This window comes from Bos indicus x Bos taurus, chromosome 10 (genome assembly GCF_003369695.1).
Source record: "Bos indicus x Bos taurus breed Angus x Brahman F1 hybrid chromosome 10, Bos_hybrid_MaternalHap_v2.0, whole genome shotgun sequence".
Classification (NCBI taxonomy): domain Eukaryota; kingdom Metazoa; phylum Chordata; class Mammalia; order Artiodactyla; family Bovidae; genus Bos; species Bos indicus x Bos taurus.
Genome location: NC_040085.1, coordinates 57,846,877 through 57,918,965, shown reverse-complemented (window position 1 = coordinate 57,918,965; position 72,089 = coordinate 57,846,877).

The window sequence follows — 72,089 nt, the reverse complement described above, 5'->3', positions numbered from 1 at the left end:
GAAAGAGAAGTCGCTGTCCGACTCTTAGTGACCCCATGGACTGCAGCCCACCAGGCTCCTCCATCCATGGGATTTTCCAGGCAAGAGTACTGGAGTGGGGTGCCATTGCCTTCTCCAGGGACAGGATGGCTGCCAGTAGTCTCTTGATCCTCACATGACTGCCCTGCATACGATCCCTCCAGTGGTCACCTGCTCACCATCCCACCCCATCCATGGCTTGTCCCAACTTACGTCTGCCGCACTGCCAAATCAACAAGACCCCCAAGGGGTGGGCAACTCAGACCTATTCTCTCCTCAATCTATCATCTTGTTCTTGACTCTGTGTCTGACTCCCCTCAGGCCTTCTGCTTTCATTCTAACTACATGTTTTATAGGTCAAGCAGACTAAAGTTTGCTAGTTGACTGTGTCTTTCCCTTCTTGCAATAAGAATACCAATTCTAATGGAGGTCATGTGGATTTCTCTAATTAAGGGAAGGATCAAAAATAAGAAAGCACAGGAAAGGAAGGCTCAAGTTATTATCAATCTGAGTAAAGGCCAAGAAAAAAGAAGTGAAAGGCCAGATATCAAAATACTAACAGTAGTTTTGCTGATTGTTGTTTTTTTTTCTATTCTTCAAATTAATTTTTATAACAATGAATCAGAAAGAAGACAATACATATTGTCAGAATAATTGTGCTTTTCTTTGTAACTGTAAGGAAGAGTGTGGAGAGGCAAACCGCAGGTCACTGCAATGGGTTAGGATCAAGTTAGGTAAGTAAAGGAAAGACACTGCTCATATGCCTTTTTGAACTAAGTACACAATCGACTAAATTTAACTTGGTAAATAAGATGCCCCAAGGTCAACCCTACTTAGGGTTACTTTATATTGCTTCACATAGTCATGGCTAAATGGGCCCTCCATCACCCTCCAGACCAATTACATTTGATTAAAGGGCTTCCTTAAAAGCTCTTCTTTCACAGTGAATTAAAAATGACTGTTAACCTTCATTGACAGATCGGGGATGAGGGTCACCCATGAATTGATTAGATAGTGCTGCATTATGCCTTTGGAATATTGGTTCTATGGGGACCCTAGAACCCTGACTCCATAAACCAATGTGTGGGATGGTAATTACAATATTCTGTTGCTGTTTCTGTGCTATTGTCTGGTATATGTGACGTAGTCACCATTTTATCTCATTCCAAATTGGCATATCCTCTGCTTCTCCAGTATTTCTTTACATTTCTTAAAGGTATCTTGCTAATAGCTGTTTGCTCAACCTGAGGCCATTATCTCCCCAGTGTTTTGTGCCAGAGGGTTTTATTTTATAGTTTTTTATGCCTACAGAATGTGATGGCAGGAGAGGGTAAGAATGGTTGAAAAGCAAATGGATTCAACTATTCGAAATGTCAAGTTCAGTTCACTTCAGTTCAGTCACTCAGTTGTGTCCGACTCTTTGTGACCCCATGGACTGCAGAATGCCAGGCCTCCCTGTCCATCACTAGCTCCCAGAGTTTACTCAAACTCATGTTCATTGAGTCGGTGATGCCATCCAACCATCTCATCCTCTGTTGTCCTCTTCTCCTGCCTTCAATCTTTCCTAGCATCAGAGTCTTTTCAACTTAGTCAGTTCTTCACATCAGGGGGCCAAAGTATTGGGGTTTCAGCTTCAACATCTGTCCTTCCAATGAATATTCAGGACTGATTTTCTTTAGGATGGGCTGCCTGGATCTCCTTGCTGTTCAAGGGACTTTAAAGAGTCTTCTCCATCACCACAGTTCAAAATCATCAATTCTTTGGTGCTCAGCTTTCTTTATAGTACAACTCTTAATCCATACATGACTGCTGGAAAAACCATAGCTTTGACTAGACAGACCTTTGTTGGCAAAGTAATGTCTCTGCTTTTTAATATGCTGTCTAGTTTGGTCATAACTTTTCTTCCAAGGAGCAAGCATCTTTTAATTTCATGGCTGCAGTCATCATCTTCAGTGATTTTGGAGACCAAGAAAATAAAGTCTGTCACTGTTTCCATTGTTTCCCCATCTATTTGCGATGAAGTGATGGGACCAGATGCCATGATCTTGGTTTCTGAATGTTGAATTTTAAGCCAACTTTTTGACTCTCCTCTTTCACTTTCATTAAGAGGCTTTTTAGTTCCTCTTCACTTTCTGCCCTAAGGGTGGTGTCATCTGCATATCTGAGGTTTATTGATAGTTCTCCCCGGCAATCTTGATTCCAGCTTGAGCTTCATCCAGTCCAGCGTTTCTCATGATGTACTCTGCATATAAGTTAAATAAGGAGGGTGACAATAAACAGCCTTGATGTACTCCTTTCCCAATTTGGAACCAATTTGTTGTTCCATGTCCAGTTCTAACAGTTGTTTCTTGACCTGCACACAGCTTTCTTAGGAGGCAAGTAAGGTGGTCTTGTATTCCCATCTCTTTAAGAATTTTCCACAGTTTGTTGTGATCCACACAGTCAAAGACTTTGGCATAGTCAAAAAGAGGAAGAAATAGATCTCAAGTGCAGTCTGTGGCTGACTATTCAGAATTTGCTTTTGAACAATATTGCAAACATAATAAGTACTCTAAATGGAATGTGGTTGGTTTCTGGGAATAGTAATACCTATCTATTACATCATGTAAGATCTAGAAGCAACAGTTAGAACTTTGCATATCAGCTTACATATCAATTAAGTTAGAACTTAAATATCAACAACCACAGAGATACAGATGATACCATGATACCACTCTAGTGGCAGAAAGCAAAGAGGAACAAAAGAGCCTCTTGATGAGGGTGAAAGAGAAGAGTGAAAGAATTGGCTTACAACTCAACATTAAAAAAACTAAGATCATGGGCATCTGGTCCCATCACTTCATGGCAAATAGGAGAGGAAAAAGTGGGAGTAATGACAAATTTTCTTTTGGGGGGCTCTAAACTCACTGTGGACAGTGACTGCAGCCATGAAATTAAGACACTTGCTCCTTGGAAGGAAAGCAGTGACAAACCTAGACAACATAATAAAAGGCAGAGACATCACTTTGCTGATAAATATGGTTTGTCAAAGCTATGGTTTTTCCAGGAGTCATGTATAGATGTGAGAGTTGAACCATAAAGAAGGCCGAGTGCCAAAGAATCGATGCTTTCGGATTGGGGTGGTGGAGGAGACTCCTGAGGGTCCGTTGGACTGCAAGGAGGTCAAACCAGTCAATCCTAAAGGAAATCAATCCTGAATATTCATTGGAAGGACTGATGCTGAAGCTCCAATACTTTAGCCACCTGATGCAATGAGCCAACTCATTGGAAAAGACCCTGATGCTGGGAAAGGTTGAAGGCAAAAGGAGAATGGGGTGTCAGATGATAAGATGGTTAGATCACATCATTGAGTCAATGGACATGAATTTGAGCAAACTCTGGGAGACAGTAAAGGACAGGGAAACCTGGCATGCTGCAGTCCATGGGGTTGCAAAGAGTCAGACACAACTTAGTGACTGAATAACAACAACAACAATGAAAATCTATTATATGCAAATATATTTCAAAAATAAATACATTTCAAAAGTAAGCAAAAGTTTCAATCTAGCAGACTTCAAAACAAAAATGGTCACTTTTTTTGGTTTGTAGATCTCAATCCAGATTTAGCCTTCTCTATCCCTTAGGTCTCTCACCCCAGCTATGACTGACATGCAGCTCAAGAAGAAAGAATGGGGAAGAGGGTGAGGGGAAGAGAAACCAAGGTTCCCATCAGTAAAGCTCATAGAGAGTTTCAACTAATGAATGCCAAAGGAAAATAGGCTATAGAAAATACTACCCTATAAATGTGGTCTTCTGGGATGAGGAGATATTTCAATTTGACTTCATTTGAAGACTAGAATTCTCTAAGAGGGTTTAGTTTTTAAACAAGTTGGCTCTGTGTTTTTAATCCTGACTCCTCTACAAATTAACTATATTAGCAAGTGACTTAACCACTCTACCTTTCATCAATAAACTGGATTGGATGGAGTAGTATCTACATTCTAATATTAGTATTAGGACTCAATACTCTCATGAATGTAAAATGTTTAGAACAGCTGTCTGGCTCATAGTAACTAGGCAATAAAGGCTAGCTCTTATTTTTGTGCCCTTCATCTTTAACTAAAATTTTGTTAAAACTGTCTTAAGATAGGTTAGGTATTGGTATTAGAAATCTTGTCTTAAGATTGAGATTTTTTTATAATGTGTCCTGGTTTACTGGTGTTACCCAGATGCTATACTGCATTTCAAAGTTTCTTCTAAGAATTAAAAATATTCTATCATTTTTTCCAAATATCAAGCTATTTCTATTGGAATATTAATAAGAGCAGTATTTATTGAGCACATTTTATGTACTAGACAGAATTCTAAGTTTTAAATTAATTAATTTTTAATCCATTATATGGATTAATGCATTTGTTCTTCATAACAACCCTATATCATTATCTCCGTTTGACAGGTAAACTTGAGGTACATGAAGGTTGGAGTATCTTGCTAGAGATTGTCTGGCTAGGAAATGGCAGAGCCAGCAGCCAAATTCAGCAGTCTGCTCCAAAGACACACCTTCACATTCTTGGCTGTACTTACAACTAGCCAACATATAGTTGAGTGTCTTTGGTTTTCCTTGGCCCATATAAAAGGTACAACCTTACTGGAAGATTGATAACCAGAATTTTTGAGTCATTGGCTTATTAATGACTCTAAGATTTATTGGTAAAATTGATCAAAAGCATGACTTTCCAATAATCAAATTAACTAGAGACATAAATGTTTCTCTAATATTTGTTCTTGGTGATTGGTCTCCATGTGATTTATCTGTGAGTTGCTCTTTTACAGTATTAATGGCTTCACAAATAAGAAAGAAATATATTTCCCATTTCAAAATGATTTTTGGTGCCTGCTACAGCCTTGGATGAAAACTTGTAACATTGGAACCTTCTTTGTTTCTTTCATTCCTTTGTTTCCCCCATTCAATTAGCTGCTGAATATTCTGACTTCAGCTCCTTATTTGGTGTAGGAGAGACTTTGCTCACTTGTAGAAGCTAAGTAGAAAAACTGGCTGGAATTGTGCCATTGGAACTGTTTGTCAAATATGTAAAGGAGCCCAGGTGTTGGAAATGAAAGCCTTCTTCCTAAAGGACAGATCTCTCAGGGTTTCCTCACCTGAGTACCTTAGCCTAAAGCAACATATTCACTGGTGACCCTCTAGAGTGAAGCCCAGTCTCAGAAGGAAGACTCAGGGTGACTGCTAGACATTAATACAACGTGATTTGCCCCAAGGGTTAACTCTGGGTTCTGCAAGACTTCATTTTTCCATCCTTTTGAAAAGGGTATGCTTTTAGCTGAATTTTTCTACTTAGTCTTTCTTTGTGTACCATTTTAGTCAATATTTACCTATTTACTTTAAACTTCTTTAATCTTTTTGTTTTGTTGTCTTATCTTTTTACTGTGTCTTATCTAGTCTGAATTTTTAGCTTGCTATTTCATCTTGTTTATTTTATACTATGCTATCTCTTTGTATCTAAATTGCATGTATTTGCTTTATATGTGTTGTTTCAGTTTTATTTACACTTCATTTTATCTTTATCGGTATGAGGGGACCAGCTGGAGGAAAGCCCCTAGACTAACCAAGATCAATTGTATTCTTTGTCCTTCTGAATATCTCACTAAATAGCTCTTTATGTTTTTCACTGTATGTTCTTTCTTCCAATAATGAAATTTCAACATAAAATATATCAAACTTATTATGTAGATTTACCTGCTAACTTCATTTTCTCATCCTATCTTTCCAAGACAGTAATATTTATTTTTAGTGCCAGTGGTTTTGACTTAGAATTGTGCCATCTCTTCACTGTATTGGCCCAAACTTTCTAAATGCTTCCTGATCCAAATTTATAGTTTCTATTTTTTCCAACTGCTGTATATTAACTAGGCCTTACACAGAAATCATGAGCTATGGAAGAAAACACAGGTGAGAAGACTTTTAGAATAATTTCCAGATCCATGTTTAACCTTCCTCCAGCATTACAGCTGTTCTTTCCCTTCTTTCCCAGGTTTCAACCTTATTAACAGCCTTCGTTACTACTCCAGGATGACTGATCTCCCTGTATCAAGTCTCCTTCCCTATGTTTCTTCCTTGTGATCACTTCCCATACCTTTTTAGACATACATCTCTCTTCTTAAATGCCTCTTCTCATTGCTAATGCCCCATGCATGAAGCTCAAACTCTTCAACCCAACATTCAAGGCCAGGTTGTCCCTGGCCTCCTTTTCCAAACATGTTCCTACTTCTCTCCCTCATATTAGACAAAATGACAAAACTTCCTGGTTTGGTAGTCTTCTTTTATGAGCAAACATTTCCACAGTTGTTTATGTGCACTCTGTTTTTTCATGTATCTTTCTCCATTTGTAAATGTCAATATTATATCCTCTTTAAAGCTCCATTCCTATTTTTTGACTTCTCTAGATGAAGATAATCAATCTTTCTATGAAGTTCCTTGGAGAAATACTATTTTAGGGATTTAGCATGGGTTTTGGCCCCAGATAATGCTCCATTCAAATCCAGACTGTGCTAAATATTAATTATTTAACCTAAGATAGTTAACTTTTTGAGCCTTATTTCCACATCTCTCAGATGAGGCTAATAGAATCCATCTCATAGTGTTGTTAAAAGGAATAAGTGAGATGAAGCATGAAGTTCTGGGGTCTTTTCGTATTAAAAAACTTGAGATTCTGATTTAGTGTTTGAGAAGGGGAAGGAGGAGAGGGAACCCCTGTTAAGAGTTATAGAGTCATGAGTTATGGAGGATGGGGATGTGAGAGCTGCATACACATACAAGCACACATATGCATACATGCACGCCAACACAAAGAGCTTCAATTCTTGGGGCTGAAAATTTCATTTCATATAGAAGGTTTTCTAGATTTTTTGATTCTATCTGAATTTAAGAGACATTTTATATATGGAAATACACCTCTTTGTTTTGTTAGAAAGATGCCAAAGCAATCCTAGATAGACTATCTTGAAAATAACCCAATTTGCATAAACACTGTATTATTGAGGTCTATTTGTATCTGCAGTAATTTCAAATTGTGCAAATAAACTGATACATAGTATATAGAATATCTAAAATGAGTTAAACATATTAACATCAGATCAGATCAGATCAGATCAGTCGCTCAGTTGTGTCCGACTCTTTGTGACCCCATGAATCGCAGCACGCCAGGCCTCCCTGTCCATCACCAACTCCCGGAGTTCACCCAGACTCAGGCCCATCGAGTCAGTGATGCCATCCAGCCATCTCATCCTCTGTCATCCCCTTTCCCTCCTGCCCTCAATTCCTCCCAGCATCAGAGTCTTTTCCAATGAGTCAACTCTTCGCATCAGGTGGCCAAAGTACTGGAGTTTCAGCTTTAGCATCATTCCTTCCAAAGAAATCCCAGGGCTGATCTCCTTCAGAATGGACTGGTTGGATCTCCTTGCAGTCCAAGGGACTCTCAAGAGTCTTCTCCAACACCACAGTTCAAAAGCATCAATTCTTCAGCGCTCAGCCTTCTTCACAGTCCAACTCTCACATCCATACATGACCACAGGGAAAACCATAGCCTTGACTAGATGAACCTTTGTTGGCAAAGTAATGTCTCTGCTTTTGAACATGCTATCTAGGTTGGTCATAACTTTCCTTCCAAGGAGTAAGCGTCTTTTAATTTCATGGCTGCAGTCACCATCCGCAGTGATTTTGGAGCCCAGAAAAATAAAGTCTGACACTGTTTCCACTGTTTCTCCATCTATTTCCCATGAAGTGGTACTCAACTAAAAACGACTTAGAAGCAATGTTAGTTGAGCAAGAAATTCCAAGATGTGTAGGGAAATTGAGGGGACAAGAGGAAGATGTAGAAGAGGGTAACAGTTAAGAGTAAACTTGTGCAACAAAGACCTTCATCAGTGCAAGGAAAGCGAGGATAATTTTTACCTATTTTTCCAGTTTTATGATGGGGTTATGTCCTTAAAGGAGAAGGAAATGGCAACCCACTCCAGTATTCTTGCCTGGAGAATTCCATGGACAGAGGAGCCTGGTGGGCTACAGTTCATGGGGTTGCAAAGAGTTGGACATGACTGAAGTGGCTTAGCACTATGTCCTTAAAGGAATTCATCCAATGGGGCATGAATTGACGTGAGCATGGTTATCCCTGGGGTAGCACAATCTTCCTAAAGCTACAAAGACAGAGTGATGTTTGAAACATCACTAGAAAGAGACACTAGTATTTCAAGTGAGGATTAGTCAGGGGTGAAAGATGGTTTTAAGTCAAAAGATACTTTTCTCTGATTTTTCCAAGTTAATATAATTTTAGGGTAGTAAAAACAGACTGGAAGGGACAGTACATATTCTGAAACATAATTATTCTTCACACACACACACACACACACACACTGGCATCACAGGACGTATTAGAGTGTGGAGATTTCCCTATTTCCCTCTCTTCCAAATTCATAAGAATGAAGGAACCAGATATTTCAGTCTCCTTAGCAAAGGGAACATAAAGGAATTTATTATGAGTTGAGAGAAGGAAGACATGAGGCAAAGTGCCAGAATGTCAGAGATTGTGGCTTTGTTGGGGGAGTCCATTGTGATAATTAAAACCTTTCTTTAATACTAATTATATATACTTATATATACACACACACACATGCTATTTATAAATATATTTATAAATATAAATATATTTATATATACATATACTATATATGCATATATAATTTATGTATATACATATATAAATATGTGTATATAATCAGAGTAATTATAAGAAAGTTACATCATTGAATACTTACATGCATGGTATTCTGCAGTAATTTTAGATTTATATTAGTAAACATACTACTAAGTGCCTAATATATGCTAGTGTACTAATGTTATTTAAATACTTAAAGCGACTCTGCAAGGTAGATTTATTTCAGTTTCAGTGATGTGGAAACTGAAGCTCAGGGTGTTTAAGTGAGCTTAGACTTAATCAAGACAGCTCTAAGTGGCAGAGTCCTAAGGGCAGAGTCATTATTCTGCCATCTCTCTGATTAAAACAAACCAACCAACCAAGCAAAACAATAAAACCGTGCAATTTGCGCGACACCAAGTCATCCAGAAAAGTTTAAACAGTGTAAACTTTATAAGTATTCTGTGTCCTGGCATGTTTGTGATTCTTATTACTTAAAATTTTAGGTTTACTTGCCATCATGTGCAGCAGAATACTATTGGTTCATAAACTGTAAAACTTTTTTTGTTGACTGAAACTATTCTCCCTTTAACGTGTATTCTTGTGAACCTAGATCATGCAAATGCTAAAGTCACCAGGTTGTTCTATTTCTGCTGCTGAAGCATCTGGCTCCTACTAGTACCTGGTAACGGCAACACCGAAGTGGTCAGGAATTGTTTTCAGTTTGGCTTCTGAGACTTTAGACAGCAATAGCACAAAAAGGTCAAAATAACAATGAATGGTGCAGCATGTGGCCCTTGCGGTAAGCAGTGATGAATCTTAACGACTGAGATGAAAAGTCAGAGAGTTTTGCCCTAGTGTGTGCGTTGTGCTAGCTCAGCAATCTCAAGTTGACTCTGGAAGAAAACATCCATAAATCTGGAGCCAGACAGGTGGCAAAAAGGGCCAAAAGGGGGAGGACTGGCATCAGGGAAAGAAAGCTGAGTGAAGTGAAGAAGCTAGAGGAAAGCGAAGACTCTGGAGAATCGCAGTGCAGCAGGTCCCAAGGGGATAACATTGTGATGTCTGCAAACTGTCATGGACATACCACAGCTTCTTGTGACTTCAAATTGGCAGGACAGTGACATGCAGCTCTGAACAAGCTGCATGCTTTCCTGGCTTGATTTTCCTCATCTTAGTCAAATTATCTGTGAGTAGAGACATACTCTTTATGTACCTCCCTATGACATGAGTATATGCTGTATACTCTAAAGTCGAATAATTCATCCCTTTTAGGATTGGAGTCATTAATTTTGTCGTTGATAGAACAGACATCCTTCATCTTCATTAGTCTGAAATGTAGTTCTCCCAGTCTCTCTCAAAAACACGTATCCATTTCTGTTTTCAATTTACTTTGTGCTATTTTTCAAAAAGTCAGGTCAAGACCTAATTTCTAAAGCAATCTTAACACTGCTTTATTGTTCACCAGGGGCTTATATGGTTAAAGAATCCATCAGGATTTTGCTGTTGTAGTTCTTTCTATAGCATCTCCTTTGCCAATATCTCATTCTTTGTGGTTTGTAGCTCAACATCTTTAATAAAAATTCATACAAGAAATGGGTGTTATACTTTAGAAAATGGCAGCTCCATTTCAACAGCCACATAATTTCTTAGAATTTGTGCTTGTTTATTGTGAACTTCCACAATATAAATTCTAAAATGGCATTCAAATACCTAAGTACAAAATCTACCTGAGATTAGTGAGGTACCATGGTTTTCTTTCAGCCATGACGATGGTGTCCAATTATCGTTCCTAAAAATATAATTCAAATAATTCATAAAAAACAAATGGACTGAAAGGTTGATGCTCAAATTATTAGATTATTGAATAAGCCACTTTGTTGGAAACATTATGGACGTGACTAAGATGTGAGGAAATAAGCCTAAGAGTGTGACACAGCCATCAGTTCGGTTCAGGACACAGCCATAGATCCATCTGTATCTGGGATCCTGATAAGAACAATTCAATTCCAGAAATATGAAGTGAAAATCTTTTTAAATCCTCAAAACTTGTTGCCCACATGCCTTGCAGCAGGCTTAGGAAGAAAAATAGGCACTTAAAGGGGCAGTAAACGGACAGAGGAAATGAACTTCTTATTAAGTTAAATAACATTGATTTACCATGAATGCTAATGACCCTTTGTCGTGGGGGATAAGAAATAACTGTGCTGTATCTTTCATTAGATCTTAAGTGCTGAAATAACACCGATGTGAAAAATGAGGATTTTCTCATACTGGAACAGACAACCATCTTAATATGTGAATTGAAACAAACAGACTATAAGACCAAAGTGAAAGTGAAAGTCGCTGAGTCATGTACGACTCTTTGCGATCCCGTAGACTGTAGCCTATCAGGCTTCTCTGTCCGTGGACTCCTCCAGGTCAGAATACTGGAGAAGGTAGCCATTTCCTTCTACAGGGGATCTTCCTGACACAGGAATCGAACCAGGGTCTCCCTCATTGCAGGTGGATACGTTATCAGCTGAGCTACAGCGATGCCCAATATAAGACAAAACTACCTATTAATAATTTTCTCAATTTCAGACATTGTCTTAAACAATATCAGGTAATATGACAGAGCTGAGTAATCGCTAGAAAAGTATATTAACTTTCCTGTAAATGAGGTAAAGGCTACAGTGTCATAAATTGTTAGTGCCTATAATTGACCTTCATGAAGATAATCTATTAGTTGAAATAATTCTATTATGAGTCTATAGGAAAGAAACTTAACTGTGGATACAGGAAAAGGTTGAATGTTATACATTTACATTCAAATATAATTCTATCATGCCTTTTAGAATACTCTGTTCTAAGTGAAATAGATAAGATGGTCTCAAGTGACTAAGATTCTTTACTAATAATATATTTAGTGAGCAGATATATATATTTAATGTTAGTAATAGTATACATCAAGTCATTTGTATTGGAATATTCATTCAGTTCAGTTCACTCACTCAGTCATGTCCGACTCTATGTGACTCCATGAACTGCAGCATGCCAGGTCGCCCTGTCCATCACCAACTCCCAGAGTTTACCCAAACTCATGTCCATTGAGTTGGTGATGCCTTCCAACCATTTCATTCTCTGTTGTTCCCTTCTCCTCCTGCCTTCAGTCTTCCCAGCATCAGGGTCTTTTCAGATGAGTCAGTTCTTCACATCAAGTGGCCAAAGGATTGAAATTTTAGCTTCAGCATCAATCCTTCCAATGAATATTCAAGGACTGATTTCCTTTAGGATGGACTGGTTGGATCTCCTTGCAGTCCAAGGGACTCTCAAGAGTCTTCTCCAACACCACAGTTCAAAAGCATCAATTCTTCGGCACTCAGCTGTCTTTATAGTCCAACTCTCACATCCATACATGACCACTGGAAAACCATAGCCTTGACTAGATGGACCTTTGTTGGCAAAGTAATGTCTCTGCTTTTGAATATGCTGTTTAGGTTGGTCATAACTTTCCTTCCAAGGAGTAAGTGTCTTTTAATTTCATGGCTGCAGTCACCATTTGCAGTGATTTTTGAGCCCAGAAAAATTAAGTCAGCCACTGTTTCCACTGTTTCCTCATCTATCTGCCATAAAGTGATGGGACTGGATGCCATGATCTTAGTTTTCTGGATGTTGAGCTTTAAGTCAACTTTTTCACTCTCCACTTTCACCTTCATCAAGAAGCTCTTTAGTTCTTCTTCACTTTCTGCCATAAGGGTGGTGTCATCTGTATATCTGAGGTTATTGATATTTCTCCTGGTAATCTTGATTCCAGCTTGTGTTTCTTCCAGCCCAGCATTTCTCATGATGTACTCTTCGTATAAGTTAAATAAGCAGGGTGACAGTATAGAGTCTTGATGTATTCCTTTTCCTATTTGGAACCAGTCTGTTGTTCCACGTCCAGTTCTAACTGTTGCTTCCTGACCTGCATACAGGATTCTCAAGAGGCAGGTCAGGTGGTCTGGTATTCCCATCTCTTTCAGAATTTTCCACGGTTTGTTGTGATCCACACAGTCAAATGCTTTGGCATAGTCAATAAAGCAGAAATAGGTATTTTTCTGGAACTCTCTTGCTTTTTCCATGATCCAGTGGATCTTGGAAATTTGTTCTCTGGTTCCTCTGCCTTTTCTAAAATCAGCTTGAACATTTGGAAGTTCATGGTTCACATATTGCTGAAGCCTGGCTTGGAGAATTTTGAGCATTACTTTACTAGCATGTGAGATGAGTGCAATTGTGCAGTAGTTGGAGCATTCTTTGGCATTGCCTTTCTTTGGGATTGGAATGAAAACTGACCTTCTCCAATCCTGTGGCCACTGTTGAGTTTTCCAAATTTGCTAACATATTGAGTGCAGCACTTTCACAGCATCATATTTTAGGATTTGAAATAGCTCAACTGGAATTCCATCACCTCTTCTAGCTTTGTTCATAGTGATGCTTCCTAAGGCCCACTTGACTTCACATTCCAGGATGTCTGGCTCTAGGTGAGTGATCACACCATCGTGATTATCTGAGTCATGAAGATCTTTTCTGAACAGTTCAGGCAGACTGAAACCACAAGCATAGACAACTAGCCAATCTGATCACACGGAATACTCATTGGGTAATATCTATTAAATTTACTTGCATGTTATTCATTAATTCATTAATTCATGTATTAATTTTTTTATTTTTCATTTTATAAAATAAATAGTTCTGTTTGCTTATATAATAGTTTGGAAAAATATAACACACTACTATAAGAAGACAGGAAAATATAAAAGAGGAAGGAAAATAGTTTCTAAAATTAATTTTAAAAAGTGACTTAGTACTTCAAAGTGGCCAGAGCAAAAGAAATAGAGACGTGTTTGATTACATAATTTTTGTGTTTAAGGAAAAAGTAATATAAGTTTCTGAGAATAAACATTTTTCCCCTTGGACTTTGGTCTGAACTATATATCTTGAGTGCTCTTCTCAAATAGACATGGAATCATTTATTGGTGGATACATTAAACAATATAAACATGGAAAATGCAATACCAATTTTTATAGCATGTAGTGATTTGATTTCAGGATCTTTTGTATTTCCATACACATTAACATGTTTTTGTTCTAGTTCTGTGAAAAATGCCATTGGTAATTTAACAGAGATTACACTGAATCTGTAGCTTTCCTTGAATAGTGTAGTCATTTTGACAACATTGATTCTTCCAATCCAAGAAGGTGGTGTTTCTTTCCATCTGTTTGTGTCATCCTCAATTTCTTATATCAGCATCTTATAAACTGATGCATCTATGGGCAATTTGTTTATGAAAAGGAAGCAAGAATATCAGTTCAGATCAGTTCAGTTGCTCAGTTGAATCCGAGTCTTTGCGACCCCTTTACTGCAGTACACCAGGCTTCCCTGTCCATCACCAACTCCCGGAGCTTACTCAAACTCATGTCCATTGAGTCGGTGATGCCATCCAACCATCTCATTCTCTGTTGTTCCCTTCTCCTCCTGCCTTCAGTCTTCCCAGCATCAGGGTCTTTTCAGATGAGTCAGTTCTTCACATCAAGTGGCCAAAGGATTGAAATTTTAGCTTCAGCATCAATCCTTCCAATGAATATTCAAGGACTGATTTCCTTTAGGATGGACTGGTTGGATCTCCTTGCAGTCCAAGGGACTCTCAAGAGTCTTCTCCAACACCACAGTTCAAAAGCATCAATTCTTCGGCGCTTAGCTTTCTTTATAGTCCAACTCTCACATCCATACATGACTACTGGAAAAAATATAGCTTTGACTAGACAGACCTTTGTTGGCAAAGTACTGTCTCTGCTTTTTAACATGCTGTCTAGGTTGATCATAGCTTTTCTTCCAAGGAGCAAGCATCTTTTAATTTCATGGCCACAGTCACCATCTGCAGTGATTTTGGAGCCCAAGAAAATAAAGTATGTCACTGTTTTCATTGTTTCCCCATCTATTTGCCATGAAGTGATGGGACCAGATGCCATGGTCTTGGTTTTCCGAATGTTGAGTTTTAAGCCAACTTTTTCATTCTCCTCTTTCACTTTCATCAAGAGGCTCTTTAGTTCTTCTTCACTCTGCCATAAGGGTGGTGTCACCTGCATATCTGAGGTTATTGATATTTCTGCCGGCCATCTTGATTCCAGCTTGTGCTTCATCCAGTCCAACATTGCTCATGATGTACTCTTCATATAAGTTAAATAAGCAGGATGACAACATACAGCCCTGTTGTACTCCTTTCCTGATTTGGAACCTGTCTGTTGTCTCATGTCCAGTTCTTACTGTTGTTTCTTAACCTGCATATAGATTTCTCAGGAGGCAGATAAGGTGTTTATGGTTTCCTTTGCTGTGCAAAATCTTTTAAGTTTAATTAGGTACCATGTGTTTATTTTTGTTTTTATTTCCATTACTCTAGGAGACAGTTTTAAGAAGATATTGCTATGAATTATGTCAAAAAGCATTGTTCCCCCCCCCCCCCCCCCCAAAAAAAGTATTGTCCCTATGTTTTCCTCTAGGAGTGTTTATAGTATCTGGCTTTACATTTAGGTCTTCAATCCATTTGAAGACCTAAAGCTACTACTAGCAAGAATATACCATAGAGAAAATACCATCTCTTCAGCAAGTGGTACTGGGAAAACTGGACAGCTATATTTAAAAGAATGAAATTAGAACATTCTCTAATATCATATACAGAAACTCAAAAGAGGATTTTTAGACTGAAGTAGTTTTAGATCTTCAAATGGGTTGAAGACCTAATGTAAAGCCAGATATTTATCCTGCAATCTCACTCCTAGGCATATATCTGGAGAAAAACATAATTTGAAAAGATATATGCACCCTAGTGTTCACAGCAGCACTATTTACAATAGCCAAGACATGGAAGCATGAGAGCAACCAGGGCAGATAAATGGATAAGGGAGATGTGTGTGTGTGTGGATGATGTGTATAATGTATGTGTATATATGTGTGTGTGTATATATATATATGATGAAATATTACTCAGCCACAAAAATAATGAAATAACTCCATCTGCAGCAATATGGATGACCTAGAGATTATCAAACTAAGGAAGCAGGCAGACAGAGAAAGAGAAATATCATATGAAAATGCTTATATATGGAATCTGAAAAACAGATACAAATGAACTTATACACATAACAGAAATAGACCCACAGACATACAAAACAAACTTATGGTTACCAAAGGGGTAAGGGGAGGAGGGATGATTTAGGATATTAGGACTAATATATACACACTACTACCTATAAGATAATCAGCAAAGACCATCTATGTAACACAGAGAACTATACTCAATATTTTATAATAATCTATAAGGGAAAAGATTCTGAAATATATATATGATATATATATATATATTTTTAATATATATAAGTCATATATATATATGACTTAGCCTGCAAGCTAAGTCATTTCAGTTGTGTCCTACTCTCTGCAATCCTACTGACTGTAGCCCACCAGGACCCTCTGCTATGGGATTCTCCAAGCAAGAATACTGGAGTGGGTTGCCATGCCCTCCTCCAAGAAGTCGTCTCAACCCAGGGATCAAACCCACATGTCTTATGTCTCCTGCACTGGCAAGTGGATTCTTTACCACTAGTGCCACCTGGGAAGCACATGAGTGTGTATACATCTATATATAGGTCTGTATTAGGAGAAGGCAATGGCACCCCACTCCAGTACTCTTGCCTGGAAAATCCCATGGGCGGAGGAGCCTGGTAGGCTGCAGTCCATGGGGTCGAGAAGAGTCAGACACGACTGAGCAACTTCACTTTCACTTTTCACTTTCATGCATTGGAGAAGGAAATGGCAACCCACTCCAGTACTCTTTCCTGGAGGATCCCAGGGACGGGGGAGCCTGGTGGGCTGCCGTCTATAGGGTCACACAGAGTTGGGCATGACTGAAGCGACTTAGCAGTAGCAGCATAGATACATACACACACCTATGTAACTGATTCACTTTACACAATATTGTAAATCAACTACACTTCAATTTAAGAAAGATCCTAAATAAACAAACAAATAAAAAAAGAACTTGGACAGGGGGAAATATCTACCTTGGATAACACTTTAAACTACTTGTATAAGATTTCAGAAGGATCCCAGAAAGTCTCTCTTGAATCATTTAATGAGAAAATCGAGAATTATAAGCTAGGAGACATAAGAGCTCTGGAAACTTCAGGGATAGCTGTAACTTCACCACAGTTGCTACACCTCTCACTCCCAATCTAATCAACAGGAGTTAGCGGGAAGTGTTTCCTGTGAGACAGTCCAACAGGCTCCTTTAACAGATCAAGATGGCAGAGGAACTGAGAAAATTGTCTCCTACTGTGGAGCTAGTCTTGGAGGGAAATAGCCCAAACAACAGAACAAGCAATAACTTTAAAAAGAATCAGAAGAAAAATAGCATCAGAAAAAGAAGAAAGGAGTCCAAAGTAAGCCAGAATGGGACTGAGGAGACGCTCTTGGTTTGAGGAGAAAACTCAGCCAGGGACGATTTATGATTACCTAGAGTTTGAAGAAACTCCAGGTGGAAAAAACTGTAATAGTTCTGAATATTCCTCAGGCTAAATTCTAACTCTAAAAGATAGTTAAAAAAAATGGTCAAGTTGAGAATATTATCATATTTTAAATGGAAACAAATATTATTTATTTTTCATTTTATTCTACAAATGCTGTTTTGCCGGGAGCCGGCATATTGTATATTGAGTACATATTGCATATTGAGTGCAGCACTTTCCACAGCATCATCTTTCAGGATCTGGAATAGCTCAACTGGAATTCTATCACTGCTGGGAGGCAGCGTGAGGAACTCCGCCCATGACAAAGGTCATGAGGAAGGAGGCTCGGCATACGCAAAGGTGGGATCGAGCTTCAGGAGTCCCCCTGGAAATTCTCGAGCATTTACACCCAGAACCAGAGTCTGCCTACTTTCTGCTTTGTGCTCTCACCTACACCTCTGACTTTATGGGGGGCTGTCCCCCACTACCTCTCTCTGAAAAAAGAGTTAGCTTACAGTTCCAGTTAATAATTCCTGCGTGTGACAGTGTTTAACCTACAAACTCCTTTGGAAATCCTCTAGCCTGCCTGAATAGGTTTTTCTGGCCACATGTGATTGTTCAGAGCCTCCCAACTGTGAGAGGCAGGAGATGTTCTAAACTGTCTAAACACAGATTCCTTTGAGTAGTTAAAAGATTGATTAAAAATTGTATTGGTGAGGGGTTTTTCATTTATTGAGCCAATGTTTGCTGCTAAGTCTCCATACCCCTTACCTACTGTGTCCTTAGCAGTGTATTGATTGATATAATGGGTGTATAGAAATGCAAGTAGTAGCTCAATGTTTGTAACCTTGGGCCCTTGAGTTAATTCTTTTCTTGATTGAGCCCACCTCACCTTTGCACTATAGGAATGCAGCTTTGTCCAATGCTTTTTTGGAGGCTGGTGCCTGACTTTGGAATAATCACCTTTAGAGAAAGATAAGTTTCTTAAAATGTTAACAGGCCTCCTGGCCAGAAGATGATGTAATTCACCTGAACTTTTGCATATGATAAGTTTGAAAGCCTGGCTTCGATTAGGACCAGGAGCTGCTGTCCTTGCATGACTCCACCCCTTCCCCCATTATCCTCTATGCACAATTTAAGGTATAAAAACTACTTTGGAAAATAAAGTACGGGCCTTGTTCACTGAAACTTGGTTTCCCCATGTCGCTCTTTCTCTCAAATTCTGGCTGAGTCTCCATCTGGAGCGCGGAACCCGCCATGCTTGCTAATTATGCCTGGGCTTCTAAGATCCGACCGGGGAGGCCTCAGTGTCTCCTCTCCTTTGGGAGAACGGAAGGACGCCTGCGGCCTATGCAAGTGGTGCAAACTTCTTGTCTTGAAGTTTTATTGGTCTCCCGCGTAAACCAAGCTACTCAGCCTCTTTTCTCCACTGAATTTTCCTACTGAGCTATCCTCATCCTATCACTCTTTATATCTTTGATAAAATATTTAAATAAATAGGTCGCCGACGCCATCCCCACTTCGAATACCCTGGATCAGCCGGGGCTGGTCCCCGGCACTGTTTGACAGGCTACTAAAAGCGTCTTGGCAAAATACTAAAGGTAAATAAATGATTCCCATATGGCCTCTGCCCTCAAGGAATGTACTGCCTAAGGACAGAAATACATATAAGACAGTTATAAAGTAAGTACTATATCAGGTTATGCTAAGTTATGTCGTGGTGAGACAACAACCCTCAGTCGATGTGGCTGTGCGCATCTTTCTTTCTTTCTTGTGCATTACCTGCTGTGGGGCCAAGTGACTAGTCAAAATCAGAGGGTAAAGTGGCCATGGTTTGCACTTTCTTCTAGTTGTGGGGTGGAAAAGTAAGTTTGTAAGATCTGAAGGATTTAGTATAGGAAAAAGATAGGAAATCATTAAAATGAGAGTCTTCGTGTACATTCTAATCTCTAATCTAACAATAACAATATGAATTTTGCACCCATTTGTGTAAAGTCTTGTGCAAAATGCAAAATAAATACAAGATATGCTTTTGGCTCTTAAAAATCTTATAATGGGAGGTAAGGCAAAACTAAAGAAATGTAATAAAAGATAATCAATCTGATAACCTATGAACTGGAAATCTTTATTACTTCCCTACACATATAGAATGATGGTGATAACCTTGAGACTCTACGAAACTCTAAAGTGCTTTCAGAATCATTAAAGGAAGATCAAAAAGTTTTCAGTATAGTTTAGGTTTGAGGCTATTATTGAATTTTAATACTAGACAATGGGCCTTTCATGCACAGTATATATTACATAGCTCTATTAACTTGAACCTGTAATGAACTAGAGTACCCCATTCTCTAATCATTTATAAACAAAATTAGAGAAACAAATAAACATTTGCTTCGAGCAGCGTCTGCACAGAATTTGCTTAAGCATACTGAGCAATCATGGTGATTTATAATGAGAGTGAGATAGAAGTCAGTTAAGTAGGAGTTTATATAAAAAGGCTATCTGAAGAAGATGAGTACATTTCATGAGAGGTGGGAGGTATTTTGAAGCATAGGGAGCTAAAAGTGGGTGGAAGCATTTTAGGAAAAGAAATGAGGTTTGGAAACATGTCACATTAATTGTGTTTGTGTGACCAGAAAACTATAACAGAAAGTAGCAAAGGGAAAATAGATCTAATAATGGGTAGAATTTTCATGCTTATGACCAGGAATTTTTATGTGGTTCAAGTGTAAATTAAAATTCATTCACGTTTTCAGAAGGTAGGCTTGAAGATTCAGCTCCTGGATTTGTTTTAACACGGGATAAGGAGAAGCTGTTAAAATGGTTGGTGCTGGAATACAGACATGGGTGCCCAGGAACTGTCAGAATAGGGGGTTAATCCTAAATATTCCCAGGATGAATCAGTATATTTGGTATTCCTTAGATTTCTGTCTGTGGTACTCTTCTTTCACTATTTAAGTGATCACATCCATTGCAATGATGTCGATTACCATCAATAGTTTTATAATTCTTATCCAGAAATAGGGAAAACATCATATTGTAGTGGTAGCTCAGATGGGAAAGAATCTGCCTGCAATGTTGGAGACCTGGGTTTGATCCCTGGATTGGGAAGATTCCCTGGAGATGGAAATGGCAACCTACTCCAGGATTTTTGCCTGAAGAATCCCATGGACAGAGGAGCCTGGTGGGCTACAGTCCATGGGGTCACAAAGAGTCGGATACAACTGAGCAACTAACATATAGTAGTAAAGTGTGTATTCAACAAGTGTTAACTATTATTATATGTCTATCAGGATCTATTTATCTGAACCAAAATTTGTATATCCATCTGAATTTTGGTTATCTCCATTTAAATAGAAAGAAAAAGAAAACTCAAGCTCAACCAGTCTAAAAGTATCCCCTCTTCACCCTGACCCACTTTTGTACTATGGGTACTTTTCATTCAGTCTACTGAATGCATCTCCAATACTTGTATATCGTTGTATCTCCACATTGTTTGCCATATGCTGCTGCTAAGTCGCGTCAGTCGTGTCCGACTCTGTGCAACCCCATAGACGGCAGCCCACCATGCTCCCCCGTCCCTGGGATTCTCCAGGCAAGAATACTGGAGTGGGTTGCCATTTCCTTCTCCAATGCATGAACGTGAAAAGTGAAAGTGAAGTCGCTCAGTCGTGTCCGACTCTTAGCGACCCCATGGACTGCAGCCTACCAGGCTCCTCCATCCATGGGATTTTCCAGGCAAGGGTACTGGAGTGGGGTGCCATCGCCTTCTCTGTGTTCGCCATATAGTACATGACAAAATATACAAGTTTGTGACTACTTCATATGAACAAAGATTAGATAAGAGCAATGAAGAAGCTTAAGTTGTGAATGTGGCTCCAAGTTCGTAAACTTAGGTAGAGATGTGACTGGGAATCATAGGAAAAAGAATATGAGCATGAGAATCAGATTTCAATTGTTAACACAACTGGAAAGTTGCTTTACTTAGCCATGTCTTATACTAACAAAGCGCAAATCATCAACAAGGCCTCAGAATAGGCATGCAGTTCTTCGTGGCTTTCAAACATTTCCACACATCGCTAATCTTGTCCTCTTCCTCCAAAAGACAGCACAACATTGTGGCAAAGAAGGACAATAAAACTCTCTGCCATCACAGAAACTCAGGGTCCTCTTGGGTTATATTACTCTTTATTCCTGAAGGGTGGCATCATTTTATAGAAAAAAAAAAAAAAAATCCATACTTTGATGCTGTGCTGCTGCTGCTAAGTCACTTCAGTCATGTCTGACTCCATGCAACCCCATAGACAGCAGCCCACCAGGTTCCCCTGTCCCTGGGATTCTCCAGGCAAGAACACTGGAGTGGGTTGCCATTTCCTTCTCCAATGCATGAAAGTGAAAATTGAAAGTGAAGTTGTTCAGTCGTGTCTGAGTCTTAGCAACCCCATGGATTGCAGCCTACCAGGCTTCTCCATCCATGGGATTTTCCAGGCAAGAGTACTGGAATGGGGTGCCATTGCCTTCTCTGATCCATACTTTGATGGATGGATGATAAAGGCATGAGGGAAGAAGATATTTCAAATGAAATAAATGAAGAGGATTAGTGAAGTGTCAAAACAATATATGCAGATATCAACATTCCTTGCACAAACATTCAATAAAAATGTCAACAATCAAAAGCCTGGCTGGCAATAATATAGCCAAAATGGGTAATTTATGTGAAGAAAGTAGTCTAACTGAACTCAACATGGCTATTAACACTTATTTACTGGTCTAAGTGGAATAAAATACTGAAAGACAAGTCTGAAGCGAATAAAATGTATCCAATTTAAAATCAAATGGAAAAATAGTGGGCTCAGAGCCAAAAATATTCCTCAATTAAGCTTCTTTCAATGACTTTAATTTAACCAACTGGATTTTTATTTAAAGTTGTAAAAAACTACTATCTTATTCAACCTTTTCAAAAGCAGGATTTTCCTTTTAATAGGTAATCTATTTCTCTTTATAAAATGAAAGTCAGCAATAACTGGTGTAATGCACACATAAAAACACAATAAAATTGACATAGAGAAATGGAAGGCACAGTCCCTATTCTCAGAGTGAAGACATTCTATGAAGAAGAAATAGATGGAAAATGGGATGTACAGTTCCTGGGAATGCAGCTCAGTGGACCTGCCTCAGCTTTCAATTCAGGGATGCTAGTCAGCTTAAATGCTAGGTGATAACTGAGGTTCTTTGTTTAATATAACATAATAATTTTGAAGATGACTCCTCAATAAACTGTAGCTGAAGAAGCCCTTTTGTTATGAACTAATATGTGTAGCATAATTTATAAAAATTTTCACTCATAAATACATAAAAAATTATTCAAATTTCTGGTACTTGAAGAGATAAGCTTCTATCACCTGGAAAATTATCTTTCATTATGATACTGTATAAATTGGATGTTACTATACCAGGAAACATATTTCATCTTGCTTTTAAATTTTAAGATAAAATCACAGTATAAATATATATGATGTTTCTGTATCAGAACATTCAACATGAAGGGACAGTTTAATAGGTCAAAGTTCTGAGTTTTAAAATTTCAAGTAATAATGTAACATTTTATCTCTACACATGCATATGAGGGTGAAAAGTGATGAAGCTGACGGATAATTCAATCCAACCAACAAATATTTGAACTCCTACGACTGGCATGTTTGAATGTTACAGATGCCATAGAATGGAGTGATGTATAGTATCTGCTGTCACTAGCTCAGTGGATGGCAACTGCGATGGCCCTAGAAGGAGAGAAGACAACACAAACTTATAGATAACTACCCTAAAGCAGAGTCAACTGGAAAGCAAAGAAGCAGTGGAGGGAGGTACATTTAACTGGAGAAAATCAGCAATGGCTCCACAAAGAAGATGACATTTTATAAGGGTTTTGAAAGATAGGCAGAATCAACCTATAAAGATATAAGATAGTATGGCATTTTAGGGTCTGTAAAAGGACAAGAAGGTGGTAAAGAATGAGATGAATTTGGGTAAAATTCTGAGTAATACAGTTTTAAACAGGATATTAAATAGAGAAACTGGTAGATAAGCTTGGGTTTTATTGAAGGCCCCCCAAAAAGGGAGCACTTATATTCAAAGGCAGAAGATGAATATCCAAGAAAAAGAAGGAATTCACCCTTCCTTCACCTTTTTGTTCCATTAGAATCCCTACTGGATTGGATGATGCTCACCTATGTGGGTGATGGTGGACCTCATCACTCAGTCTATGGAATTATATGCTAATCTCTTCCAGAAACACCCCACAGATACACCCAGAAAGTGTTTTTCCAGTTATTAGGGCATCCCTTAGGCCAGCCAAGTTGATACCTGAAATTAACAATCACAGTGGCCTTTCAAGTCTGTCTTCTTTCACTTAATACTTTTCCCAATGTTCATCAGTACTTCATTCTTTTTTTGGTCAACAACACCCTCTTCCAACAACACAAGAGAAGACTCTACACATGGACATCACCAGATGGTTAACACCGAAATCAGATTGATTATGTTCTTTGCAGCCAAAGATGGAGAAGCTCTATACAATCAACAAAAACAAGACTGGGAGCTTACTGTGGCTCAGATCATGAACTCCTTATTACCAAATTCAGACTTAAATTGAAGAAAGTAGGGAAAACCACTAGACCATTCAGGTATGACCTAAATCAAATCCCTTATGATTATACAGTGGAAGTGAGAAATAGATTTAAGGGACTAGATCTGATAGATAGAGTGCCTGATGAACTATGGAATGAGGTTGGTGACATTGTACAGGAGACAGGGATCAAGACCATCCCCATGGAAAAGAAATGAAAAAAAGCAAAATGGCTGTCTGGGGAGGCCTTACAAATAGCTGTGAAAAGAAGAGAAGCGAAAAGCAAAGGAGAAAAGGAAAGGTATAAGCATCTGAATGCAGAGTTCCAAAGAATAGCAAGAAGAGATAAGAAAGCCTTCCTCAGTGATCAATGCAAAGAAATAGAGGAAAACAACAGAATGGGAAAGACTAGAGTTCTTTTCAAGAAGATTAGAGATACCAAGGGAACATTTCATGCAAAGATGGGCACAATAAAGGACAGAAATCGTATGGACCTAACAGAAGCAGAAGATATTAAGAGGTGGCAAGAATACACAGGAGAACTGTACAAAAAAGATCTTCATGACCAAGATAATCACAATGATGTGATCACTGACCTAGAGCCAGACATCCCGGAATGTGAAGTCAAGTGGGCCTTAGGAAGCATCACTACGAACAAAAGCTAGTGGAGGTGATGGAATTCCAGTTGAGCTCTTTCAAATCCTGGAAGATGATGCTGTGAAAGTGCTGCACTCAATATGCCAGCAAATTTGGAAAACTCAGCAGTGGCCACAAGACTGGAAAAGGTCAGTTTTCATTCCAATCCCAAAGAAAGGCAATGCCAAAGAGTGCTCAAACTATTGCACAATTGCACTCATCTCACATGTTAGTAAAGTAATGCTCAAAATTCTCCATGCCAGGCTTCAGCAATACGTGAACTGTGAACTTTCTGATGTTCAAGCTGGTTTTATAAAAGGCAGAGGAACAAGAGATCAAATTGCCAACATCCGCTGGATCATGGAAAGAGCAAGAGAGTTCCAGAAAAACATCTATTTTTGCTTTATTGACTATGCCAAAGCCTTTGCCTGTGTGTATCACAATAAACTGTGGAAAATTCTGAAAGAGATGAGAATACTAGACCATCTGACATGCCTCTTGAGAAATCTGTATGCAGGTCAGGAAGCAACAGTTAGAACTGGACATGGAACAACTGAGTGGTTCCAAATAGGAAAAAGAGTACGTCAAGGCTGTATATTGTCACCCTGCTTACTTAACTTCTATGCAGAGTACATCATGAGAAACGCTGGACTGGAAGAAGCACAAGCTGGAATCAAGATTGCTGGGAGAAATATCAATCACCTCAGATATGCAGATGACACCACCCTTATGGCAGAAAGTGAAGAGGAACTAAAAAGCCTCTTGATGAAGGTGAAAGAGGAGAGTGAAAAAGTTGGCTTAAAGCTCAACATTCAGAAAACTAAGATCATGGCATCCGGTCCCAACATTTCATGGGAAATAGGTGGGGAAACAGTGGAAACAGTGTCAGACTTTATTTTTCTGGGCTCCAAAATCACTGCAGATGGTGACTGCAGCCATGAAATTAAAAGACGCTTACTCCTTGGAAGGAAAGTTATGACCAACCTAGATAGCATATTCAAAAGCAGAGACATTACTTTGCCAACAAAGGTTCGTCTAGTCAAGGCTATGGTTTTTCCTGTGGTCATGTATGGATGTGAAAGTTGGACTGTGAAGAAGGCTGAGCGCCGAAGAATTGATGCTTTTGAATGCGGTGTTGGAGAAGACTCTTGAGAGTGCCTTGGGCTGCAAGAAGATCCAACCATTCCATTCTAAAGGAGATCAGTCCTGGGTGCTCTTTGGAAGGAATGATGCTAAAGCTGAAACTCCAGTACTTTGGCCACCTCATGTGAAGAGTTGACTCATTGGAAAAGACTCTGATGCTGGAGGGATTGGGTGCAGGAGGAGAAGGGGACAACAGAGGATGAGATGGCTGGATGGCATCACTGACTTGATAGACATGAGTTTGAGTGAACTCCAGGAGTTGGTGATGGACAGGGAGGCCTGGCGTGCTGCGATTCATGGGGTCACAAAGAGTCGGACACAACTGAGAGACTGAACTGAACTGAGTGACTAATGATGTCGAATATATTTTCATGTGCTTATTTTTGCCATTGCTATTATATATTCTTTTAATAAATGTCTTCAAAGTACTTACTTAGTTTTGTTTTTTAAATATTTGTTTATTTGGGAGTGCTGAGTCTTCAATGCAGCACATGGCATCTGGGGCGTGGCATGTGGCATCTTGCCTGTGGTGTGCAGGCTGCAGAGCACTGCGAACTCAATCATTTCAGTAGTTGTGGAGCGCAGGCTTAGTCGCCCCAGGCATATGGGATCTTAGTTCCCAGCCTAGGGATCTGCATTAGCTGGCAGATTCTTAACAACTGGACCACCAGGGAAGTTCCAAATTACTTGCTTATATTTAAAATTGGATTGTTTGTCTTTTATTTTTTAATTTCATGACAATATGTTCTGGATAAAAGTCCCTTATTAGATATTCACTTGCAAATATTTTCCCCAATTCTGTGTATTATATTTTCACCTCCTGTATAGTGTCCTTTGAAACACAAGTTTTACATTTAATGAAATCCAATTTATCCACTTTTTATTTTAATTTTTGAAAGAATCAATAGCTATAATTATTTAGTCATATATACATTATATGCTTCATTCATCCAAATCTCAGATATTAAAATAGTTTATCCTTAAATACACTATTTTGTATATCCAACAAAAAATTAATTTTCAAAACCCTAATACTATTATTCAGCTAAAAATTAGTAACCATTAATCATTCTCATTATGTTTTCTGCATTGAAAAAACCATCACTGTGCACTTGGTATCATATTTGGAAACCACTGCCTAACCCAAGGTAAAAAAGATGTACTCTTGTGTTTTCTTTTGAGAATTTTATAGTTTCAGCTTTTATGTTTAGCCCTGTGATCCTTCATTTTGTATGTAGCATGCAATAGGAGTCCTTTTTCCCACTTTAACATCTTGACATCTAGTTTTCCCAGCACCATTTGTTGAATAGACTATTCTTTTCCTACTGAATTGGCCTGGCACCACAGACACAAATATGGTTTAATGGTTACCACATATTTATCCTTTACTAGTTTCTTTCATGAAGTTTTAGATTAAATACACTATTTAATTTCTAAGTGAATATTTATGGGAGCACGGATGGATTTTTTCTTCTAAGTTTGGTGACCTTAGAAATTGACATAAAAATTTGGCCTTGTTTTCAAATTAGGAAAGAGAACCTCATTCAAATCTAAAAGGCTAGTCTCTATTTCATAATCTGATTCTCAGAGAATTATTTAAAACATTTCCAACAAGAGGACAGGGCCTCTCAGCAGAGAGGCTTATCTGTGATTTCATAATTAGGAATCCATGATCTCCATAGACAGACCAACTCAAAAACAGAGAGAAGAGGAAGGTTCCAACTCTATCTGCTAGTTTTTTCTCCCAAACCCACTAGTGAGGATGGAGTGAATTAGGGGATGTAGGAAGACCAGAACTGTAATGCTAACACATTGCATTGTCACAGTCCGCCACATGAAAGGAAACATAAGAGGTGAAAAGTAAGCATTTTCCCTCAAACCTTGTACCAAATATCTCTGGCAAGGTAACAGGCTCTGGTGCTTGTGTGCTAAGTCGCTTCAGTCGTGTTTGACTCTTTGTGACCCCAGGCAAGAATACTGGAGTGGGTTGCCATGCCCTCCTCCAGCAGATCTTCCCAACATAATACCTTGGGAAAGGGAACAAACCCGCAACTCCTACTTCTCTTGCATTAGCAGGAGGGTTCTTTACATTGGCGCCACCTGGGAAGCCCCATCAGACTTTGCTGCAGGTCTTCAGTTCTTTCCTGTGGCTCAGACAGTAAAGAATCTGCCTGCAATGCGGGAGATGGGGGTTCGATCCCTGGGTTGGGAAGATCCCCTGGAGAAGGAATGGTAACCCAATCCAGTATTCTTGCCTGGAGAATTCCATGGACAGAGGAGTCCAAAGGGCTACATTCCATGGGTCACAAAAAGTCCAGACATGACTGAGCTACTAACACTTTCGCTTTTCAAATCTTTCCTACTCACCTTCCCAAGGTATTCTGTGAGGAGAATCTGATACTCATCTTGTTTTCTTATAGCTTTAAGATGAGCTTTATTGCATACAAACTATAACTGTTTCTTTACTTTGATACCTTTCATAGGAACAGTCAGTCAGTACAGGTGATGAATTTATTTCCTTTCACCCAAAGACCAACTGACTTATGAACCAGCTCAAAGCGAAGGATAGATTTGTTGAGAAACTTTTTGTTCTCTTCTTTCTTCTAACCACTGTAGACAAAAAGCCCATATTTACTGGATTTTTGGCCTAAATATGCTTTAAATTTTGGATGAAAATTGATGGCAATCCTATTTTGGGCCAAGAATTCATTTCTAGGTCCTACAAAATGACATTTTGGCTCTACTTTATTTAGAGCCAAAGGAAAATTGTTCATTAACATTTGCAAGCTGTTTCTTTGCATTTCTGATGAAAATGAGTTGGGAGCCAGAAAATGTGAATTGAATTTCCACTTCTATCACTTACTCCATGTGTGACCTTGGACAGAGCTCTTAATTTCCCTGAATCTATTTTTTTCATCTATAAAATGGGGATAACAATAATAGTGGATATTTGCTTTGCTGTTTAATTTCCCATACATAATTTTTAAAAAGTCTCACTAATGAGAAGGTAACAATTAAATGGCTCATATGAATAAAAGTTAGAAAGTACAAGTTTCATATAAATGCAAGTTCCAATGGTGTAATTCACTTTAAGGAACATACACATTTCCGACAATCTGGCGTAAAGCACATTATATTCTTTTCCACTTTCAAAATGGTGTATCCATGTTAAGAACTGTTGACTTTAGCACTAAAGAGCAATCATTAAATTATGTTTTGAATAACGTGTTTTTTTTTCATAATTCAGATGTGTCCTTTCCCCCCAAATTTTAGTACACCAGTTTTCTAATTAGTAGACTTGTGTCATATGTGGTTTTGTGTTCTAGAGTTCTGCATAATACCCATGTGAACATAATAACAAGCTAGTTATTGTACAGTTGTACAGTAAAAAACAAAACAAACACATTTGAGGTTGTTTAAAAAGCTCTAAATACTTTGTAATAAAGAATATTCATTTCATGTTTTCTTTAAATATAGGGGTCATTGTTTCAACTACTTGAAAATATTCAGGTTTGCACAACTTGTAAGGAACACATCTGTCAAAAGAACAGGCACATTCTGTTGGCACATCAGGAAAATGATAACAGTATTTCAGATTCCTGCTGGGTCCTTTCGAGCAGAAGGGTCTCTTCAGATGCAGCATGTGATTTTACTTTTCTCGAGTAAACTTTCATTATAAAAATGTCCAGTGTGTAAAAGAAAGGCTGTTGGCTATTTCCTAGCTCACACTGCAGCATTTACCTACCAAATCCAAAGAGGTTTATCTTAGTTTCATTTTATGATGTTCAGAGATTGAGCATATGATCAAGTTCTTTCGTTCTTCTACTTCAGTTGTCTTATTAGGTAAATGTTTAGGTTAACCTTGGCTTTGTTGAAGTAACGGCATTTCAAGGGACTTCATTCCTTTCACAAAGTGGCTCACAGAATATATGGAAGTCGTGGGGAAGCCAAGTTGCCCATCCAGTAGTTGTTATTAATATAAAGACAGATCCGTGGGTGGTCTTCCCGGATATTTTTACTTTTCTGGTTAAGGAGGTGACCTGGAAATTTGGACTGAAAGGGAAAGCAAACAAAACCTTCCAGGTGATTCAAACATCCAGCCATTCATGAGAATTGTGTTTTACAGTTTCTTGAAACACTCATGAATTCAGTGTAAATGCTACTTATGTGATTGTCACCTTGTAGTTCCAGCACCAATGTGTTGAATCCCCTGTTCCAGACTTTATGTGGGCCTCTTTCCTACTCATAGTATTTGAATGAAGCTGGTGCTTAACCTCTTGACTTTTGTATATACTATGTACAGTCTTCCTTGGTGGCGCTCAGGTGGTAAAGACTCTGCCTGCAATGCAGGAGAGCTGGGTTCAATTCCCAGGCAGGCTACAGTCCATGGGGTTGCAAAGAGTCAAACATGACTGAGTTCAGTTCAGTTCAGTTCAGTTCAGTTGCTCAGTTGTGTCCAACTCTTTGCGACCCCATGAATTGCAGCACGCCAGGCCTCCCTGTCCATCACCAACTCCCGGAGTTCACTCACACTCAACGTCCATCAAGTCCGTGATGCCATCCAGCCATCTCATCCTCTGTTGTCCCCTTTTCCTCCTGCCCCGAATCCCTCCCAGCATCAGGGTCATTTCCAATGAGTCAACTCTTTGCATGAGGTGGCCAAAGTACTGGAGTTTCAGCTTTAGCATCAGTCCTTCCAAAGAACACCCAGGGCTGATCTCCTTTAGAATGGACTGGTTGGATCTCCTTGCAGCCCAAGGGACTCTCAAGAGTCTTCTCCAACACCACAGTTCAAAAGCATCAATTCTTCGGTGCTCAGCTTTCTTCACAGTCCAAATCTCACATCCATACAAGACTACTGGAAAAACCATAGCCTTGACTAGACAGACCTTTGTTAGCAAAGTAATGTCTCTGCTTTTGAATATGCTATCTAGGTTGGTCATAACTTTCCTTCCAAGGAGTAAGCATCTTTTAATTTCATGGCTGCAATCACCATCTGCAGTGATTTTGGAGCCCCCAAAATAAATTATGACACTGTTTCCACTGTTTCCCCATCTATTTGCCATGAAGTGATGGGACCAGATGCCATGATCTTAGTTTTCTGAATGTTGAGCTTTAAGCCAACTTTTCACTTAAAAAAAAAAAAAAAATATATATATATATATATATATATGAGTGAGTGAAGTCACTCAGTCCTGTCCAACTCTTTGCGACCCTGTGGACTGTAGCCCCCTAGGCTCCTCCGTCCATGGGATTCTCCAGGCAAGAATACTGGAGTGGGTTGCCATTTCCTTTTCCTATATACATATATATATATATATATATATATATATATATGTGTATATATATATGTGTGTATATATATATGTGTGTATATATATATATATATATATATATATATATATAATGGCTGTCTGGCAGCAATCAGCTAGAGTTGAGCGTAAGTTGTTCCCTTTGGCCAGTGTACCACAGACCTCACCATTAAGGATTTTCAAATCTATATTCATCAAAGCTATTGGCCTATAATTTCTTTTTTTCTTTTGCCACACCTTTGTCTGGTTTTGGCATTATGGTAATGGTGTTCTTGGGCTTCCCAAGTGGCTCAGTGCTAAAGAATCTGCCTGCTAAGCAGGAGACTTGGGTTCAATCCCTGGGTTGGGAACATTCCCTGGAAAAGGAAATGGCATCCACTCCAGTATTCTTGCCTGAAAAATTCCATGAACAGAGGAGTCTGGTTGACTACAGTCCATGCAGTCACAAAGAGTCAGACACAACTGAATGACTAACACACACAAACATTGAGAATTAAATGAACACAAACATGAGAATTAGGCCTAAATCCACATTCTTAGGCCATTTATTAATTTATTCTTTAAAAGTGTATATCTGCATTTTGAATATATAGTATGTACCCAGCAGGTACATTTTATTACAGACATTGAGAGGATGGAGACCCCCCCCACCCAACCACAGCAGTCTTTCTGAAGAAGACACCATCAAATGGAGACATTAAAACACGTTAAGTGGAAATGGCAAAAAATCAAACAAAAAATGCAGGATATTAACAAAGGTGAAGTTTTATTGACTATCACCTTAACCTGTCAGATACTTTCACAGCACTTTAGGTTCTGCAAATTTAGTAGTTAGTATTATTTCTTTTTTTTAAATTAAGACTGTTACCCTGATTATTGGAGATTAATTTAAATTCCTAATTCAAAACTCTCAGGAAATACAAATATCAAGCAGCAGTTTGAAAGACAATCCTTGAAAATCCTACCAGATTGAATCGCTCTGACTCTGTTATGTTCTGCTGCATCCCATGTATAATAATAATATAGGACATTAACTGAAGATTATTTTCAGTCTGGACCATCCTTTTATGTCTTCAAAATGGCATGCTTATACAATAATCTTATTCTATAATGTTGTTGCTGCCATAATAGGCCACTCTTCCTATTAACTGTGTCATGGACTATAATAGCAATGGCAGTGACTGAGATCCAAGTGAAATGTGAATCGGCTGACCTCTGAATTGGAACTGGGTTCTTGTTAGGTGAAAATTAGCTAATACATCTACCAAGCTACCCACAATCCAGATTTCTTAGTAGCTTTTACAACAGCAGCCTTGGGGCTGAAGGGGCTCTGCTGAGCAGGTGGATCTGAGGAAGTTCTTAGACTCTCGCCTTCCGGTAGCTGTGCCCTTGCTGAATTGAATGGCATGCCCGTCAGTCCGTGGATAATAACATGAGATGTGCTTATTATAGCAGTTTATTATTTTTTTAAAAACCACATTTTAGCAAACTAAAATTATAATTAAAAGAAAAAAGGAAGAAAGCCTCTGCATAAATGGGACCCAAATTTCAAGGGACCAATCCTTAGAGGACAAAGACATCAGAATTCAAATTTGATGAGTAATTTTCCTAGGCCACATAGCACCAAATATATCATCTGACACAGATTTTCCTTTGATTTCCACTTAGGTTTAATGGTTGAATAATCATGGCTCATAAGTTTATCTTTAATAACAGTCACAGCAGACAGTTTATTAGCAGATTCCGCAGGCTGCAGGGTTGTCATTTGCTGTTATAGTGATTGTCTGTTTTAAATATCACAGCTGTTGGTGTTTTTATTTATTTATTCATGATTTGATTCCTGCCTCTCCCACATCTCTGATGCTCAAAGGCAGGCTATTTTCCCTTTCTCTTTGAATTGTGAAAGGCTGCTGTGACAGCCCCTAGCCTGGGCCGTGGAGTGCCACACAGGGTCCTATGGTGTTGAACAAAAAGCCACGTCTTCCTGAATCTGGCAGAGCTCTTTATGAGAGCCCAGCCTTCTTGTGGGGGGATTTCTCTGTCAGTGAGTGGCGAGCATGAATGGAATCCTATCAGGGGCTCTGGGCCAGTGAAGACCCTTCTTCATGTGTTTCTTGGCCAGGAGAGTGGGACCACTGGGGGAAATGCAAATATCCAGGCCTTCACTTTCCTATGCAAAATGAGATACCACTGTGAATAAACATAGGAAGTACTGTATGCTACAGAAGAGAAAGCGTGGTCATAATACATAGCATCTTTCATTGAGTTGTGAGGGGACAGGCTTGTATTGAACAGATGACGTTATTTCATTTGTCTTCAGAAAAGCCCTGTGAGGCAGAGAGTGTATAGAGTGATACAATTTTGTAAAGATAAAGACCAGGACCTCGCATTCTCAGCATGACCTGGAATTAGGTATGAAATTAGAGGGGCTGCTGCTGCTATGCAGCTGATCTGGGGAATCTGAACATGCTCCAAATATTGATATCTTTCTTCTCTTCCCTGAGGAAATATACCATGCTCCCCACCCCCACCCCCTGTAAATAAAACAATGTCCCCACCTGATGGACGGGAGGTGGGAAAAGTCTGATATTCTTCAACTTAACATGTATCCACTGGACAGAGGGCAGATGAGATGTACATAACTAATTTCAGTTAATTTCCTGTGAGCAAGCTTGGATCCCTGGGAGGCCAGTGAAAGCGGAGAGAAGACTTAAGAAAGGAAGAATGAGAAAGGAAAATAGGATTGATCTTTGGAGAAGTATGTTCTGCCCTCCACATACTCTAGAAGATATCTACCAATTTCTCGCCAAGTTCAGCAAAAAGGAGACTCAGATCTCTGTGCCCCTTGCTTTGGGAAAGGGGAAGGTGCAGTCTGCAAAGAGATAACCATCCTCCTCTTTACTGCCAGCAGCAGATATTTTTTTCCCTTTTTGGCTTCCTTGCCTTTCGGTAAGTGCTTTTGTAAAGTGACAGTAAAAGCAAACATGCAACAATATTTCAGAAGTTAATGGTGGCTGCTGAGGTTATGGAGTACTTTAATTTTACTGTTGCTCTGCTAATATCTTTATCAAAATAATGAGCACCAAAAAGTGGTATCGATTGGTGAGCAGAGTAAGAACTAGGACTCAGTATTGTGAGCCTTCCTGCCTGCTGGCTCCAGAAGCACTCCCCAGTGTCAGGTTGAAATCAGACAGTGGTGTTCCTTTGAATAGGGGAGATGTCCCTCATGATACCTGGGAAAAAACAGTTTCAATATCAGCATCTTAGTTCCTCAAATTTGGACAGCTGAGTGGTTCTCAAACTCTGTCTCTAAATAAAAACCCTGGGAGTCTGCAAGCCAGTTGCCAATGTTCTAAGGCTGAAGTCCCACAATTAGTCATTCTTGACAAAATAGAAATGTAATAGACATAATGTTAATGTAGCAGATATGGTCTTTGTTTTATTTTGAGTTTCTTTGCCCAAAAGTGTTTTTAAAGCCTTTGGCAGTTGGTGATGTTTACTAAGGAATGTTGGCCAATCTTTATTTAAACTATTTGTTGACTCTATGATAAAATCCTGTTGATTTTACTTTAACATACCCAGCATTCAACTAATCCTCATCATGGACATACTCCTTTGGTCTGAGCCACCAAAGTTATGTATGACTCACCTCCTAAAAGATCTTTTTGCTCCTGCCTTAGTTACTACATAATCTATTCCCCACACAGCAGCCAAAGTGAGCCTTTGAAAATGTAGGTCTGATGATATGACACTTGCTCAAAACTCAGCAATTGTTCCCCATTTTATTGCAGAGGAAAGCACAGGTCTTTATACCGCCCTACAAGGCCTTTCAAGGCCTGACTTTCCCTGCCCTCCTTCTTTTCCTTCACCTTGCTCCAGGTACTTTGGCCTCCTGGCTCCTCTTTGAACATGCCAGGTAAATGTGTACCATAGAGCCAGTGCCCTATTTTTCTACCTCAAATGCTTTGCCCCTAGATATCTGCTTGCCTGAAACCATTATTTCCTTCTAACTTTTGTTCAAATCTCACCTTCTCAATGCAACCACCCTGCTTAATATTCCAACTTGTTTCCCTTTCCAATTCAAATTCCTCTTAACCTGCTCTAATTTTCTCCTTCTATGCCTACTGCTGCTGCTGCTAAGTTGCTTCAGTCGTGTCCGACTCTGTGCGACCCCATAGATGGCAGCCCACCAGGCTCCCCCGTCCCTGGGATTCTCCAGGCAAGAGCACTGGAGTGGGTGGCCATTTCCTCCTCCAATGCATGAAAGTGAAAAGTGAAGTCGCTCAGTCGTGTCTGACTCTTAGAGACCCCATGGACTGCAGCCCACCAGGCTCCTCCATCCGTGGGATTTTCCAGGCAAGAGTACTGGAGTGGGGTGCCGTTGCCTTCTCCATCTACGCCTACTACCTTCAAGCATTTTAACCCATTAGAATATCATTACCATGAGAACAGAATACTTGGACTTTTTCTGTATTTCACATCTTCTGGTAAATGCTCCAGAAATATTTGTTGAATAAAAAGTGTCTATTATGTGCTGAACTCTGTAATATTCTGAGGATACAAGCATTAACAAGTTATAGGTACTTATTTATAGTTCAGAGGAGAAAATATAAAACTTACAAGCAGATACAGGAAATAGAAGTGCAAAGTAACATGAATAATAATGGAAGAAATCATCAAGAAACATTGAGCTGAGTTTAGTATTGTGTGTGTGTGTGTGTGTGTGTGTTGCATGTACTTACAGTTGTGATCTCATTCTACGTGACACTGTATGTTTCCTGCCATTGTAACGGGCCCTCCAATGTGATGTAACACATCAGTATTCACTGTGATCACCAGGAGAACTAGGACTTTCAGATGCTCCACACCGGAAGCAATTTAAGCAGGGCTATTTGATTGTGTGATAATTTTTAAAGGGTGTTCACATATATTTTTTTTATTTAATCTCTCAGAACCTTCAAAATGCAGGTCTTTTGTGTTATCTTCTTGAATGTATTCTCCTTATTTTGACTTTCAAAACTTTAAGCAAAGAAATTTAAGGTAATTTTGTAAACTAAAACGCCCATAGGTCCAATGAGATTTGTATATGTTGCTGCAAATGTGATGGCTGAAATTGTTCATTTTTTTTTTCTTTTTTTCAATTTCAGTCCACCATTATGGGTCTTTCTCTCGTAATAAGACTAAAGTCTGCAATAACTGCCGGGAGTGGGAAAAGAAAACTTAACAGAAACTTTTTCTTACCATAAAATCAGCTGGGCCCTGGACTTCAGATCCTCTTCTCTTTCAGCTCCATGGACCTTTATCATGTAGTGATTGTGTAAAAGGCATAGTTTAAGTAGTTGTAGGAAATACAAGGATGAATTAAACCGTATCACTGTTTCAGGTGATTGTACTCAAGGAGGGGTGTCAATGGTGTCAGCAGCAGTGAAAAACACTGTTCATGCATATGCATGTATGCATATAATTTTAAAATTAACGTTTCATTTTAGGGTAGATTTAGACTTACATGGAAGAAAGTAGGGAAAATCACTAGACCATTCAGGTATGACCTAAATCAAATCCCTTACAATTATACAGTGGAAGTGACAAATAGATTCAAGGGATTGGACAGGAGGCAGTGATCAAGACTGTCCCCAATAAAAAGTAATGCAAAAAGGCAAAATGGTTGTCTGAGGAGGCCTTACAAATAGCTGTGAAAAGAAGAGAAGCAAAAGGCAAAGGAGAAAAGGAAAGATATGCCCATTTGAATGCAGAGTTCCAAAGAATAACAAGGAGAGATAAGAAAGCCTTCCTTAGTGATCAGTGCAACAAATAGAGGAAAACAATAGGATGGGAAAGACTAGATATCTCTTCAAGAAAATTATAGATACCAAGGGAATATTTCATTCAAAGATGGATACAATAAAGGACAGAAATGGTATGGACCTAACATAAGCAGAAAATATTAAGAAGAGGTGGCAACAATACACAGAAGAACTATACAAAAAAGATCATCATGACCCAGATAATCATAATGGTGTGATCACTCACCTAGAGCCTGACATCCTGGAATATGAAGTCAAGTGGGCCTTAGAAAGCATCACTACGAACAAAGCTAGTGGAGGTGATGGAATTCCAGTTGAGCTATTTCAAATCCTAAAAGATGATGCTGTGAAAGTGCGGCACTCAATATGCCAGCAAATTTGGAAACTCAGCAGTGGCCACAGAACTGGAAAAGGTGTTTTCATTCCAGTCCCAAAGAAAAGCAATGGCAAAGAATGCTCAAGCTACTGCACAATTGCACTCATATCAGAGGCTATCAAAGTAATGCTCAAAATTCTCCAAGCCAGGCTTCAACAGTATGTGAACCATGAAGTGTCAGATGTTCAAGCTGGTTTTAGAAAAGGCAGAGGAACCAGAGATCAAACTGCCAACATCCCTTGGATCATCAAAAAAGCAAGAGAGTTCCAGAAAAACATCTATTTCTGCTTTATTAACTATGCCAAAGCCTTTGACAACAAAGGTCCATCTAGTCAAAGCTATGGTTTTACCAGTAGTCATGTATGGATGTGAGATTTGGACTATAAAGAAAGCTGAGCGCTGAAGAATTGATGTTCTTGAACTGTGGTGTTGGAGAAGACTCTTGAGAGTCCCTTGGACAGCAAGGAGATCCAACTAGTCCATCCTAAAGGAGATCAGTTCTGAATATTCATTGGAAGGACTGATGCTGAAGCTGAAATTACAATACTTTGGCCACCTGATGTGAGGAACTGACTCTTTGGGAAAGACCCTGATGATGGGAAGACTGAAGGCAGGAGGAGAAGGGGACAACATAGGATGAGATGGTTGGATGGTATCATGGACTCAATGGACATGGGTTTGAGTAATCTCCGGGTGTTGGTGATGGACAGGGAAGCCTGGCGTGCTGCAGTCCAGGGGGTCACATAGAGTCAGACATGACTGAGCAACTGAACTGACTGAAGTGAGACTTACATAAAAGTTATGAAAGATAGTATAGAGACTTCTGATATACTCCACACCTAGTTTTCCTATTCGGAGAAGGCAATGGCACTCCACTCCAGTACTCTTGCCTGGAAAATCCCATGGACAGAGGAGCCTGGTAGGCTGCAGTCCATGGGGTCGCTAGGAGTCGCACACGACCATGTAACTTTCAAGTAGACAACCTGAGCAACTTCACTTTCACTTTCATGCATTGGAGATATTATTAAAACTTTCTTTATTATGGTACATATTATAACTACTGAACCAATATTGATACATTAATCTCATTATTTACTAAATTCTATACTGTATTCAAATTTCCTTTTCTCTTTTAAACTTCATTTGCTTTCCCTGTTTCAGGATCCCAGTCTTGATACCACACTGCATTTAGCCATCATGTGTCCTTAGGACCTCTTGGTTCCGACAGTTTCTCAGACTTATTTTCAATGACTTTAAGTCTTGAGGATTACTAGTCAGGCATTTTGAAGAATGTCCCTCACCTGGGATTCATATGATTTCTTCCTCATGATTAGACCGAGGTTATGGGTTTGGGGGAAGAAGATCAAAGAGGTGAGGTGCCACGTTCATTACATTATATAAGGAGTACATGCTACCTACATGACTTATCCCTGTTGATGTTTATCTTGATCACCTGAATGAAACATGTTTTTTCAGGTGTCTTCACTGTAATCCCTGTGGTTTTCATGTACCCCCTACCTTGACCAAATTAGGAGTCTGTAGAAGCTTCCTTGGACTTTCTGTTTTATTTTTAGCCTCTCTAAATCCTGAAGCAGCTCACTTTCCTCACGTTTCCAAGATTTCATGTGTATCTTTTTGTCTTTGTGCAGGTCAGATATTTTTCTGATGTCATACATGGAGATATAGCAATTTTAAGAGTGGAGGGTGCTTTTATTTTATGTATTGCTTTTAACTAGTGACTCAGGTTAGCTGTGAAATCAAATACTTCAGTTTGAAAGCAATCAGGCTAAGGAATCCAAAAGAAGACTAATGATTAATTTTACAGATTCACAAAATTCTAAAGACTAGCTTAATTTCAAATTAAAAGTTTACATGCATTGTTTAAAAAGGAAAACAGAATTTTAGAAAACAAACACCTGTAACTATGAAGAGATAATTACTGTTATCAACTGCTTACCTCCAGTTATTTTTCTACATTTATAAATGTGCATATATTTATCCATGTATCTACATATCTTCATTTTATTTTGATTTTGGGAAGGATAGTCTTATAGGTATAGATGTATTTTATTTTTTACACTGAATTTTCTCATTACATTTTGTTTTAAAGGATCTCAAAATTCAAGATTTTTGGTCATATTGTTTTCATTAAAACATACTAATTTTTAAAACAAACAACTTAAAATTGCCACAGAAAAAAACCAAATAATCCACAAATCACCCTCCTTTCGTTCTGCAGGTTTTACAATGCATTGTTATTAACCAAACTTTTACTATTAAACAGGTCAGTTGAGGGAAAGAGTTCTGAGACCTTCTTCCACCTGTCTGCTTAAGACTAGGATGGCGGGTACTGGGGATAATATTCGTTTACCTTACTAAGTTTTAGGAGCAAACTTAGTGACCTGACCAGCTCCAGCAGCCTTCTTGTCCATGAATTTGATGACACCCACAGCAGTGGTCCATCTCATATCACAAATAGCCAAATATGGATAGCCAGAGAAGCTATTAACACCTAAGCTTCCAAGAAGCACATCAACCAGATTTCAAAAATTTGAGGCCATCTTTTAGCCTCTTATCAGAGTGGTGATCAATCTCCTCTTTCTTCTCAGCAAACTTGCAAGCAATACGAGATACCTGACAATTCAGCAACAGGTGCATAGCCAGCAGTGATATGACCTGGGTGGTTTAGGGTAATCACCGGAGTGTTGAAGCCAGCTTCTTCCAATAGTGGGTCATTTTTGCTATCACCAGCCACAGTGCTATGATGAATATCTTTGACAGTCACATTCTTTACATTGAAGTCTACATTATCCCCATGAAGAGCTACATTCAAAGCTCATGATGCAATTCAACAGACTTTACCTTCAGGTGTAATGTTGTTTGGAGCAAAGGTAATGAGTATGCCAGGTTTGAGAACAGCAGTCTCCACTCAACACACAGGGACAGTCCCAGTACCACCAGTTTTGTAGACATCCTGGAAGAATAACCCAAAGTCCTATTAATGAGAAGAATTGGTGGGCAGGACACAATCCAGAGATTTCAGCACTGGCATTACTATATTTATGGGTAACGAACCAAGGCATATCTGTACTTAACTCCAGCATGTTGTCTCCATTCCAACCAGAAACTAGCACAAACACTGCTGTGCCTGGGTTGTAGCCAGTTTTCTTAATGTAGGTGCTGACTTTGTTAATGATTTCCTCATTATCTCTCTGGCTCAAATAGTAGCTTAGTGGAACCCATTTTATTAACACCAACAATTAGTTGTTTCATGACCAGCATATAAGGCACAGAGGGCTTCCCTGGGGGCTCAGTTGGTGAAGAATCTGCCTGCAATGCAGGACACCAGAGTTCGATTTCTGGATTGGGAAAATCCCCTGGAGAAGGGATTAGTAACCCACTGCAGTATTCTTGCCTGGAGAATTCCACAGAGGACCCTGGTGGGCTACAGTTCATGGGGTTGCAAAGAGCTGGACATGACTGAGCAACTAACACACACACACACACACACACACACATGTAAGCTAGAAGGGCACATTCACAGATCTGCCCATTCTAGTGTATACCAGCTTCCGATTCAACAATACCAGCAACAGCAATCAATAAGGAGAATCAGTATCAGATGTGCCTATAACCATGTTTTTGTTAAATTCCCTGTGTCATAGGCCATGGATAATGGTCATGTAATAATTACTGGTCTTATATTTTCACATGGAATTGTCAACAGTGATACCAAGCTCACCGTTGGTGTTCGGTTTACCCAAGACCCAGGGGTATGTAAAGGAGATCTCTCCCATCTCAGTAGCCTCCTTCTCAAACTTTTCAATGGTTCTTTTGTTAATTCTATCACATTTGTAGATCAAATGGCCAGTAGTGCTGGACTTGCCTGAATCTGTGTGTCCAATAACGATGATGTTAGAATGAGTCCTTTCTCCATCTTGGCTTTAGTGGTGGTTTCCATGGCACCTGTGTTCTAGAAACAAACATGTTGTAAAAAAGCTTTACTAAAATAAAATATGGAGAATTTCCCTCAATTAAGTTACAAAAATGGCCAACTCCTATATAAGCATTTAATCATACACTTGGTGTTTGGAATTTTAGTTAGGGAATTTATAATTATTTCCTCTGTCATCAGCTCTGTGATGAACATATTTGATGTATCTTTTGAATAATCTTTGATGGCATTTTAAAATTATTTCCTTATAGTATCTCTGTCAAGCTCACTAGAAATCACATTCTTGGAGTTGGGCTGAATTATAAATTCAAAGATTTTCATCTCCTTTTTTTGATCTAGAAATAAATGCAGTGCTGTAAGATAAGGGAGAAACATTTATTTGGGAGTCAGGAACTGCAATTCAAGAGACACAGATTTGGGTAGAAACTCAAATGTACCACAAGAAGAGTTAAAAACCAAAAAGTTGTTTGTTTGTTTTTTTAATGGAGGAAGTTTACATAAATTGTTTCCCAAGAATTATGATTGATGTTGGCAAACTGGGATCATTCTTGTTTATATGTGATTGGTTTCTAAGGCTGTTACTCAGAGTTCAATGTATAAGCATTCTTTCAAGATATTGTGGCCCAAAGTTCATGTTCTGTCTGGGTGGAGATATGCATAGTCTCTAATTCCCCAGTGGCCTCCTGGCTGCATTTTAGTGCTCTGTTGGGCATTACAGATTCCATTTCATCACTTTTTTTTTTTTTTTTTAATCAAGGTAACTAAGCTGGTGCCTCTGAAGGAATGGAATCTACATAATGCTCTTCCACCTCTGAGATACCATGATACTATGATTATTGACTATTTTAAAAGTTTTCTTAATGGATTATATTTTATACATATATGTGTACATATGGAATAAGATATATCTATATCTATATCTATATCTATATAAAGTGTGTGTGTGTGCTTAGTCACTCAGTCATGTAAAACTCTTTGCCACACCATGGACTGTCTGTCCATGGGGATTCTCCAAGCAAGAATACCAGGGGATCTTCCCAACCCAGGGTTCGAACCTGGGTCTCCCACATTGCAGGCAGATTCTTTACCAGCTGAACCACCAGGGAAGCCCTATACAATTTAATGTGGATGTTATATCTTAGAACACAATCCTACAGAAATTAAAATATGAATTTCCCCAGAAACTGAATAAATTATTGAGCTTGATATTTCAAGTTTTGTATTCCATATAATTCACTCAGGAATAAGTAAGAAAAAAAAAAAACAAAACAGAACGTTATTTTGGGGAAAGAAAGTAGAAGTTGAATATTGGCAGGTATGATACTTTCAGTCAGATTTTATAAACATAGCTAAAGACAGCCTAAATTGCAAGGTAATGAGTCAATAACTCATGCTCACCATTTCAAATCAAATTCTCAAATGCAAGCATTGGAAATACGAAGTGATTTCTCCCAGTATAGTTCATGTGGTTCTATTCTTATTTGCTATTGTGGTGAGATTCATGTTAATCCTATTATTGATCTAAGAAATAGAGAGTTTGGATAGGGTCCAGAGGAAATGAGGGTTTAAAAAAAAAAGAAAACAGTGTGTTGACTAGGAAACATTGAACTCTTTGGGGTTATTGAGTTTGGAGCAGGCTAAGGAGAGACTTAATATCAGTTTCTGACTATATAGGCGAGACTATGGTATGATTAACTGTGTGGAACTGATTTCAGTTTCCACCAAGGAAAAGGCACATTTACATGAGTATAGATTTGTTTTGGTCATCGAGAAAATATAATAGACTATGAGACAGCTACAGTCTGTCATTAACTCTAGGATGCCCTGTAGTCAGGAGAAAAAAAGGTTCATATCTTACCAGAAGAGACCCCATGAAATGAATGGAACTGCAGTACAAGGCAGCATGCAGACAGGAAGTGATATCTGCTTCCCAGTCAGATAAGTTTTAGGTGGTACCACAAATAACGATGAGGAAACCATCTGTCCATGAAAAACAAACCTCCAAACACCAAGCCCCTCTCCATCCTTTTCAGTCTTTTGTAATTGGTTTGGGGGATATTGAAAATGGGCCATTGTCTTCTCTGTTATTCCTGTGCTTATTGTACATTAGCAGGGATTGACTGGCATCAATTCCCTTTGTTTATGCAGATAGCATCTGTGAACTGCAGCATGATCTTTTAGCTCATCTAATATACATGTAAATATGTCTGTCTGTGAGTCACGCTGATTTAGACGAAAGTTCTACTTTCCTCCAGTATAACAAGTTACTTTTTTGGAGTATATTAAGCACTTTGGTTGGGCGGGGGGGTCTTTTTTGGTCATTGAGTCAATAATTCACTATTTGGAAAATTAATGCCTTAAATTATATTATAAAATAAATTCAAACTTAAAATGGATTAATTTCTGAAACCTAGACAGTGTATTAAAAAGCAGAGACATGACTGTGCTGTCAAAGGTCCATATAGTCAAAGTTGTGTTTTTTTCCAGTAGTCAGGTATGGATGTGAGAGTTGGGCTATAAAGAAGCCTGAGTGCCCGGATCTTCCTGACTCAGGGGTTGAACCCACATCTCTTATGTCTCATATCTTTGGCAAGAATTGATGGTTTCAAACTGTGGTGGTGGAGGAGACTCTTAAGAGTTCCTTGGATTGCAAGGAGATCAAACAAGTCAATCCTAAGGGAAATCAACCCTTAATATTTATTGGAAGGAATGATTCTGAAGCTGATGCTCCAATGCTTTGGCTACCTGATGCAAAGAGCCAACTCATTAGATAAAACCCTGATGCTGGGAACGATTGAAGGCAGGAGGAGAAGGGGATGACAGAGGATGAGATGGTTGGTGGCATCACTAACTCAATGGACATGAGTTTGAGCAAGCTCCGGGAGATGGTGAAGAAAAGGGAAGCCTGGTGTGCTGCAGTCCATGGGACTGCAAAGTGTCGGACATGACTGAGTGACTGAACAATAACAAATTTCTGAATACTGGTCATCATCATCATGAATTTTTCTTGGTTATATTTGTTCTATTCTCCAGCTAACTGATTTCCTTCAGTTGTCTTCATAGGTTCCACCCAATCTCGTGGTTGTTGCCTGTGTGTCTGCTAAGTCACTTCTGTTGTGTTCGACTCTTTGCGACCCTATGGACCATAGCCCGCCAGGCTCCTCTGTCCATGGAGTTCTCCAGGCAAGAATACTGGAGTGGGTTGCTGTGCCATCCTCCAGGGGATCTTCCCAACCCAGGGACAGAACCCACATCTCTTATGTCTCCAGCATTGGCAAGCTGCTGTTTTATCACTAGCGCCACCTGGGTGGTTGTCGGTCATTGGTAAGTTTAGGTCTTGCTCCTGCCTTTATTGCCCTTTGTTCTGCTGATGTTGTGGACTATGCCTGAAAATTCCAGTCTTGGTGAGGTGTAACATTAAAAGAGAAGCACAGTCAAGCAACCAAAAGTAATTTAATACATCTCCAAAATCACTTTTTCCTGCTTCCTTGTGAATCGTGAAAGAACATTTCATCTCCAATGCAGCATGTCTTGGCACCTCATTCCTTCCCTCCCTTTATGTTTCTCACAGTGCTTAGCCTCCCCAAAGCCTCTCTATCTCTCACATTCTCAATATTCTTTTACCTCTGATTAAAATCAGAAAAGAAGGAAATGCCAATCAGGCAATGGAGGTAAGACTGAAGCAGAGGCTGTGAATGTTTATTCAAATATTAATAATGTTGTTTCTGTCATGCAGTTATAGCCTTTCGCTTCTCTTCCCTAAGGGTAGGCTTCCCTGGTGGCTCGGTGGTAAAGAATTCGCCAGCAAGGCAGGAAACACAGGTTCAATCCCCGGGTCTGGAAGATCCCATGGAGAAGGAAATGGCAACCCACTCCAGTATTCTTGCCCAGGAGATGCCATGGAGAGGGGAGCCTGGAGGGCTATAGTCCATGAAGCTGCAGAGTTAGACATGACTTAGTGACAAGACAAGAATTGGGCACAATGAAACAAATCAGGATAAAGAATGAGGAAAGGATCAGATGAAACTAGGGGAGAACTGAGAGTTGGTCCTTGCAAATGCTGAACTCCTTAGCACATCTCTGTACCCTAGGCAACTGGGTCTCCTAACTCTCCCAAGCAGATTTTAGGGACAATCCTAGGCTTGGGTAGGAGCAACAAACACCTGTTGAAGCTGCTTATCAGTTCAGCATGAACTTAATTTTATTGCTGGTTATTTAAGCCCTAAGAGTGCCAGGCTGTGATGGCGCATGAGCGGCCGAGAGGAGCTACCCCATGTCTGAGGTCAGGGGCGGCGACCGAGAGGAGCAACCCCACGTCAAGGGAGCGGTGGCTGCGTGGGCGCAGGAGGGCCAAGAGGAGCTACTCCACGTTCAAGGTCAGGAGGGGTGACTCGTCCAAGGTAAGGACTAGCGGATGAGCTTTGCTGGAGCAACCGTGAAGAGATAACCCACATCCGAGGAAAGAGAAACCCAAGTAAGATGGTAGGTGTTGCGAGAGGGCATCAGAAGGCAGACATACTGAAACCATAATCACAGAAAACTAGCCAATTTGATCGCACTAGGACCACAGCCTTGTCTAACTCAATGAAACTAAGCCATGCCCGTGGGGCCACCCCAGACGGGCGGATCATGGTGGAGAGGTCTGACAGAATGTGGTCCACTGGAGAAGGGAATGGCAAACCACTTGAGTATTCTTGCCTTGAGAACCCAATGAACACTATGAGAAGTCAAAATGATAGGATACTGAAAGAGGAACTCCCTAGGTCGGTAAGTGCCCAATATGCTACTGGAGATCAGTGGAGAAATAACTCCAGAAAGAATGAAGGGATGGAGCCAAAGCAAAAACAATACCCAGCTGTGGATGTGACTGGTGATAGAAGCAAGGTCCGATGCTGTAAAGAGCAATATTGCATAGGAGCCTGGAATGTTAGGTCCATGAACCAAGGCAAATTGGAAGTGGTCAAACAGGAGATGGCAAGAGTGAATGTCGACATTCTTTGAATCAGTGAACTAAAATGGACTGGAATGGGTGAATTTAACTCAGATGACCATTTTATCTACTACTGTGGGCAAGAATACTTTAGAAGAAATGGAGTAGCCATCACGGTCAACAAAAGAGTCCGAAATGCAGTACTTGGATGCAATCTCAAAAACGACAGAATGATCTCTGTTCGTTTCCAAGGCAAAGCATTCAATGTCACAGTAATCCAAGCCTATGCCCAAACCAGTAATGCTGAAGAAGCTGAAGTTGAACGGTTCTATGAAGACCTACAAGACCTTCTAGAACTAACACCCAAGAAAGATGTCCTTTTCATTATAGGGGACTGGAATACAAAAATACGAAGTCAAGAAACACCTGGGGTAACAGGCAAATTTGGCCTTGGAGTACAGAATGAAGCAGGGCAAAGGCTAACAGAGTTTTGCCAAGAGAACATACTGGTCATAGCAAACACCCTCTTCCAACAACACAAGAGAAGACTACACATGGACATCACCAGATGGTCAACACCAAAATCATATTGATTATATTCTTTGCAGCCAAAGATGGAGAAGCTCTATACAGTCAGCAAAACAAGACTGGGAGCTGACTGTGGCTCAGATCATGAACTCCTTATTGCCAAATTCAGATGGAAATTGAAGAAAGTAGGGAAAAGGCAATGGCACCCCACTCCAGTACTCTTGCCTGGAAAATCCCATGGATGGAGGAGCCTGGTAGGCTGCAGTCCATGGGGTCACTAGGAGTTGGACAAGACTGAATGATTTCACTTTCACTTTTCGCTTTCATGCATTGGAGAAGGAAGTGGCAACCCACTCCAGTGTTCTTGCTTGGAGAGTCCCAGGGATGGGGGAGCCTGGTGTACTGCCATCTCTGTGGTTGCACAGGGTCAGACACGACTGAAGTGACTTAGCAGCACCAGCAGCAGCAGCAGGGAAAACCACTAGATCATTCAGGTATGACCTAAATCAAATGATTATACGGTGGAAGTGAGAAATAGATTTAAGGGTCTAGATCTGATAGACAGAGTGCCTGATGAACTATGGGTGGAAGTTCGTGACATTGTACAGGAGAAAGGAATCAAGACCACCCCCAAAAAGAAATGCAAAAAAGCAAAATGGCCGTCTGAGGAGACCTTACAAATATCTGTGAAAAGAGAAGTGAAAAGCAAAGGAGAAAAGAAAAGATATAAGCATCTGAATGCAGAGTTCCAAAGAATAGCAAGGAGAAATAAGAAATCGCTTCCTCAGTGATCAATGCAAAGAAACAGAGGAAAACAACAGAATGGGAAAGACTAGAGCTCTCTTTAAGAAAATTAGAGATACTAAGGGAATATTTCATGCAAAGATGAGCTCGATAAAGGACAGAAATGGTATGGACCTAACAGAAGCAGAAGATGTTAAGAAGAGGTGACAAGAATACACAGAAGAACTGTACAAAAAAGATTTTCAAGACACAGATAATCACAATGGTGTGATTACTAACCTAGAGCCAGACATCCTGGAATGTGAAGTCAAGTGGGCCTTAGAAAGCATCACTATGAACAAAGCTAGCGGAGGTGATGGAATTCCACTTGAGCTCTTTCAAATCCTGAAAGATGATGCTGTGAAAGTGCTGCACTCAATATGCCAGCAAATTTGGAAAACTCAGCAGTGGCCACAGGACTGGAAAAGGTCAATTTTCATTCCAATCCCAAAGAAAGGCAATGCCAAAGAATGCTCAAACTACTGCACAATTGCACTCATCTCACATGCTAGTAAAGTAATGCTCAAAATTCTCCACACCAGGCTTCAGCAATACATGAACTGTGAACTTCCAGATGTTCAAGCTGGTTTTAGAAAAGGCAGAGGAACCAGAGATCAAATTGCCAACATCCGCTGGATCATCGAAAAAGTAAGAGAGTTCCAGAAAAACATCTATTTCTGCTTTATTGACTATGCCAAAGGTTTTGACTGTGTGGATCACAATAAACTGTGGAAAATTCTGAAAGAGATGGGAATACTAGACCACCTGATCTCCCTCTTGAGAAACCTGTATGCAGGTCAGGAAGCAACAGTTATAACTGGACATGGAACAACAGACTGGTTCCAAATAGGAAAAGGAGTATGTCAAAGCTGTATATTGTCACTCTGCTTATTTAACTTATATGCATAGTACATCATGAGAAATGCTAGGCTGGAGGAAGTACAAGCTGGAATCAAGATTGCCGGGAGAAGTATCAATAACCTCAGATATGCAGATGACACCGCCCTTATGGCAGAAAGTGAAGAGGAACTAAAAAGCCTCTTGATGAAAGTGAAAGAGGAATATGAAAACATTGGCTTAAAGCTCAACATTCAGAAAACTAAGATCATGGCATCTGGTCCCCTCACTTCATGGGAAATAGATGGGGAAACAGTGTCAGACTTTATTTTTGGGGGCTCAGAAATCACTGCTGATGGTGATTGCAGCCATGAAATTAAAAGACACTTACTCCTTGGAAGGAAAGTTATGACCAACCTAGACAGCATACTCAAAAGCAGAGACAAAGGTCTGTCTATTCAAGGCTATGGTTTTTCCTGTGGTCATGTATGGATGTGAGAGTTGGACTGTGAAGAAAGCTGAGCACCGAAGAAAAGAATGAAGAATGAATAAAAGAGCAAAGAATGAAGCTTTTGAACTGTGGTGTTGGAGAAGACTCTTGAGAGTCCCTTGGACTGCAAGGAGATCCAACCAGTCCATCCTAAAGGAGATCTGACCTTGGGTGTTCATCGGAAGGACTGATGCTGAAGCTGAAACTCCAGTTCTTTGGCCACCTCATGTAAAGAGTTGACTCATTGGAAAAGACCCTGATGCTGGGAGGGATTCGGGGCAGGAGGAGAAGAGGACGACAGAGGATGAGATGGCTGGATGGCATCACTGACTCGATGGACATGCGTTTGGGGGAGTCAGTGATGGATGTGCTGAGATTCATGGGGTCGCAAAGAGTTAGACACAACTGAGCGACTGAACTGCACTAAACTGAACTGATTTAAGCCCCATTTCTCTGGTAGCCCTGTATTTGTCTGATACCATAATATCAACCCTGAATGAAGGTTTAAGTACTGAGTATTTAAGAGCCTCAGGACATTTTAGGTTAACATTGTAGTTGTGCTGGGGAGGGAGGCTAGAGGGGATTTCAGGATGGGGGGGGACACATGTACACCAATGGCTGATTCATGTCAATGTATGGCAAAAACCACTGCAATATTATAAAGTAATTAGCCTCCGATTAAAATAAATAAATTAATTAAAAAACATAGTAGCAGTGTAACAATCATTCAATAATGCATAAGGCTCTCAAAACACAAGAGTATTGATATTAGAAATACTCATAAATTTTTATCATTTGGCCTTGGCATTCATACTTCGCTATCTCATTTATCATATGTACTTACTGATATTTTGTTATAAAGTTTTTTAAATGGAGGACATTAGCATATTGGATTCACTTTATTAAAATAAGTATGGAATTTTGGGGGGAATTTGGCTTCTAGATCTAGGACAGTATGCCTTAGAGAAAACTGCGGCATATTTTTTCTCTCATGTACTTTAGATTGTCCATGTAGGTAGGAAAATGACACATTCTACAGTAAATTAAGACAGTGATATTCATGGGTTAAAGCATAGCTTAATTATTCAGTTACTTGAGGCTACATAATCACCCAGCCATATCTTTTGATAATGTTCCTTTAAACTTACTGGGAGTAACCAAATTTAGAATGATGTGCTGTCATGCCACTTCTAAGAAACGCTGTGTGTTGTCCTTGGTGATTGGCTAGCAGTGCCTGAGAGAATATTGTTTGTGTAAATTTCATTAATTATTTTACTTCAAAATGATGAAAGTGTTTTTTAAAAATTCACAGATGAGATCTAAAACAAAACCAGACATAATTTGGGATTCAGAGCCACAAAGGATTTGTTGTAGGAGCAAAACTGTTTCCATGGAGTTACAAAGTATATCTGAAGTTTATAATTTAGTTAAAATTATCAAGTATTTGTAAAGTTACTGTGTTTAAAATATATTAAACATTATCATAGAGACTCAGACATTTGTGATCAGACAAAGTTGGGTTTAAGACAGCCAAACGTTGAAAATGGAAGTGTTAGTTATTCCACAACTGCCACTCCAAGTCTCACTGCATAATTAAGCTAGAGTTGTTATATGTTCCCTAGAGGATCCAGTCAGCAGTGTATATGTCCCCTCTAGATGTGTGTCCCACAGTGCCACGAGTCATGGGGTTGGATGATTACTCATTTACTTATATTATTATGCTGGCCATGCGGCCACAGCATTTGTGTTTTATTAAAGACAACTGTTATTTCCTCAGTTTGGGGTTTTCCAAGTAAGTAAATAGAATTACTTTTCTCTCTTCCCATGAGCTATCTGCAGCATAAATAAAAAGTATCACTAGTGATATCTGCATAGTAACTTCACAGGTCAAAGAATGGAAACAGTTATAGCCATGGTTAATTGAGACTGGTGTTAGAAATCACACTTATAATTTTTAAAAATACAAAAAAATTTCATGTTAAAACAACAAATTATATCTATGAACCAATCTGCAGTGTCTTCATTATAGAGTGATAGTGTTTTAAGTACAAGGCTAGAAAATAAAGACACCTAAGTACAACCTAAGTATACTTTCTTGTTAATTGTCAACATTCTGAAACACTGATTAAAATAACTAGTTTGACCTCTGAGGTTGGGTAAGATAATTAACCTTTGAAACTTTATAAGGGTAAAAAGCCATTTTGTGGAGACATAGCTCTGATACTTCAGAGCTTCAGCATGGATTTTTTTTTTTTAACTCTTTTAATCATTTCACTACGCAAATTGGCACTCAGTCCTCTTCTCTTCTTGTTCTCAAATCTCTCAGCTTGTATCCTCTATTTGTGACAAAATATAAATTGAGAGGAAACTTTAAGAAGGTCTGTTTTCCAAACAGAATATCTTCAGTTCCATGTCAGTCATCCTTTCCCAGGTCTCCATTCTTAAGAACTAATATTGTAAATGAGACAGTTAAGTTTCCAAAGTCAGATCTTTATTATTAGTGTTATATTTCATTTTCCACTTCTAGCCAAAGATTACAGAAAGGTGCATTTCTATTCTTCATAGTACATTTTTTATCAAAAAGTGAAATTTGTTTTCCAGTCATCTTTCAGGTCCTACTTTAGATTCTACCTATTTCTTAAAGATTTCCCTGACAATTCTAGCATGATATTCCCTTTTCTGAAGTTTTATAATTTTTATTATTTTCATTATGTATTTTGGGATCCTAACTACTAACAGTACTGTTTTCTTTATGAATCTTTGAATGTGCATATGGAAATTGAATGACTTATGTTGAAAACATGATGTGGTTTTGTTCCCAGGGTGATAAATGCATTATAAAGTCTCATTATACCTTATGTTTTAGAAATAATTTCCAATGATATATACTGAGACTTTTCTATTCTTTTAAATTTTATTCTTTTGGGGTTCAGCTGAACATACAGTTTGTAAGTTGGGGCCCAGTAAACATCTGATTGGGCATTTATGCCTACTGCCTTTCATATTTCCTCAACTGTATTAAAATTAAGAAATAATTTGTAACAGCATTTTCACTTCTGTTGTCAAATTAATTTTGTGTCATGTTAGTAGATAGCCAAGCTGCCAAGATGTAATAATTCATTCTTGATTTACTAAAATTAATATAAGTTATTATGTTTATCCCAAACATGATACTGCTTGAACCTCAGGACCATTAAGCTCTGTTTATGCCCTCCTGCCTTTTGAGTAATTTTGGTTGAGTATTTCAGTTCTGCATGCATTTTTAACTTCAAATGCTATTATAATTATAATTTTGTATAGTAAATTTTCCTTAAACATGACCCACTGATATTTTCCTTTCTCTTTTTCCTTGTCAAGGTTTCAATTGGAATCAATCTCCATTTGCCTGAAGAACACTCTTTAGATTTTCTTTTAGTATAGATATAGCAAAAATCTTCTCTTAGACTTTCATCTGAAAATGGCTTTATTTTAACTTCATTTTTGAAAGAAATATCTATGGTGTGTAGAATTTTAAAGTTGGCAGTTATTTTCTTTCAGTGATTAGAAATGTTCCTCTATTGTCTCTGGCTCGTGTCAGTTCTGTTGAGAATTCAGCTGCCAGCCTTATCATTACTACTTTAAAGGCAATATATATTTTTTAAAATTCCTGTTGCTTTTTAGATTTCCTTTTTGTCCTTGATATTCTGCAGTGTTACAATGATGTGTCTAGATGTGGTTTTCTTTGTGCTTTTCCTCCTTTGAATTGAGTTTTTCCTCATTGGAATTCTTTGGGTTGATTCTTTTCTCAGTTTTAGAAAATATTCAGTAACTGACTCTTCAAATACTGTTCCAGCTTCATTCTCTTGCTTCTCTGGAACTCCAGCTATGCATGCCTTTGAGAGGTTCCTGTTTGTCCCATGTAGGCCCATGTCTTTATTTCACTTGTGCAGTGTTTTCCACTTTACTAATCTTTCTGCCTCCAATCTCTGATAAACCCATCTAATATGGTTCTCACTTTTGATACATATATTAAACTTTTTTAAGTTCCAGAATATCCATTTGATTATTTTGTAGGTACCAATTTGATGCTGAAAGTCTCAACCTTTTTATTTATTTTGTGCATCTTATCTCTTGTTTTGAATAAATGAATTATAGCTATCTTAGAGTCCTTGTTTGTTAACATCAGTATCTAGATCATATGCAAGTCTGTATATATTGTTGTTTCCCTTGTTTTTCTTTGTCTCTGATTTCTAATTTTTAAAAATTATACACAGGGCATTGTGTACTAGAGAGTCTTAGGGAATCCCAGTGGTATTATATTACCAGTGAGAGGCGAGTTTCCTTTTTCCATGTTAACCAGATAGGATGTGGAGCAGATCATCTGAATTCAACCAGAAGATGAGCTGAGTCAATGCAAGGTTGTAGATTTAGAAAGATTCAGTCTAATTCTTGTTCACCCTCATTATTAGGTATGCCTCTCATGGGTTATGTATTATCAGGGCTTTCACATATTTCTTCTCAGTCTTGAAGACTGCCAATAATGTAGATCTGCTCTTCAGAGGTTCCCCGCTAAGCTTTTTCTCTTCCTGCCCAATGAGCCTTCAGATACAACCAATGTTTTTATAGATGGACTTTAAAATGCGTTTTTCAGGAAAGTAAAGCACAAAGCAATTGCAGCAGATTTCACTCTCCCTTTTAGAAAATTTGGCTCAGTTAACCAGAGCCCCACTGAGCATCAGAACCCAGCAAATATCTTTATGGGCAAACTAGATGACTTCTGAGATTCTAGCTTGCTCTTTAACTCACAGAAACATTCAGAATAATGTTTGTTGTCTTTCAGTTGATAAGTTGTTTCCAACTTTTTGCGAACCCATGGACTGCAGCATGCCAGGGTTCCCTGTCCTTCACTATCGCCCAGAGTTTGCTCAAACTCATGTCTATTGAGTGAGTGATGCCATCTAACCATCTCATTCTCTGTTTTCCCCTTCTCCTCCTGCCCTCAGTCATTCCCAGCATCACAGTCTTTTCCCATGAGTCAGTTCTTCACATCAGGTGGCCAAAGTATTGAAGCTTCAGCATCAGTCCTTCCAATGAATATTCAGGGTTCATTTTCTGTAGAATTAACTGAATTTGGTCTCTTTGCTGGGCAAAGGACTCTCAAGAGTCCTCCAGCACCAGTTTGAAAGCATCAATTCTTTGGCAGTCAGCCTTATTTATGGTCCAACTCTCACATCCATACATGACTACTGGAAAAGCTATGGCTTTGACTATATGGCCCTTTGTCAGCAAAATGATGTCTCTAGCTTTTAATACACTGTTTGGGTTTGGCATAGCTTTTCTTCCAAAGGAGGAATCTTTTAATTTCATGGCTGCAGTTACAATCTGCAGTGATTTTGGAGCCCAAGAAAATAAAAACTGCCACTGTTTCCATTTTTTTCCCCATCTATTTTCCATGAAGTGATGGGACCAGATGCATGACCTTAGTTTTTTGAATATTGAGTTTTAAGCCAACTTTGTCACTTTCATTTTTCACTTTCATCAAAAGGCTCTTTAGTTCCTCTTCACTTTCTTCCATTAGAGTGGTATCATCTGCATATCTGAGGTTTTGAAATTTCTCCCAGCAATCTTGATTCCAGCTTGGGATTCATCCAGCTCGGCATTTCACATGACATACTCTGCACAGAAGTTAAATAAGCAGGGTGACAATATGCAGCCTTGACATAACTCCTTTTCCAATTTTGAATCAGTAAAAAACCATGGAACATGTTGTTCCATATCCAGTTCTAATTGTTGCTTCCTGACCTGCATACCGTTTTCTAGGGGACAGGTAAAGTGATCTGGTATTCCCATCTCTTAAGGAATTTTCTGCGGTTTGTTGTGATTCACACAGTCAAAGGTTTTAGCATAATCAATAAAGCAGATGTATATATATATTTTAATTCCCTTGCTTTCTCTATGATCTAATGGATGTTGGCAATTTGATCTCTGGTTCCTCTGCCTTTTCTAAATCGAGCTTGTACATCTGGAAGTTCTCAGTTCATATACTGTTGAAGCCTAACTTGAAGGATTTTGAGCATTACCTTCCTAAGCATATGAAATGAGCACAATTGTACAGTACTTTGAACAGTCTTTGGCATTGCCTTTCTTTGGTATTGGAATGAAAACTGACCTTTTCCAGTCCTCTGGTCACTACTGAGTTTTCCAAATTTCCTGGCATATTGAGCACAGCACTTTAACAGCATCATCATTTATGATTTGAAATAGCTCAGCTGGAATTCCATCACCTTCACTAGCTTTGTTCATAGTAAGGGTTCCTAAGGCCCATTTGACTTCATACACCAAGATGTTTGACTTTAGGTGAGTGATCGCACCATCATGGTTATCCGGGTCATTAAGACCTTTTTTATTGTATAGTTCTTCTGTATATTCTTGCAACCTCCTCCTAATCTTGTCTACTTCTGTTAGGTCTGCTTCTATTAGGTCTGGAGGGCTACAGTCCGTGGGTTGACTGTTAGTCCAACTAACATGTCCGACTCTTTGTGACCCCATGGATTGTAACCCACCAGTCTCCTCTGTCCATGGGATTCTCCAGGCAAGAATACTGAAGTGGGTAGCCATTCCCTTCTCCAAGGGATCTTCCTGACCCAGAAATTGAAGCCAGTCTCCTGCATTGCAGGCAGATTCTTTACCCTCTATCCATCAGGGATGGGAACTATTTAAATTGACCTCCAAGGCCACCTGATATATTATATATGCTCAATTCATATTTGTTAATTATTAAAAGTGTATAATTCAAATACCAACTATTTTATTTAGAGATATAGTTAAGTATTCACATTTTGGAACTACTCTCCCTTTGTTAAGATTCTAGCCATATCCAGAACACTCAGTGACATAAATCAAAGCAAGATCCTCTATGACCCACCTCCTAGAGTAACGGAAATACAGACTAAAGTAAACAAATGGGACCTGATTAAACTTAAAAGCTTTTGCAAAGCAAAGGAAACTATAAGCAAGGTGAAAGACAACCCTCAGAATGGGAGAAAATAATAGCAAATGAAACAACTGACAAAGGATTAATTTCCAAAATATACAAGCAGCTCATACACCTTAATACCAGAAAAACAAACAACCCAATCAAAGCATGGGAAAAAGACCTAAACAGATATTTCTCCAAAGAAGACATACAGATGGCTAACAAACACATGAAAAGATACTCAACATTGCTCATTATTAGAGAAATGCAAATCAAAACTACAATGAGATATCACCTCACACCAGTCGGAATGGCCATCATCAAAAAGTCTACAAACAATAAATGCTGGAGAGGGTGTGGAGAAAAGGGAATGCTCTTGCACTGTTGGTGGGAATGTAAACTGATAGAGCCACTATGGAACATGGTATGGAGATTCCTTAAAAAACTAGGAATAAAACCATCATATGACCCAGCAATCCCACTCCTAGGCATATACCCTGAGGAAACCAAAAATGAAAGAGACACATGTATCCCATTGTTCATTGCAGCAGTATTTACAATAGCTAGAACATGGGAGCAACTTAGATGTCCATCGACAGATGAATGGATAAAGAAGTAATGGTATATATACACAATGCAATATTACTCAGCCATAAAAAGGAACACATTTGAGTCAGTTCTAATGAGGTGGATGAACCTAGAACCTATTATACAGAGTGAGGTGAGTCAGAAAGAGAAAGATAAATACAGTATTCTAACACGTATATATGGAACCTATAAAAATGATACTGAAGAATTTATTTACAGGGCAACAATAGAGAAATAGACATAGAGAACAGACTTATGGACATGGGGAGAGGGGAGGAGAAAGTGAGATGTACGGAAAGAGTAACATGGAAACTTTACATTACCAAATGTAAAATAGATAGCCCACAGGAATTTACTCTATGGCTCAGGAAACTCAAACAGGGGCTCTGTATCAACCTAGGGGGTGGGATGGGGAGAGAGATGGCAGGGAGCTTCAAAAGGGAGGGGATATATGTATACCCATGGCTGATTCATGTTGAGGTTTGATGGAAAACAACAAAATTCTGTAAAGCAATTATCCTTCAATAAAAAATAAATTAATTTAAAAAATACCCCCTTGAGATGGGCAATGAGACAAGTTTACCTTCTATCACTCAAGATTGTACTGGAGGTTTGAGACAGTCCAAAAGAGGCTAGAAAAGGAAGAAGGGGGCACATTAATCTCAGATAACAGGGCTACATATGCAGAAAATCCAAGAGTTCATGAACTATTAAAACTAATAACTGAATTAAAGCAAGGTTGCACAATACATGCGAAGTTGCACAATAAATGCAAAGATCAATTTGTATTTTTATATAGCAGTCACAACCAACAGCAAATAAAATTTAAAATGACAAATCTGTAATTGCATAAAAACATCAAATATCTAACAATAAATATAATGAAAGATGGGGAAGACCATCACATCAAAAAAAAAAAAAAATACAAGTCAGGGCTTCCTTGGTGGCCCAGGGGTTGGGAATCCACCTGCCAATGCTGGGGGTGCAGGTTAGATCCCTGATCCAGGAAGATTCCACATGCTATGGGGCAGCAAAGCCCAGGGGCCACAACTAATGAGCCAATGCTCTGCAACAAGAAAAGTCACCTCAATGAGAAACCCATGCACTTCAACAAAGAGTAGCCTCTGCTTGCCACAACTGGAGAAACCCTGTGCGCAGCAACAAAGATAAACAAAGACAAATAAGTACAGCCACAAATGAATAATAAAATATAAATAAATAAAAGACACTGATGTATAGAACAGTCTTATGGACTCTGTGGGAGAGGGAGAGGGTGGGAAGATTTGGGAGAATGGCATTGAAACATGTGAAATATCATGTATGAAATGAGATGCCAGTCCAGGTTCGATGCACGATACTGGATGCTTGGGGCTAGAGCACTGGGACGACCCAGAGGGATGGTATGGGGAGGGAGAAGGGAGGAGGGTTCAGGATGGGGAACACATGTATACCTGTGGTGGATTCATTTTGATATTTGGTAAAACTAATATAATTATGTAAAGTTTAAAAATAAAATAAAAAAAATAAAATAAAATTACAAATATTTTTCAAAGAAATTTAAAATGATCAGATTTATAGAAGTCAATACCATGTTCATGAATTGGAAGACTCAATTTATAAAATGTTGTATCAATTGGGGATCAATCAGAAAAGCAGAATCACTAAAACAAGATGAATAAATACATATTGTATATACACACATATGTATCTGTGTTTATGTGTATATTCATGAGATTTATTATATAAATTTGACCATACATGATGTGTAAGTTGATTAAAGAGTCTCTGTTAAAAAAAAAAAAAGATTCTAGCCATATCATTACTAGCTGTGTGTATTTGGGTATCTATGACTTATCTATAAAATAATGAAAATAATAACCACATCAGTTGGTTGCTGTGAAGATTAAATAACAACTAACCAGTGACTTGAACCTGATAAATCCTCCATAGTTTGAGGAAAATATTTTCAATACCATCATCGTTATTGTTGTTGCTGTTTTAAATATTTTTTATTCTGAGCTTTATTTTCTGCTCCAATCCATGCACTCTGCTGCTTTCAAACTTTCTTAACCCTATACATGTACTGCTCTAATGACTTTAATATAGCCTAAAATTGTAACTCTTTGGATACAGTCATTGTTGAATAGTTTTAGATTTTTAATTTGCTCAACTAGGAAATGTGCTGTTTTAATCCTCCTCCTCCTTATTATCATAATCATTTCCATCATTCTCATCATTCATCATTTGCAGTGGTTAATATATAGCAAACACTATGTGTTGAATGAAGGAATGCAAAAAGGAATGAGGAGTGAAATAGCATTTCCCATATATGCTAAGACAGCAAAAGAATTAAACATACTATACAGTATATTCAACATCTAAGCTTATGTGTGTTTTAGTTTTGTTCAGATCTATATTAGTACATTAATTATCTAGAACCAGTAAGAGAGAAAACAAGGTTGACAATGCTTAGATGATGTAATGCAGATGAAAGCCAATGTTTTCATGGCATATAACAGGAAGATCAGTGTTGCTTTACTTCAGATAAAGGGTTATAAGAAAATTGAATTGTTACAAGGGGCGCACAGTAGTTTAAGCCTGGCAAACTCAACCAATCTGTGTCACAGTAGTAAAAGCATATATAGGTTATGAGTGAGGTTCATTTTTACCAAACAGTATCATCTATCACATTAAATTTTGTTAACTTAAATCTTATGTGTTCATTTTTCATATTTATTTTACAAACTATTTTGGTTTTTAAATTATATAAGAATTAACTTAAGAATATATTTTAAGTACATAGATTTCACATGTATTAATACTGAAATAGAATAATAATAAAATAATCTCAGACTTGGACTTTATGAAATGTTTTCCTTTGAAAGGAGATGATGCCTTACTCAGACTTGTGTAAGCACCATATGACTGAAGTACTTATTCAGTAGAACTCCATCTGAGCACAGCTTGTTAGCCTTTAGATTTGAATTATATGTGCCCTGAGAAACATCACAGAAACATACCAAAGCCCAATATATCAGAGTTAATCTGTGATGCAGGCATCAGTCCAGCTGGTACATTCTACTGCTGTGAGTACTTCACTCTATTTTCAGTGGTAATTTATTTGGCATTCAGATGGAAATCTTGTGTGGGAGTAACAAAATAGATGCAAGTCCTGAGCTGCCCAGTTCTTCTCCTAAGAGTCACCACATGAAGATGCACAGTTTTGCACTGAGAGGGTTGGTAATTGCCTGTTCCTCTCCCCTTTTCTACATATATATGAACTATCTTGAATAAATGATAAATAACTTCTTTTTTCCCCTACTCCAACAACTAAGTCTCATAAATAGAATTAGCTACTTCTCTTAATACATTCAATTATCTGCTGATTCAAGCATCTTCAGGTCAAATGCATTAGAAAACAGCTAATTATGCCATTTCCCATGGGTAAGAAAATCTTTAAATTTAATTAAAAGACCTTAACTCAACTCCTTCTCATTAGGGTCTACTTCCCAATAGATTTTCTACAGGGTGACTTAAAGAACAAAGCTCAGTATTCAAATTAGCAGCAACTATTACTTATTATTTCTTCCTCTTTAAAACAAAATTATTTTTAGTTGAGGATACTTTGATTGTTAATTGTATTCTCTCAGCTATGCCTCTGCATTCACTCTTAAAAGCATAGACTAATTGAGAAAGCTTGCTTGCTTATTTTAAAGTTGTTTACTTTCTATATCTTGTGCCAATAATGCACCTTACACCCAGACTACCATTTCTCAATCTCAGTATTCTCTTTGACACAGAAATCAGCATATAAGCAGTGGTAGTAGAAAAAAGTCTTAAAAGAAGAGAAAAAAATGTTAAGCACCACATCTGAGTCCTGTAGGGTTCAAATATACAGGATGTTTTGACTTTTATGAGAGAAAGCCACAAAAATATTTTTCTACTTCCTCTGTAAAAATAGGAAAATTGGAATAGAGAGAGCTACCTTAGATTAATATCTTTCAGAAAAGCATAAAAATCAAGGGAAATGGTATATTTTTTTCTTGAGTTTCATGAGTTTTACTTTTTTTTTTTTCCTTAGAACAAACTTGTTTTTCATTAAAAGTTGACCATACATAGAAAAAGAAATCCAGAGACTATAAGAAAGAAAAAGCAATCTGGAGCAAAGTAATTATATATTACCTGTCTGTTTCTCCCTCTCATCTAATCTCTGTCCCTCCTTTCTCATTCCCATCCCTGCTGCTGCCCGTTTCTTTTCTTCTCTTCCCTCCCTCTCCCTACTCTCCCTTCCATTCCCCTTTCTCCTTTTTCTTCTTGTTTGACCAAACACTCCTAGAAGACATTAATATGTGAGCAAAATACTGATCCTTCAAGGTTGTAATGGGCCAAGATCACTTCTACTCCCTTGCCTTTCTTAGTTGAATCAGAGTCCCTGGAGAGTAACTAATGATGCTAATTGTTCTACTAATGCAAGGAGTGGGCACTGGGGAGCCACTGGAGGTTTTTGAACAGAGAAATGACATCAAGAAAGTGATCTTTTAGGAAGATTTATCTGTCAGCAACGGGCAGGAAGAATTAGAATTGGAGGGTGGTACATATGTGAGTAACCTTTATGATTCTCAGGTAGAAGATGTTAGGGTTTTAAGTAGCCCAGCATAGTGAAAATGGAAAGCACTCATGTTGGAAGACAGGAAGAAATAACTCATGATAGATTGGATATAGAAAAGAAAAAAATAGAGGTGAGTCAAAGATTGTCTCCTGCTTTCAAGCCTGAATGACTAAGGAAAATGGAGATGTTATAAATGGGAGCTGATTAGCAGAGTGGATTGGGTGAAGAGAGTAAATTCAGTTTTAGGCAATTAGCCATTCAATGTTGTGTGGCTAATTCCAGATGGAAATGACCAAATCAATTGGGGAAATTTGGAGAAAGTTGGAGAAACTGAGAAAAACCTTACCTCAGTTGCTTTGACAACTCCCTGAACCTTTTATTTTCTCAACAGTCAGAAGCCTTGGCCTTAGATTAATGGAAAGTATAGGAAAAGAAAAAGAGAGGAACCTAAATGTTTAGGCTATGATAAAGCTTCTTTCCTAATATGACAGACTCTGAGAAATAGCTAAGCCTCCGGGGGAAATCTGGGGCCCCTGGTAACTCACTTGATCAGAATTGTTGAATCGAGAGATGTCCCTCACACTTAAAAACTCTGGGCTATGCTTTGTAATATTAATCTCTGTAGATAATAAAAATTCAAAGTAGAAGAATTGAAACTCCATGTCCTAAGAGTGCAGTCTTTTGAAAAGTAATACATATGATCCTAAAGTGAAAAGTGAAAAGTGAAAGCCCCTTAGCTGTGTCCAACTCTTTGCCATCCCATGGACTATTCAGTCCCTGGAATTATCCAGGCCAGAATACTGGAGTGGGTAGCCTTTTCTTCTTCAGGGGATCTTCCCAACCCAGGGATCGAACCCAGGTCTTCAGCACTGCAGGTGGATTTTTTGCCAGCTGAGCCACCAGGGAAGCCCAAGAATACCGAAGTGGGTAGCCTATCCCTTCTCTAGCAGATCTTCCTGACCCAGGAATAGAACCAGGGTCTCCTGCATTGCACGTGGATTCTTTACCAACTGAGCTATCAGGGAAGCCCTATATGTGTTATAAATCCCTAGATGTTACTTTGGTCACAAAGGAACCCAGCATGAATGTTGCTGCCTAGGGGAATCAGAACCTATGGCCAGGTATCTTCAGCCAAGAGTAGAGGGGGAGTTGAAAACAAATCAGTGATTCAAGACTATTCGAAGCCAGACCAGAACGCCCGTAACATTTCAAGGAGACACCAAGGCCTGAGTTCAGATTTAGCTTAGCCACTGCTTTATTCTGTATAAAGAGGTGCACGGGTAGGAGCAGAAAACTGAGTTATGATACTCACTGTCTGAACATGCCCCATGCTTTTATGCCTCCATGTGGCTGGTCCCTCAATCCGGAATTTTCATCTCCTTGAGGAATAACAATGCTAGCACATTTTCAATAGGGCATCCTGAGAAAATCCTTCCTGAAAAAAGGAGAAATACTTGTTAGAGAAAGCCTCAATAATGTTGATACTTATAATTCCTAATATTTGAGGCAGAGTACTATTCTTTACAACTGTATGAGGTCAGTGCTTTATCCTTATTTCACTAATGAAAAATAACTTGCCAAAAGTATCACACAGTTGTAACTGCCAATGTCAGTATTTCAATCTAAATCTCTAATTTAAACTCCTTGTTCTTAACTATTATGTTGTTGGGAAACCACTTATATTCTCAAATCTGTTGGTGAATATTTGAAATAAGAAATGCTTACACTAATCACGACTATGTTGACTAGTTTGGGTATCTACCCTTCCTGACTGCTAGAAAGACTCTACAGGATCTATAGGCTAAGGCAGGGAGCAAAATAGTAATGATTTTATTATCTCACACATTTTTTCATTAAATCAAAAAATTAATCAAATAATTTCTTAAAGAATTCTAAATGTTCCACCCTAAATTAGGCTACAGTTAAATTAGTTTACCATCAAAGATGTTTTATAATTTGGCTCCACCTTATAAACTAAAACTTATTCAATTCATTTCTAAGTCAGACATTATGGAGAGGTAGGAGTGTGCCAGTCACTAAAATGGAAAAAAAAATAAAGATGGAATAAACACATTTCTCCAGGATCCTATAGACTTGTATGCATTTAAAGGCAACATTCTAGGTGCTATATTGAAGGTATATTTTAGTATGATCCACGCGGACATAAAATGATAAACTGCCTGAAAAGGTAGGATAAGGTAAAAGAGAATGTGAAATTTGAGCTGGGTGTTGAAATGCAAACAAAAATTTATCAGGCAGAGAGGAGATAGAAGGGCTTCTCAAGCAGAAGCAGAGCAACGCATGAGAATGTAAAATAATACCCTATGTTCAAATAATGGCGAAGAGCTCAGTGAAGGACCAAAGGATTATATGCATGAAAGAAAACACCAGAAGAAAAGTCTTGGAATACAGCATGGGGCCAGATTGTGAAAGCTCTTGGTGCCACACTAAGGATTAAACAATAATTATGGGTTTTAATTGTTTAAAAACTAACACTGATTTTCTTTTTCACATTCAGTCTCAGGTATATGCATAAAAATACCTAGAAAGTTATAATTTGCTTATGCCCCTTGTCTGTAGAATCTGTGGTCCACACTACAGTAAGGGCCAGGGAGAAATTCTTTCCTCTCCGTCTCCTAAAATAATTAATTTTGCACATATTTAAACCTGAGATGAGTACTTATGCTTTTATCTCCCAGGTTTTCTGAGAATAAAAAAAAAATTAAATCATGAGTTTTAGGAAGGGACATGTACATCCGTGGCCAATTCATGATAATATATGGCAAAAACCATCACAATATTGTAAAGTAATTATCCTTAGATTAAAAAAAAAGCTTATCCTTGAAGGGAGTAAAAGGTGAATCGAAGAGAGGGAAATTTTCTCTTTTTTCCTTATATATAAAACGTTATGTATAATGTTCTAATATAGCCATAATTTTCTCTACATTGCACTCCAATATACCATGCCAGTGCATTTCCAGCCTGGTCCTTTTCTCATGCTTTTTCTATGTTCTTAGGGATAGCGTCCTTCTCCTTCTTCACTTCCAAATCCAAGGCTATCTTTCTTTCAGGCGGAAGCAAGTCCTGGCTCCTCAGTAAGGTATATTTGCCCAGATTCTTCAGAAGCAAGCACTGTGATAAGGATTCTTGAGCAAGTGAATTATGAAGAAGTATACTTGAGAAAAACTGGCAAGAGAGTGGGGGAAGAAGGACAGGGAAGAGGATAAGTCAGACACAGGTTCAAGGCCTAGCTCAGTTCTACAGGGAGCTCTGGAGTGTACATTTTACCTCAAGTTTGTGCTGCCCCCATACAAGGGAGCTGAAGTTTGATTCAACCACACCAAAAAATCATTGGTTGTTGGATTTTCCCAGGAAGGAGGTGTGGGCAGTGCAAACTACTAGGCACTTCAGATTTTCTGCACCAGCAGGCAAAGCTGCTCCAGTGTCCCAAGGTCAATCCTTAAAGACAGTTGCAGGTGGAAACCATTAAACGCAAAGCACACAGAAGCTGGGGTTTGGATGTAGAGAACAATGGGGATTCTAGGGGCACTGGATGGAGCAATGACATGTTCTGGTAGAACCTGCTCCAGTCAGACTGGTTTGTTTTTAAAATTCTCGTGAGTTATTTTGTCTGCCACTTGGACAGTGAACCTGTGCTTCTTTTAAGTGTTCCTTGGTGCTTAGGTGACTTCTTGGCACGCAGAAGGAAAACATTTTTTTTTCCCCCAAGTAATGTTGGATCTCTAGGAAGAATTTCAAGCCAAATTACCCTCTTGAGATTCTTTTATATGTGAGGAATCTATCAAAGTCCAGGGAAGATCCTTATTGTATGAATATCTGCTTAGGTGCACCTCAAAGCCCAATTTACTCCTAATATGAATACAATGCTATTTCTAAGAGTCTACAGCAACTCCTGTAGTTCAAGAGTATGAGGTAATGCATCTGTCAATCCAAGTGAAAAACCATAGGAATAGAGACTAATTTAGTCTGCTGATGGTAAAGCATCAAGGGGTCCTTGGTGACTCCAAAATGCAGTTTGCCAGCATGGAACCTGTTCAAATGTAATAAGTCTCCCAAGTTAATGCACTGGAAACTGGCTCAATGAGACTACTTTAAAATAAAGAATATAGTAGAAAATTGACTGTCAGCCATGTGAAAAGACAGTAGGCCTTTTCTTTTTTTCATTTCTCTATTTTTCATAGGTGGATAGCAATCTAAGAAATTTACATGTAGAAAGAGGCCTGGTAAATTGCTTAACCCAGGCACCTTTCAGCCTGGGATGTTAGGAACAAAGTGATGCCCACTGAATTTTTAGAATCCAAATTCAAAATGAATATATTATAGTTACAGATGTATCTCCTCCTTTGTATCATTTCACTGTTTCTGAGGGAAAAGGAAAAAAGCTTGGAGAAAGTATGTTTCTAATGTATATGATCTCCCCTTTTATCTACTGCCAAGAATAAAACAGTAACAACTTCCTTTTTGTGAAGTGAAGTGAAGTTGCTCAGTCCTGTCTGACTCTTTGTGAGCCCATGGACTGTAGCCTACCAGGCTCCTCGGTCCATGGGATTTTCCAGGCAAGAGTACTGGAGTGGGTTGCCATTTCCTTCTCCAGGGGATCTTCCCGACCCCAGGGATCGAACCCAGGTCTCCTGCATTGTAGGCAGATGCTTTACCATCTGAGCTACCAGGGAAGCCCCTAAAGAGCTAATCAAGGGTCAGCTGGGTACCTGCCAGCTGGCTAGTTTGAAAGAGTAGATCAACAGGAACCTTACAGCCCGATTCCACTCATAGCTCTAACTTTGTCTTCTTAGCTTGTCCTTTTCCAGTCTAGAGATATGAAAGACTGGCTTGGGAAAGCTTGTCCAAACTCTTATGGTTGGAATACTGAAGAAGGGCTGCTGGAGCCATTAGATATTTTGGATTAAATTTGCTTCATCAGTCGTTACACTTAAAAGACAAGGAAATCTTGCATGTAAATATCAACTCTCAATAGCCTATAAATAATTTCTTTACATCCTTCTTCTGTTATTATTATGAATTCTCCCCTTTATGAAAATATCAGCTATAAGGGTTAAGGATTAAGGATTTTAGATTCCAGCTAAGTTTACTACAGAACACTGTACAATTCAGAGTGTATCACTGTTCTTTAGTTAATGGGGGTTATAATCTGAATTATTAGTAAAAATTCCAAAGGTTGGCATCAGGGAATTCTGGGGAGCTGAGAGCATAGTGAAGGGAACTATGACAGACATCTTAGCATCAGATAGGAAAAACAAAACAAAAACCAACAAACCAAACAAACAGATAACAAGTTTTCTTAGTATAAATCTAACATGAAACAATTATCTAAGATAAAATGTTAGTAATCCCTGTCATTTGTGCAAGGGAGTACTATTATGTAGAAATATTAGAAAAAGTGTTTATGGTAATACTTATAATTAAGATCATATACATATCTTTATACTATTCTAGTTGTAATATATTAGTCATTTTAATTATTTGGATCTCATCGTTTTTAGGGCAAATCTATTTCTACAATCACATCATCTCATCATTTAATCACACAACAAGCATTTTTTGAGCACTTCCTGCTCTCAAGACCCAAAGTTATGCACTCTGGATTCAGTGGTCACTTCCTTTCAAGTTGTTCACAGCCTACTCACCTGTAATAGTCAGGGCTCTCAGTTTGCAAGCTATAGGAGATTTGAAGGAAAATAATTTCACTGAAGTAGTTCAAAGAACCACCCAGAAAGAGATTCAAGTCACTACAAGCCAGAAACAATGTCCAAAATGACACCACAGTAGAAGCAGCAAGGGCATCCGTGCTGCAGGCACAAACACTAGAGCCTGCAGCTTGTCCTGGAGACACGTCTGGGGCCCGCCCTGCAGGCTGTCCCTTTCGCCTCTGCCCCTGCTGCCTGACCGGACACTGCTGTAATTACTGTCAGCATCACCCGAAGAGTTCCTCTCAGTCTCCACCTCTTTCTTTGCATTATTGGGCTTGTGGATCTGTTAAACGGTGAGCCTGGTTTGTGTGTCTGGGCTTAAGTAAAAGACAAGTCAGGAAAATGAGTATCTGACATGTTCAGCTTTTGTAGTGGAATTTTCCAAATTTAAGAATGGTATTGGCTATACAGTAGGTGGAGACAAATATTGTTTGACTCTATTTAAATGAGGTACCTAGAATAGTCAAATTCATGGAGTCAAAAAGTACACTGGTAGATGCCAGGGGCTGGAGGGAGGGGTCAGGAGGGGAATGGGAAAGTAGTGTTTAACGGGGACAGAGTTTCAGTTTAGGAAAGTGAAAAATTTGGAGAATGGATAATTGTGAGGGTTACACAACAATGTGAATGTAATTAGTGCCACTGAACTGTACAGTTAAATATGGTTAAAATAGTATGTTTTACATTATGTGACTTTTGCCATAATGAAAACAAATGAAAAAGAGAATGGTATTGGCATACAGGACAACCACAGTGACAGACGTCCATTGCGGTCCCTGATTTTAGTTACCCAAATCAACGTGTACTCTTCTTTCCTTGTTTACGCAGCCTAGTCTAGGGTGTTTATAAAGAGATGAGCTTACAGGATTTACTGATAAGAGAATGAAGTCAGCATGACATAGAAGTTGCTTCTGTTCGTTTATGATTTTTCTCCGAGTACAAATGTTTCGCGCCATCCACGGATCACTAGTGACTGCTCACACCGCTGACACAACAAGCTGTGGAGGGGCACAGTGCTGCACGTGGCGCCCGCTCATGCTCTCCCTCGTGCTTATTTTGGGCGTGTGCTGGGTTCAACAAGTGCTCGTTGTGTAATTCTGCTCAATCTTTGTGCATTGGCCCTTGTTTCCATAAATCAGCAGCCTCAGCCCTTTTTTACAATACAATCCACTTAAAAATAAAATCCAAGATATTCTGTTGTATTTATTAGGAATTATAACATCTTAAAAATACTAAGCTAGAATAATTGTTGTACCTGTTACTGCCCTGGTTACAAAATTGTATAGGCTTTGAGTGTTTTTCCCAATCTAATTTTTTTTTTTCCTGATAAGCCCTATAATTATTTGTAAAAGATTTTTCAGGACACGAAGTTTCTAGGAACATGTAGATCTATTATAGTAGAAACACTTACAATTTAAAAAGTGCTTTCATTAACATGATACAAAAATCTCATACAGTCATCACATTCTTAGTTTCTTCCCAGGAAGAGTAAAATTCACAATTTTGGGTGCCAACAACAAGCCAAGATCTCTGTATGCTGTCCCATTCTCCCTTAGTTCTGTCACAAATCTAGCTGTAATGTATGGACAAGACTGGAAAGTTCATCATTTACCAGCACATCTATAGAAGATAGTGGGGGAGATGAAGAGGAAAGAAGAAAGTAAATTTGAATTTATAATTACATAGAGCACAAAAAAAGAAATCAGGTTAACAGCCATAGTTGTCATCTCTGAAGTTGGTTTAGAGGCAATCATCTATTGTGATTTCCCTTTCTTATAAATAATTTTGTGTGGCATTTGCTATTAGCCACCACCTCTCTTGGTTAGGGTTTTCTGACCAGGCTGTTATCACTGAAGGATCTGAGTGCTTTGGGGTACTCCTGTACAGATCTGCACTAAATGCTGCCACTGGAAAGAGGATTGTGCAGAATTGTATAGGTCCTGTTCATTCTTCCTTCTTCTCCGTTTTGCAGCAGCACACCTACTGATAAAAGCCCCATGTGCTGATGGAAACATTCCTTCATTAGCGATGTACAAATTTAAACCAAAGATATAGGGCAAGAAAAGCAAAATCTTCCAAGTGGATCATTAGATTATTAGGGTTAAAACAGAAGGCTCTCCCACTTTTAACCTTTGGTTCCAAGACCAATATATTCTGGTGATGGAAGAAATAACATTGTATACTGAGTTATAGTTGAGAGAATTTACTGCTGCCTGAGTCTTTAATAGGCCATGCCGTCATTTTATATGTCCAACTGGAATGCCATCCTAAGTCCATTGCCTTTTCCTCTTTTCTATAAGCTGAGTATTCCTTTGTTAGGAGTATGTTTACTGTGCACTATAATGTTTAATAAAGTACTCTATGATTCTTCAGCTTGTGATGCTGATATGAGCATTGTAAGCAGGGAAAGCAAAACCAACCAAAACCAAACCAAGCAATATCCAACTGACAGTCTTTCCATGGTGGCAAAGATCCAGCATTTGGACTTTTCAGTTGGATGACTGACTCCTTTGAGATATTATCCCAAATTGGGATGGGGAAGAATTGGTCACCAAACATTGGTTTCTGCTGCTAACATATTGCTCACTCCTCAGTGGAAGTAAATAGGTCAACTTTGGGAAGGTGTGGTCCATAATGTTGAGCTCCTGCCTGACATATCCTTAATCTTTTATCCTTCACGCCTTCATCTTTTCAGCCTATTGAGCAGAAGTTGGACTGTGAAGAGAGACTGGCCAACATTCACAAAGAGAGTCATCCTGATTGTTGAAAGCCTTCCCCACCAAGGAGGTTTTTTAATGAACACTTGCATTAAAAACAAAGTTCTTCCATTTTGAGTCCATCCAAAAAGACCCATCCATGTTTTATCAAATCTCCTTGATGCCAATCTTCCAGTTGTGTTATTCTAGGATGAAGAGTCTTTACTAAGATCATATTTCCTTCAAAGAAAAGTGAACAATCAGATATACAATTTATAGTTCAGTCTTACCAGGAAGGATATTTTAATCTCTGAAGGAAACACTAGTTGCCTCATCCATCACAAGGCAGGCTGTACCTGTTGACTCCTTGAGAGTTTGCATCAGTTGCCAAAGCCACCTTTGCTGAGGGCATAACTTTCTCAGAGAAGCACATACCCAGTGATTAATTGATACATACATAAAAAGGCCTGGCCATTTTGGCTCAATGTAAAACAATGCTACAGAATTCCCCATGGGGCTGACCAAGTTTCATTGTTCCTCCATCACCATGTGGCTTCTTCCTCTACTCAATCCTACTTTTCCTCCTTTTCCTTTTTAGTTTTTGACTCCTAGTAAATGTTCTACATTTCAAACTCCATCTAGTTATCTATTTCTGGAGAACCTAAGCTGTGAGGCCATCTGTAAATGAGGATCAAATATTTCTTTTTCAGCCAACTAGTCTAGGTACTGACTTATAGGTAGGGGTTGAAAGAAGTTTGGCTATGTTGCAAGATTAGCTGCACTGGAGTGAAGGTTTCATCATGTTCATGTAAAATAGCTGTGCTTTCAGGACTTGCTTAAGCCAGAACTTTTATGTAACACTTCCATCTGATGATAGAGTAATTAGTTCAGTTCAGTTCAGTCACTCAGTCATGTCCGACTCTTTACAACCCCATGAATTTCAGCCTGCCAGGCCTCCCTGTCCATCACCAACTCCCGGAGTTTACCCAAACTCATGTCCATTGAGTCAGTGTTGCCATCCAGCCATCTCATCCTCTGTCATCCCCTTCTCCTCCTGCCCCCAATCCCTCCCAGCATCAGAGTCTTTTGCAATGAGTCAACTCTTCGCATGAGATGACCAAAGTACTGGAGTTTCAGCTTCAGCATCAGTCCTTCCAATGAACACCCAGGACTGATCTCCTTTAGGATGAACTGGTTGGATCTTCTTGCAGTCCAAGACTCTCAAAAGTCTTCTCCAACACCACAGTTCAAAAGCATCAATTCTTCAGTGCTCAGCTTTCTTCACAGTCCCACTCTCACATCCATACATGACCACTGGAAAAACCATAGGCTTGACTAGACATTCAGATATGAGCAAATCAAACCCCTTATTATTATAGAGTGGAAGTGAGAAATAGATTTAAGGGACCAGATCTGATAGACAGAGTGATTAAGAGCATGTCTAAAAATGGGCTTCCCTGGTATCTCAGCTGGATTTGCCTGCAATGCAGGGGAGCCGGGTTCAATCCCTGGTTTGGGAAAATCCCCTGGAGAAGGGAATGGCAACCCACTCCAGTATTCTTGCCTGGAGAATTCCATGGACAGACAATGGGATTACAAAGAGTTGGACACAACTGAGCTACTAACTGGAGAAGGCAATGGCACCCCACTCCAGTACTCTTGCCTGGAAAATCCCATGGATGGAGGAGCCTGGTAGGCTGCAGTCCATGGGATTGCTAAGAGTCAGACACGACTGAGCAACTTCACTTTCACTTTTCACTTTCATGCATTGGAGAAGGAAATGGCAACCCACTCCAGTGTTCTTGCCTGGAGAATTTCAGAGATGGGGGAGCCTGGTGGGCTGCCGTCTATGGAGTCGCACAGAGTCGGACAGGACTGAAGCGAATTAGCAGCAGCAGCAGAGGTACTAATGCTTTCATGTATTAGATAAAACTAAGTGTATAATGAATTGCTCAGATCATATGGTCATCATTTAATCCATGGGTCAAGTATTTAGTTACTTAAAAAAAAAAAAAAAAAAGCTGACTATACTGTCTAGTAACTTTCCCAAATATTTGTGGCTTCATTCTCCAAACCTGCAGAACTCCCCTAATATTCTTTGTCGAAAGATACTTGATTTAGGCATATCCAAATCTTCCAAAGACACTGTAGGTACAGCTGATCTACTGCATGACATACAAATGAACTCTCACTTCCACCAAGTCTTATAAGATGAAGCATTTCCTAAACTTTGAAAGAGAACTTAGATGCAGGTGACAAATGAACACCACTAGCCCTGGGTCGGGAAGATCTCCTGGAGTAGGAAATGGCAACCCACTCCAGTATTCTTGCCTGGAAAATTCCATGGACCAAGGAGCCTGGTGGGCTATAATCCATGGGGTTGCAGAGAGTTGGATATGACTGAGCAATTGAGCACACACACACAAACATACCAACACATACACACAGACCTTTTTACTATTACATTTCAAAGAAGTAGGATAAGCTTTGTAATAGAGCAAAACATATCAGGTTAAGGATGTCCATGGTAGTGATAGTGGCTCATCTAAACTAGCATGGGATAGAGGGTGATTCAAATAAGTATCCTTGAAAGCAGTGACATCTGGGATGGGATTTTAGGAATAAGTCTGAATAAAAGGTCAGAAAAGATGAAAAGGCATTTTCAGGCACAGGGGAAGTATTTGTCAAAACAGTAAAGTGAGAGAGTTCAAGACATATTCACAGTATTACAAGTTTTAAAATCAAACTTGCATGGGTGCATGCTCAGTCGCTTCAGTCATGACTGACTCTTTGCAACCCTATGGACTGTAGCCCACCAGGCTCCTCTGTCCATGACATTCTCCAGGCAAAAACACTGGAGTGAGTTGC